General features: G+C 43.3%; 2 long non-coding RNA genes across 2 annotated transcripts; one reads left to right on the top strand and one right to left on the bottom strand.

The window, feature by feature from the left end:
- The first annotated feature begins 34310 nt into the window (after positions 1 to 34310).
- On the top strand, positions 34311 to 35057 carry LOC115369939 (uncharacterized). Its single transcript, XR_003929204.1, has 3 exons — positions 34311 to 34466; positions 34697 to 34865; positions 35002 to 35057. It is a non-coding gene; the product is annotated as an uncharacterized LOC115369939 (long non-coding RNA).
- A 1857-nt stretch (positions 35058 to 36914) lies between these two features.
- Positions 36915 to 37440, bottom strand: LOC115374597 (uncharacterized). Its single transcript, XR_003929634.1, has 3 exons — positions 37393 to 37440; positions 37106 to 37258; positions 36915 to 36976 (listed from the first exon to the last, which is right to left on the bottom strand). It is a non-coding gene; the product is annotated as an uncharacterized LOC115374597 (long non-coding RNA).
- Between the last annotated feature and the right edge of the window lie 15060 nt (positions 37441 to 52500).

Below are 52500 nucleotides of genomic sequence, written 5' to 3'. Positions count from 1 at the left end.
GCCGTTTTAGACATGGGCAAAGCGGGCCGGCCAGAGAGGGGCGCCGGCAGCGGTTGAGCCGGTCCTGTCGGCGCCGATGTTTTTTTTTTTTTTTTTTTCCTCCTAGGGCGCATATATAGGCAGAGCCGACATTGTGTGTGTGTGTGTGTGTGTGTGTGTGTGTGTGTGTTGGCGATGAGAGGGGGTTGCGGACGTAAGTGAAGACAGAGGGCACAAATCACTGCTTGGCGCCTCTCTCACCAAGCCGTCCCTTCCCGCCTCCGTTTGAAATTTGGGCCGCCGCCCGCTGCGACCCAGATGTGCTGGTGGTTCACCTCGGAGGGAACAGCATTGGCATGGGCACCGACAGGAAGGCGTTAATGGCGTTAATTAATTAATTATTATTGTTATTATTATTGTTATTGTTATTGTTATTATTATTATTATTATTATTATTATTAGTGGTAGTGGTAGTAGTAGTAGTAGCAGCAGCAGCAGTACTAGTTATGGTATCATTTTGTTAACGGGAGGGGGCCAACCTATACACGCAACCCACAGTCGGCGCCGCCGACTGTGGGTTGTGTGTGTAGGTAGGAGTAGGCCTATGTGTGTGTAGGTAGGAGTAGGCCTATGTGTGCTTGTGTTGTGGGTTTGCAGACTTATTTGAAACAACAGCATTTGAAAATTAATAAATACATAAATGATGAATTAGGATAGTATACATTTAGGGGAAACTACAGCTTTGTATATAGTTTAGTGCAGCCAGAGTCCTCTGACATGCTAGTCCCTGCATGACTCATTGCAGTGTGCAGCGTATTTGTGTGTGTGTTTTCGTGCGTGCATGCCTATGTGTGCGTGCGTGTGTGTGTCACCAAGCTGTCCCTTCCGTCCTCAAGGTGCGCTACTCCTCCTACACTTTTTGTTTTAGGCCCACATAGTGAATGGGAAAAATGTACGGCCCCATTGGGAGAAGTGTCTTAAAAGTATCTTAAACTTTTTAAACGGTGACACTTAACCCTCATAGACTCCTGTTATATCTTGAACCCAAAATCTAGGAAGAGAAGGAGAAACACACACTTTTTTATCTCGCCAAAAAAGGGATATCTTTGGGAGTTGGAAAATAATTTTTACACAGTTTGAAAAGGCCAAAGTCTTTATTTTTCCGCTAGGATTTACTGTCATTTGAGATAAAAGCATTTGTTTGACCACTGTTAAGAGATTCTCTCCCAAGCGTCACTGTCACTCATGCTGTGTGCTTTGTATAGACTCATTTCTGGCTCCACCCACACAAGCTCCAGTGGCACAGTGGATAGTGTCTCTGCCTGCCATGCAGGAGACCAGGGTTCAACTCCCCGCCTGGGCAAGAGCAACAACACTACACAACCCACAAACAGCATAGGGCTGGTGATTTAGCACATGTCCAGGCGGTCGGCAACGGTGGCAAGCACATTCAAAGTTTCTTCAGAAACTTTACAAAGTCTAGTTATGTGCTTGCCTTGAAAAGGCAACACATCTTATTATCTTGCATACTTATTATTTTTCTTTTTATTATAGTTTATTTTTCTGCAAATCCTTCGGTGCGCTACTCCTCCTACAGCTTTCATTTTAGACCCACACAATGAATTGGGAAAATGTGCGGCCCCATTGGGAGAAGTGTGCTATTACTTTTATAAGGAATCCGACCCACGGAATTCTCAAAATTCCAATTTTTGTGGAAAATTTCGGCCATAGGAAATGAATTGGCAAAAGTTTGGACGGCTCCAGGACCCAGAGCTTTGGACCTGCGTCCACGCACCAAATACGAAAAACGTGCGTCTTGTGGAGAAGAATCAGTGTGTCGATTTTCAAACCGATCTGACTTTCCGTTTTTCTGCAATTCCAGTTTGAAGTCGGAATTCCAAACGCAATACACACTAATGGAGTGAGCTAGAGTGGCATTCCTGAGGGCTAGAGTGGAGCAGCCCTGAAAATTCGCCTAAAACTTTTGTCTTAAACTTGCTCTGCTGGCCACAATTTTCACTCCACATGCATAATTTTTTGGAAAGTAGTAGGAAAAATAGTTGTGCTTTGAAAAATGCAAATACAAAAGCAAAGTAGCTTCAACTTTTTAAACTGTGACCCTTAACGAGGCAGGAGTGCCAGCTCTCTCCCCCATAGACTCCCATTATATCTGGAATGCAAAGTCTCAGGAGAGAAGCAGAAGGACACACTTTTCCAACTCGCTCTAAGGTGGGCATTTTTGGGAGTTGGAAAATAATTTTGACACAGTTTGAAAGCCCAAAGCCTTGCCTTTCTCATGATACCTTTTATTTTCTGCTCGGACTTACTGTCATTGAGAACAAAGCAGTAGTTTGACCACTACGTTTAGGTGATTTTTCACAGAAGCAGCACTGTCACTCATGCTGTGTGTTTCATAGAGCCTCATTTCTGGCTCCGCCCACACAAGCCCCAGTGGCACAGTGGATAGTGTCTCTGCCTGCCATGCAGGAGACCAGGGTTCAACTCCCCGCCTGGGCAAGAGCCACAACACTACACAGCCCACAAACAGCACAGGGCTGCTGATTTAGCGCATGTCCAGGCGCTCACAAGGCAAGCACATCAAAGTTTCTTCAGAAACTTTATAAAGTCTAGTTATGTGCTTGCCTTGAAAAGGCAACACATCTTAAAATCTTGCATATTTCTTCTTTTTATTATTATTATTCCACCTTTTTTTCGGCGCGCTACTCCTCCTACAGCTTTGGTTTTAGGCCCCCACAATGAATTGGGAAAATGTGCGGCCCCATTGGGAGAAGTGTGCTATTACTTTTATAAGGAATCCGACCCACGGAATTCTCAAAATTCCAATTTTCCTGAAAATTTCTGCCATAGGAAATGAATGGCCAAAATTTTGGAAGGCTCCAGGGCCCATAGCTTTGGACCTGCGTCCATGCACCAAATACGAAAAACGTGCGTCTTGTGGAGAAGAAGCGGTGTGTCGATTTTCAAACCGATCGGACCTTGCGATTTCTCATAATTCAATTTTAAAATCGCGATTTTGCCCTCATAGAAAAATAATGGGAAATCGGCAGACACTCATGCATTTTCAAAGCCTCACAGCTCCCTCATTCTTTGGCCCACAGACTCCATTCAAAGCTTAAATGACTCAGCAGATGTTCAACTTTATGTGTGTCATCTTCAATTTTTCATGTCTGCTTTAGTTTGCCATAAAACACAGTTTAAGTTTGGAGTTATTTTTGAGCCGCCTCTGACTTTTGAATGAGTGTGTATTGCGTGAGCTAGAGTGGCATTCCTGAGGGCTAGAGTGGAGCAGCCCTTAAAATTCGCCTAAAACTTTTGTCTTAAACTTGCTCTCCTGGCCACAATTTTCACTCCACATGCATAATTTTGGGATCAAATTGTAGGAAAAATAGTTGTGCTTTGAAAAATGTAAATACAAAAGCAAAGTAGCTTCAACTTTTTACACTGTGACACTTAACGAGGCAGGAGTGCCAGCTCTCTCCCCCATAGACTCCCATTATATCTGAAATGCAAAGTCTCGGGAGAGAAGCAGAAAGACACACTTTTCCAACTCGCTCTAAGGTGGGCATTTTTGGGAGTTGGAAAATAATTTTGACACAGTTTGAAAGCCCAAAGCCTTGCCTTTCTCATGGTACATTTTATTTTCTGCTCGGACTTACTATCATTGACAAAGAAGCATTTGTTTGACCACTACTTTTAGGTGATTTTTCACAGAAGCAGCACTGTCACTCATGCTGTGTGCTTCATAGAGCCTCATTTCTGGCTCCGCCCACACAAGCCCCAGTAGCACAGTGGATAGTGTCTCTGCCTGCCATGCAGGAGACCAGGGTTCAACTCCCCACCTGGGCAAGAGCAACAACACTACACAACCCACAAACAGCATAGGGCTGCTGATTTAGCACATGTCCAGGCGCTCGCAAGGCAAGCACATCAAAGTTTCTTCAGAAACTTTATAAAGTCTAGTTTTTATTATTATTATAGTTTATTATTCTGCACGTTTTCGGCGCGCTACTCCTCCTACAGCTTTGGTTTTAGGCCCACACAATGAATTGGGAAAATATGTGGCCCCATTGGGAGAAGTGTGCTATTACTTTTATAAGGAATCCGACCCACGGAATTCTCAAAATTCCAATTTTCCTGAAAATTCCAGCCATCCGAAATGAATGGCCAAAACTTCAGAAGGCTCCAGGGCCCAGAGCTTTTGACCTGCGTCCACGCACCAAATACGAAAAATGTGCGTCTTGTGGAGAAGAAGAGGTGTGTCAATTTTCAAACCGATCGGACCTTGCGATTTCTCATAATTCAATTTTAAAATCGCGATTTTGCCCTCATAGAAAAATAATGGGAAATCGGCAGACACTCATGCATTTTCAAAGCCTCACAGCTCCCTCATTCTTTGGCTCACAGACTCCATTCAAAGCTTAAATGACTCAGCAGATGTTCAACTTTATGTGTGTCATCTTCAATTTTTCATGTCTGTTTTAGTTTGGCATAAAACACAGTTTAAGTTTGGAGTTATTTTTGAGCCGCCTCTGACTTTTGAATGAGTGTGTATTGCGTGAGCTAGAGTGGCATTCCTGAGGGCTAGAGTGGAGCAGCCCTTAAAATTCGCCTAAAACTTTTGTCTTTTACTTGCTCTCCTGGCCACAATTTTCACTCCACATGCATAATTTTTTGGAAAGTAGTAGGAAAACTAGTTGTGCTTTGAAAAATGTAAATACAAAAGCAAAGTAGCTTCAACTTTTTAAACTGTGACCCTTAACGAGGCAGGAGTGCCAGCTCTCTCCCCCATAGACTCCCATTATATCTGGAATGCAAAGTCTCGGGAGAGAAGCAGAATGACACACTTTTCCAACTCGCTCTAAGGTGGGCATTTTTGGGAGTTGGAAAATAATTTTGACACAGTTTGAAAGCCCAAAGCCTTGCCTTTCTCATGATACCTTTTATTTTCTGCTCGGACTTACTATCATTGAGAACACAGCAGTAGTTTGACCACTACTTTTAGGTGATTTTTCACAGAAGCAGCACTGTCACTCATGCTGTGTGCTTCATAGAGCCTCATTTCTGGCTCCGCCCACACAAGCCCCAGTGGCACAGTGGATAGTGTCTCTGCCTGCCATGCAGGAGACCAGGGTTCAACTCCCCGCCTGGGCAAGAGCCACACACTACACAGCCCACAAACAGCACAGGGCTGCTCATTTAGCACGTCCAGGCGGATGCAAGGCAAGCACATCAAAGTTTCTTCAGAAACTTTATATCCTCTAGTTATCATTATTATTATTATTATTATTATTATTATTATTATTATTTTGCCTTGTTTTGTTTTGGGTTTTTTGTTGTTGTTGTTGTTGTTGTTTTTTTTTTTTTTGCCTTTTTTAATGCCTTGTTCTAACTTTATGGGGAGATATATATAAAGTACACAGAAAACCCACACACACTGATCAATATCTTCTCTGGACATCAGAACATCCCACAGTGCACAAGTTATCGGTCGTCAGGACACTACACGAGCGCACAACAATAATCACGGACCCGGAGGATAGAACACAGGAGGAAAAACACATACAACACGCACTGAGGACATGCCAGTATCCACAGTGGGCAATAGAAAAAGGTGCACAACAGGTCAGAAACAGCAAAACACAGAAGAAGCAGAAGAAACAAAAAAGTAAACAAGAACACAGAGGAGCCGTCACATTACCGTATGTCAGGGGGATCACAGAGCGCATCCAAAGAGCATTTAAAAAACACAACATCAACACGCCGGTCAAACCACACACAACTCTCCGCCAGGCACTGGTTCACCCCAAGGACAGAATACAACCGGAAAACAAATGCAATACCATATACGAAATTCCGTGTCAGTCATGCAATAAAACATATATCGGGGAGACAGGGAGGAGGTTCATCACAAGGAAAACGGAACACAAGAAGGAATGTGAGAAGGAGACAGCGACAAGACAAACAAGAACAAAAAAAGAAAAGGCACAACAAGAAAACTACAAATCAGCTATAACGGATCACTGTAAACGGGAAAACCATGTCATGGACTGGGAGAAGGCCAGAGTCATCCGCACGGAAGAAAATAAACACCAGCGCTGGATCAGGGAAGCAATTGAGATCAGGAAGCGAGGCCCGAGGACCATCAACAGGGACGAGGGAGCATATATGCTCTCCCACACCTGGAGCGGCATCCTGCAGGGGGCGAGCGGTCAGCAGAAGGCGTGACCGACCTGTCAAAATTTGACAGGTTGGTCACGCCTTCCAAAAAACAACAGCTGATAAAGATGCGTCACACCAACACCCAGTGACACTCTGATGAAGGCGGAAGTCAAACGCAGAAACATGTCAGGTAAATAAATTAACCTTAAATGTCTGAGAAAAAGAAAATACATAGATGATCTGGACGAATTATGAAAATTAAGAACACGCCATCGTCTGCTCGCCTCAAACACACTAGATTGTGGGATTTCCAGATCGCTATCTTATCAAAGCGACCGACGAAGTTGAGCGAGCCGCCGTACACATACACATTAGCTAGCATGTTCGCGTTAGCTAGCATGCTAGCGCTAGCTAACGCTAACAAGCTATAACGTCACGGTAATAATTCACAAAGTTAACAATAGTCACACGATGACATGCTGGAAACTCCAGGGGAAAATACTAGGGATGAGCCGGATACTCGGCTGAAACGAGTATCCGGTACGGATATAGCACTTTTGCCGAGTATGAGTATGATCCGAGTAATATGAGTCAATATCCGTGCTCGTGATGAATGAAAATCTTCATTAGGTAGCTGACTGTGTCCACGCTGTGTGATAGGCCAGTCACACACAGCGCCCCTCCCCTACGCCGTGTGCCCCGCTCACACACACACACACACAGGGACAACATCAGCTGTCACTCACTCAGGTGTCAGTCGCGTCTCTCTTCAGTCGCTTCAGGTTTTTTCCAGCTCGCTCTTCCCTCGGTCTGTAATCACTGATAGTCAGTAGAGTTTCTGCTAAACTTGGTTGGTAACAGACGCGCTGCTATTGAGCAGAGTTAGGGTCAGGGGTTAGGGCTGAATGCGACTGGCGTCGCGTCTCTCACTGACGACACAGCGTTTTTTGTTTTTTTTTTACCGTCTGCTCCCTCTTACTGATATAAAGTCAGTTGGAAAACTTTTCTCGTACCGGACGCGGTACAGAGTCACAGTCTTAACACACACACCACTTACACACATACATTAGCTGAACACACAAAGTATATTATTATTTTGATTTTATTTTGGCCGCATGCACTGAGAGTCTGACACTTTCTCACTGTAGTTCATAAAAAATATAGTAGTAGTATAAATATTACAAATTAAGCTATCTATATATCTATATAAATATAAATATATCTATATCTATCTATCTATAGATAGATATAGATATATATATATACACTCTCTAGTACTTCATAATATTCATGTTCTGTGTTCATAAAAAGCTTGTTCTGTAAATAGTTTGTTTACTGTTGTGGTCAAAAACTTTGATCTGAAGCTTCTGAGGCTGTTCTGTAAATATAATAAACAATAAATATAGCAACTTCTGATCAACCCGTATCAATTTCAGGCTTAAAATAACCTACCGGATAAGCCCCACCCATTTCCGGTCAAACTCAGCCGACTTCCGGACCAAGCCCCACCCACTTCCGGTTTCGGCCCCGCCCACTCCGAGTACGGATACGGATACAGATAATGGTGTACTCGCTCATCCCTAGAAAATACATTATGTTTTCATAAGGACTTACCAGTTTGTCTTCTTTTTCTCACTCAGAGGTAATAAAAGCCGCCAACCGCCTTCAACCATTTGTTTTGAACTGAAGTCTCAGGAGAGAGCAGGTCTCGCGAGCTTCCCACGCCTACCCCTGCGGGGGTGGGGGGCGGGGGCACAGACGCACAGCATACCATACATTGAAACCATGTTGACATTTCAACATTGAAAAACCAGCATCTATACAATGCTGATTCAACAACATTTTTTCAAATGTTGAAATGGTAGCTGTAATTAAACATTGAATCAACATAGATTTATCAACCTCAACCAAAAATAACCAATTTGACCAAAATTCAACGTTGAATCACTGTATTTTGCTATCTGGGACGTTTCCCCTGTCTTATCTTGCACCTTAAATCCTTATTCATGGAATTCAGTTCATTCTGATTTCCTTGTAGAAAGGCATATTTCTTTTGGATCAGAGCTTGTTTGAGATCTTTTGTGATCCACGGTTTATTGTTTGAATACACCTTTACCGTTTTGTTGGAATAACAGATTCTGTGCAAAATTGAGGTGAGTGAGTCAGTGAGAAAGTCTGTTGTTATCACATCCTTCAAAGAAAACATCCCAGTCTGTTACTTCAATGCATCCTTGCAGTTTTCCTACTGTGTCATCAGTCCACATGGGGATAGTTTTAGTCAATGCAGGATGGGCTTTAAGTTTTTGTCTGTATCTTGGTAGTAGATGGATTACATTGTGGTCAGAGAGACCTAATGGTGGATGGCATCTTGTGACGTAGGCATCAGGTATCTTCCCAAAGCATTTATCTAGTGTTCTGTTCTGCCTGGTGGGACAGGACACATATTGTTCTAGATTGGGCAGCAGAGGTGATATATCACAGTTATTGAAGTCACCCAATAGAAATACAGGCTGGTCTGCCGATCTATTAAGTGCTTGGTTGTAACTGTCAGTGATCCAATCTGCTGCAAGTGAGAAATCAGGCCCAGGAACATAAACTAAAATAACGGTGATTTGTCCGAATTCTCACGGGAGGTAGTTTGGTCTAAAGGATACTGTGATTAACTCAAGGTCCTTAGTATTGACAGTATCATGTATGGTGAAGTTAGTTGCCCATCTGTTATTTCCGGCCATACAGAGCCCTCCACCAACCTTCTTCCGCGTTTTCATGCTGTCTCTATGGGCTCTTATGATTGTAAAGCCGTTCAGGTTAATATCCACTTCCTCCGTTAACCACGTCTCCATGAAGCAGAAAAGGCTGGTGTGTCTGTAGTCTCCGTTGTTTTGTATTAATGCCGTTAATTCGCTCATCTTATTATGCAAGGATCACACATTGGAGAGCGTTAGTGCCGGTAGCAGTAGATTAAGGCGTTAGTGGGATAACTTAAGGCTCAACTCCAGATTTTCTGTATCACAAAGCTGGCTCACCTCTGATCGGGATAGGAAACCTATCCTGAACTTGTCCTGAAAGCTAGCCTGCTCCGGGACAGGCTACCCAGAGGTCTCCAACCTTTTTACCTCTGAGAGCTACTTTTACAAAATGAAAATGGCCGAGAGCTACTCATACTCAAAACCTGAAAAAGCTTATTTGACTGATCATTAACTAAATGCTGGTATCCACAACTCACATTTTGTATTACAACATCACAAAAAATATTTAGTTCACCTGCATCTGCATTTTGTATTTCAGTATGGATTTCTTTCCAGTGTATCTCACATTAAATGAAAACTTGAGTGCTGTCAAAACAAAACAATGCAATTAGAAACACAGATATTGTTACCTATTCACTTGTCATTTTGTTATGTCCACATGTCATTGCATCACTTCACAAGAGTATATGTCCAGTTGTATGTGTGACATGTATTCAGTCTTTAGTGAGATGACTGGCACTGCATGGAGTCAACAAGAGAGGTGTATGACGGAGTGTAGCCACTTAGGTTCACTCTTATGGAGTCATTTAAATGTTCATCTGTCAGTCTTGTTCTGAGCTTTGATTTCATGACATTCATGTCAGAAAACGCTGACTCACAGAGGTATGTAGACCCAAACAAAGCAGACATTTTCAGAGCTGCTTGGTGAAGATTCTTATAGTTACCTGGCTCTACTAAGCTCCAGAAATGCTGAGAATGCTGTTGAGCCTTGAGTTGCACATTATTTTGAAGGTTTATAACCTCAATTTCCATTTCTACAGGATCAACACAGAAAAGTTCAGCCATCTGTCCTGAAATCTCACTTATGTCCACATCCATGAAGGGGTTGGCCTTAAATGTCACACAGGGCTCAAGTTTCTCAAAGTCACTGAATCTGTCTGCAAACTCCTGTCCAAGCCTCGACAAGAGGTCACAGTACTTAGAAACATTTAAAACGCTGGCTGCACCTGTGTGAGTTTCCAACATCTTTGAGACAGAGGGGAAGTGCTGAAACCTTTTGTTTTTCACTTGCTGAATGTACAATGACAGTTTTGCACTGAACGCCTTAACAGCACTGATCATGTCAGATATGTTTTTATCTTTGCCTTGTAACTGTAGGTTCAGGTGGTTAATTTTCTCAGTTATATCTGCCAGAAAAGCAAGATCAAGTAGCCACTCTGCATCTGATAATAGGCTGGTATCCTCCTCCCTCGTTTCCATAAAAGCCTTGATTTCACCCAGCAAGGAAAGGAAGCGCTGTAGTACCTTACCTCGACTGAGCCATCTGACTTCAGTGTGGAGCAGGAGATCCCCGTACTCTGCAAAGCATTCCTCCAGGAACAGCTTGAAGCTCCGGTGTTGCTTTGCCTTTGCTCGAATGGAGTTGATGATCTTAACAACAGGCGTCATGACATGGTCAAATCCTATAACTTTTGCGCATATAGCCTGTTGATGGATGATGCAATGATAGCTCAGAAACTTAGGAAAGTCCGGGTCCGCTTTGCACTGCGCAATAAATCCTGAGTGACGACCCGTCATAGCAGGTGCTCCGTCGGTTGTCACGGACGCCAGCTTTTCAACAGGGATTTTTTTTCCTACAAAGTAGTCTTTCACTGCATTGTAAATATCAACTCCCCTGGTAGTAGTTTTCAGCGGAAGTAAGGTCAAAAACTCTTCTCTGGTGGAAAAGTCATCAAACACCATCTGAATGAACACAGCTAGCTGGGCTATATCACTGGAGTCCACAGACTCATCACACTGAATTGAAAACCATTTGCACCTGTTCATGTCCGATTCCAGCTGTTCAACCGCATCCGCAGACAGTGCAGACACTCTCCTTGCGACAGTATTTGCACCAAGTTGTACATCGGCAATAGCAGACAAAATTTCTGTCTTACTTTTATGGTCCCTGAATAGCGTTTCCGCCACCGCGGTCATAGCCTCCTTCACAATCCCGCCATCGGTGAAGGCCTTTTTGTGCTTCGTTAAGATGTGCGCCACTTTAAACGAAGCCTCTGTTGCGGCGTTGGCCTTTTTTGTAGGTTTGGTGAAGAGAGACTGTTGTCTTTGAAGCGTTGCTTTCAGCTCCTTTATCTTCTCCTTTCGTAGGCTGCTACCCTCAGGAAAGTCCCGTGAAAAGTTGCTGTGGACCTTGGTGAAATGGCGCTCCACGTTACACCTTTTACCGACTGACACGCTTGCGCCGCAGAGCAGACAGATACACTTGTCGTTGACATTTGTGAAACAAAACTCTGCTTCCCACTTTTCATTAAAATAATAAATTTTCTGCCTCTTATTAGCATGGCTAGCTACTGCGGTCATGGTTGCGGCCCATCTCACATCACCCCTGACTCATCATCAAGCTTGACTTGTGCGCAACTGTTTGATTGACAACTAATTGGCAAATAATCATTAAGTGTAAGAACAGGGCGGGACACCTTTGAATTTGATTGGATATACATGCAAGTTGGTTTTCCGAGTGACTAATCATAATTTGACTGGTCAAATTTTCAAATATATTTAGATTCGTTAACCCTTTGGCGAGCTACTTGGAGAGGGGTCGCGAGCTACTGGTAGCTCGCGAGCTACGTGTTGGAGATCCCTGGGCTAGCCTATCCCAGTGCCTTCCGCACTGGGATAGGCTCCAGCAACCCCCCGCGACCCTTGTGAGGGTAAGCGGTTTGGATGATGAATGGATGGATGGAGGTTGACAAGGCAGTGTTACGCATAATGACGGATGAGCAAATGGCCAGTTACATCAAATCTTATGGTGACAGAGTAGCTGTCCTATCATTCTGTGAACAGACCGACACACTGATAAGTGCAGCGCCAATAAGGAGACTCTTTTACAGAGACTAATAGTCGGGCAGGAGAAATAGGTTCCCATGCACCCGCATGGCATTTTTTTGTAACCTGTTATTTTAGGACCCTAATGGTGTCTAGTTGAGAATTTTTCATGTTGCCAAGGTCAACTAATGTCCCATGGGGTTCATTTGGCGGCCATCTTGAATTGATGTCCGCACCAGTGGCGAAAAACAGCGATTTTCATAAGTCCTGAACCAGACGTCATACAAAGAAAAATTAACCCACTTTCTCATATAATTTTGACACCAGAAATCAATTGGAAAGGTCATTGACATGGTACAACCCCTCTTTATTGGTGAAAAACAGGAAAATAACACATTTTAGGTTAATAACAATATAACTTTTGCTTTTTTGTTTCGCAATAGTTTCCTGCAAAATGCAATGCAAGGTCATCAAATGGATGGCAATCACTCCAATTGACTCTAACTGATTGACTGAAACTTGATAATACTAATTCACCAACTAATTGAAGGCAAAAGTAATCAAATCCCTGTTTCACTGTTAATCTTCGTCATCAGTCTCATCATCAATCTCCACCTCATCCTCTTCCCCCTCATCATCATCACTGACGACACCAGCAGCCAACAGGTCAATGAGAGATGGGGGCAGGATTGGTCCACAAGACCAGACAGGCTCCAAAATCCCTCCCTCTTTCTTCTCCCCCCCCTGACCCTCATCATATGGCTTAGGCCTCCAAAAGATTGGCTCAGCTGCCCGTTTGTAACAGGCCACTCTATAATTTACTCTCTGAATGTGGGGGATGAGTGAGTCTTGGCAGGGGGGCAGGCGAGCAAAATCAACTCTTGACTTGCTGCTGAGAGTCTCGTCTTCTCCCACAATCTTCTTGAGCATCTTGCTCCTGACCAGGTTAACTGAAGTCTCACGTGCTTGATTGTACATCATGCATGTGAAGCCCTCCAGCTGCTCCTGCACTTACGGCTTCACCTTCCACTCATCCCCGAGCTGACTGTAAAAAGATTGCTGAGATAAGTACAAAGTTTGCTCTTTCTAAATCTTGCATTTTATTCAATATACATAACATGCCAAATTATCTAAAATTTAATTCACCAACCTGAAAGCCTTTTGGAATCTGGGATTCTTCTGGAGCTTTTGAGCGGTGCCAACTTGCCCTTGCCCTTGAAGGCGCTGGTACAGTCCTCACCACTGAATACATAATAGCCAAGCAGGGTGCTGCAGTATGGCTGCCCAAGAGAGGTGGCTAACTCTGTGATGTTGACCAGCTGACGGTGCCTGCCTGTGCCAGTGTCAAGGTAGATGACAAGATTGATGGTGTCAGCGTGATGCAGGAGGATGAAGAAGATGTCTGTGTCCGGGGTCCTCACTACTGCCGACTTGAAGCCCAGCTTGACAGCATGATGCAGATAGAGCACAACCCGGCTGTCTGTCTCCTCCTGGTCTGACTGGAGGGCATGGATCTCAGTGACCTCAACCTGAAATAGCACAAAACACCTAAATGTATGGTAGCTTATATTATTGGCAAACAATCTGCTAACACAAGACCTCATTGAAGTTTCCTAGGGATGGATCAATCAACTTACTTTGCCATCTGATGATGTTAGCTGATAAGCTGTTCCTTCCACAACGAGAACAGTTGTCTCGCACATCGCCAGCTGGGATGCTGCTTCCTCACTCCCCCAGACCTTAAGCATCAAGTGGCAGAGCTGCCGCTTGTTCTCCTCATTGTCCAGAAATAGCTTAAAGTCCTGGGGTTTCCTAGTGGCCGTACCCTTCACTATGAATTTCTCAGAGAAGCCGCGCCTCAGCCTCTCTTGTGCCTTGATAGAGTCAGGCTGGTAGGAGTCAGTGGAGAAGATGAAGTGCTTCTTGGCCACCATTTGGTCCAGGACATGCAGACAGATTGCTCCAAATGTAGGAGGCAGGTTTGCAAGGGAATGAAAGAGGGCATTCCCATCTTGGATGAAGATGGCATCCTTGGGGTAGGTTACTTCATCTGTCCTGTCATTCAAGAGGAAGTGCAGCATGGTGGCTTTGTTGGTCTTGGCAAAGAACCCATCAGGAGTGCCGAGGGAGTGAGGGACAGGTGAGAGGGAGTAGCACATCAGCTCATCAAGATCAAGTGGCTCTGCCTGAACCTGTGACTTGACGAGCAGCTGGAAGGCCAGGTTGCTCTGCTCCTGGTACTGTATGAGCTGGAATACAATGACAAGCATATAGTACAACCAATGCACCACAGCATTAATCTAAACAAGTGATTCTGGTAGGATATTATGCAAATCGATAAAAATTAATATATCAAAGCATACAACATATAAATTGTTTTACCTTTCCCTCTGAGGATTTGAGCTTAATCGTCTTGTTGCAGGCCTCCATCTTCAGCAACTTCTGCTTCTTGATGGGGTTGAAGAAGCTTGCCTCACATCCACCCTGAAGCCGATCTTGGATGAACGCCTCCTTGGCAGCCTTGCCAACAGCCTCAGCACGGAGGACATCAACCTCGACCTCAAGGGAGACAGGAGCACCGGAGGCGAGAGAGTAGAGGCGCTCCTTGTTTGTCATTTGGAAGGGGTTGTTGAAACTCTTGATGGCAGCAATGGTGGATTGGACTGACTCCTCACTTTTCTTGATCTGGGCTGGGTCCAGCTCACGATGTTTCCCAGCCTTGGGGAACTCAGGGTCATCGATAAGACCACACATCTCCAGCAACATCTCAAAGTACTGGGCTCGTGCAGATGTGGTTCGGCACCAGTGCTGATAGGCTGGGAAGTTAGTGAAAATGCCGTGCAGACCTCCTGCAAATGGGATCAATTCCAATTTAACAATCAACAGAAACCAAGCTGCCACTATAACCTACTATTCTATAATTTGACCTTCATTGCATACCTGAAGACTTGGCAAACTTCATGAAGGTCTCTTCCATGGTCTTGTCTACAGCACTCAGGGCACCAGGGATGAGGGAACGAGCCACAGCGATGGCCCCTTTCTTCATGAGGTCTGTGGCGCCAGGGTGAGTCAGTTCCAAGTTGGTCAAGAAGACCTCAAACCAGACCAGGTACCTGATAAAGTGGGAATAATGCTGTTGAGTGTTGAATGTGACTTATACTTTATATAAACTCTGAAGTTTCACAATCTTAATCAATAACTTTGTTCAGTATAATTACCTGGCGTAATTCTGACCATCAAATGCAAAGAACAAGTCCGCCATATCCCCATTGCACTTATGGAAAAGTGCCAGGTTGTTGGTCTTCACAGAGAAGAGGAGCATGAAAACTAGCCGCCCGTGGTCCATGACAGACAGCCAGAACATTGCTGTCTTGCCGAGATGACCCTTGCGGACCTTGTCTTGGTACTCCAGATAATGCCTGATGATGTTGAGGGCGGAGTCATCTTGAAGAGCAAGTTTCAGGTTCTGTCGGTCACATGACTTGATGAGGTTGAGCAGAGCCTCAGGTGTGAGCTGGATATCCTCCTCCTCAATGAAGCGTTCCAGCAGCAGCCGCTCCAGTGCTTCGCAGACGGTCTTGAAACAGAAGAGAGCCTTGGAGTATGCCTTTCCACTTAGCACACTCTTTAGGCAGCCACTTGTAACCAGATGAGCCTCAAGGAGGATCTCAGCGTAGCCTGAACCACGGCACTTATGGTTAGTGATCCTGCCAAGGTAGTTCATGCTGGTGTGGAATGGCACACTTCCAGACAAGTGGCAGGGCCTTCATGCACAGACCGAGATCAAAGGTGTTGATGGTATACTTCTGACTGACCTCAGCTGTAGCTTCCTCAGACTGCCTCAGGAGCTCCTGCACTACCTCATACTGTGTGATGGGCTGGTTGATAGGCATGTAATAGTTGATGGTAGACTTTTTTTGAGGAGTAACACCAGTGCATGAGATAAAGCCGCCCTGACCTGGCATCTTCTGCTTGCCGTTACTTGAGATCACCCTGGAACCGTTATTTCACTACAATTAAAATAATGCTTAAGTAAAACCAATTGCATCTAAAGACCAAAAAGTCAAATATATGCATAGTTATGATTAGGAACACTCATACCTGCTCAGAATCCAGACGTAGTACACTTGGAGACAGGACTTGAACATCTGGTCATTCTCAGCAGGAGGGATGAAGGATGCATTTGCAGGGAACTTGGGGCCCACTCTGATTTAGTAGAGGGAGGGTCTCGGGTGTCTCAAGCTTCAGACAACGATCCATGGTCCTGTCATATCTAGGAAGTGTTCGCTCCTGACTGCTTGTGGCACCAGGCTTTGTCTCCTGGACCATGATGCCTCCAGCAATGTTGACTATGTTTGAGCCATGGACATTTGTTGTGATTTTGTTGAGGTTGTCCCACTCATTGTGGAACACCTCGTTCCCGTCCCCTGTGATGATGGAGGGTGTGAGGAAGGTTGACACTTCATCAATGGCCTTGGCCACAGCAGTCTCCAGCTCCAACCCAAAATCGTATGACTCACAGTGACCCAGTCTCTGCAGAATGGTGGTCAGCTGCTTGCTGCGGTACAAGTGACGAACTGTGGCACATAGAAGTATGTGCTTGGGAAGTTTCCACTCACCATTTGTCACTGCTCTGCAGAGGTCCTGTCCTATAGAAAGCACAAGTCGGCGGGTCTTCTCACACTTAGGGCTCTAGTTTCGCAGACCAGGCGAGGCGGGGGCGTAGTGCAGATGCGCTTCGCCAACTGGGTGTGGCCAGGCGGATTTTCCAAGTTTGGCACGCCGTTCTCGGTGGCGCAAGTACTCCGCCGTCCCTCCTACCGGCACAAGGGAGGAGAGAAGGCGTGGAGTGGGTTTGACACAGCCGATTCACATGTAACCAATCAAATGAGCCCCTGTCCTTGCCTTTAAAATGCGCTGCGCGAAGGCGTAATGAAAGTTTACACAACTGACATAGAGGTCTATTGCCGCAGGCGGAGAGGAGCTCAGGAGACAGGCGCGGAGCGGAGACCGGCGAGCAGTGCGCACACGTCACCAAAACCTCACAGGCAGGCTTCCGGAATGTCAGGCACATGAACGATGCAATAAATACCGAGAAAAACACTATTCAATGCTACGATCACAATCAGCACATACATATATCTCCATATCAACTGTCCCGTCACAGCTGATGTCAGATCAAAGGAGATTGGCACCGTTTGTGCTGATTGTGAGGTTTTGGTGATGTGCGCCAGCCAGCCAAACTTCCACTGCGCCTTGCGCTGAAAGTAGACGTGGTTTCAGATGGCGAGCTTTTGGCGCACCTCGGCGAAGCCTTTTGGCACGAAACTGTCACTGCGCCAAGCCGAATCTGTCGGCACCTCCCCCCGCTGCGCCGCCACTCCCATCTTGGCGAACCTCCGTCTGCGAAACTTGGAAACTGTCTGCCTCGGCCGTTTCGCCGGTCGAAACTAGCTCTGCGCGGGGTTTGCCTCACTGCGCCACCCCGCGCTGCGTCGGGAAACTAGAGCCCTTAGAATCACTAGCACCAGACAAGACAAGGGTGAGAAACCTGTCAAGTTCCTCAGGCAATGGCTTATCTGCTCGCTGGTGTAGTTCATCTGCAGTAGGTGTCCAGGGCAACACACTGGACTCCAGGAAGGCCTTCTTAATGATGTTATGCAGGGAGAGGGCTGCATCCTTCATTTGATCAGCAGTTCCAAGCTGATATGCACATGCCATGGCATCCTCCAAAGTGATACGAGAACTGTAGACCAAGTAAAATGAAAAAAATCCTTTGTTTTTCAGTGAAACCTTGGAAAAGGCCAAACATTTCCCAAGCTCTTCGTCGTTCTGTAGACGGCTCATAAGTTTCTCACCTCGATATTCAGGGTTTGGTGCACTCTGCTTCTCAAGCTCAAGGACATATAGGTGACTCAGCAAGCTGAGCTGTAGGACCTGATTCCCATCTACAATTTGCTCCTTGACATACTCTCTCACTGCACTGTAGGCTGCACTATGTGCTGCAGTCTTCTTAGCCTGGCCTGTGTCTTCCCTCTCCATCTCGCGAGTATGGTGGAAGTACTCGAGGTTGAAGTTGTTACGACAGGTCTCATGGTATCGAGCCTCTCTTGCAAAGAGATCTTCATCCTTGACTTTACGAAGCAGACTGATTTTTCCAAGAGCTTCCGCCATGGGCTCAATACGCTTCCAAGCTGGCTCTTTGTTCTTCCATGATGGGAACTTGATGGTCCTCTTGGTTTTCCCATGCACTTTTAGTTCAAACGTGTCACAGAAAATGCATTCTTTAGGAAAAAGAGAGCATGCTGCTGCTTGTGCAGCTTTCAACTTTCGAGGAGAATACTTCTGTGTTGCAGAGGGCTGATCTGCAGTAGCACTTGATGAGCTTTTCAATCGAGACAGCTTTGATGTGAAGTTCAGGTAGCAGTTCCTGTGGTACCCAACTGTCTCCAAGTCGACACCATCTAGTGTTTCCGGCAGCAGATCACAAACAGCTTTCATACGATAAGGCGAATCAACTGGCTCAGCTAGTCTTCTTTCACGAATATCAAGTAAATGAGACAACTGCTCGTTGGGATCACCTTTTATAGAACTGAAACAAGTAAAACGGTCATCAGATGCACTTGGGGTGTGTAATATACAAGTGGGAGTAGGGCTTTTGAGAGGGGGTTCAGACACATTAGAAGTCTGATCACGTTTCCTCTTTCCCGTTTTCATCATGGTTTGTTGTTTTTATAAAGTCTACCACTACAAAGGAAAGAAAATCAACCTAAAATTAGTTTCATGGAGCTGTTGGCCAGCTGTTTTGAAAAGTATACAAATAAAATCTTATTTACTGCTAGCCTTCTTACTAAGTTGCTAAGTTAGCTAGCTAACATTATCTAGTGTTAGCTAGCTACATATCAAGTAAGCTAATTTACAAATAAAGTCTTACTTACTGTTAGCCTACTTACTAACTTGCTAAGTTAGCTAGCTAACATCACCTAGTGTTCGCTAGCTATTTAGCAAGTAAGCTAATTTAAAAATAAAGTCTTACTTACTGCTAGCCTACTTACTAAGTTGCTAAGTTAGTTAGCTAACATTACCTAGTGTTAGCTAGCTATTTAGCAAGTAAGCTAATTTACAAATAAAGTCTTACTTACTGTTAGCCTACTTACTAACTTGCTAAGTTAGTAAGCTAACTTTACTTAGTGTTAGCTAGCTAGCAGGTAAGCTAATTTGATGATAAAAGTGTCCTCATATATTATTTATATATCCATATTATCAATATAGTGACATAAAATATTTCCAGTTGTAAAAAAATGCAGATAATACTTACATATCAGATGTAAAATCTTATTTCTGTATCTTGCTGAGTGGTGATGATTGATATTTGAAATGTGTAAGTAGCAATAAATTGTTACCATGGCAACTGAGTGGAGTTAGTAAGTAGCAGCATTAGGCTGCTGTTCATGCCAGTTTGTAAATATTTATGATTTCCCTGTTAGAAAAACCAACCAACCTGGTCACCAGCAAAACCAGCATGGGGTATGCTGGTTATACCAGCAAAACCAGCATATGTTGTGTTTTGGTGCTGGTGACCAGCATCCTGTGCTGGTTATGCTGGTGACCAGCATTCCATGCTGGTTATGCTGGTCCAGCATCCCATGCTGGTTATGCTGGTGACCAGCATCCCATGCTGGTTATGCTGGTGACCAGCATCCCATTGCTGGTTATGCTGGTCCAGCATCCCATGCTGGTGACCAGCATCCCATGCTGGTTATGCTGGTCCAGCATCCCATGCTGGTGACCAGCATAAACAGCATGGGATGCTGGCCCAGCAAACAGGCCTGCAATGGCCCTTTACAAGCCCACTTAGGGCCGCCTTAAGGTCCCCCAGAATTTGCTCATTGGCAAAATGTTGGCCCCTCAGTGCTGGTCCCCCATGGGCAGCCCTCATTAACCCCTAAGGAAGCCTGCACTGGCCCTGTATGGGCCCACTTAGGGCTGGCTAGAGGGCGCACAGCAGGCAGGCTTTACCTAGCCTTCAGGAAGCCCTCACTGCCCTCGCTAGTATGGAGGACTAAAAGGGACAGAATGAAATAAATAAATACATCTTTAAATAAATACTTAAAAGTGTCATTAATTAATTAAAATGGGAATTAAATAAATAAATGTGTCATTAAATAAATAAATATGTCATTAAATAAATAAATGTGTCATTAAATAAATAAATGTGCCATTAAATGTGTCATTAATTCATTAAAATACCAGTTCATTTAATGTAAAAACATATATATAATTATTTCATTATTTATTTAATTATTTCATGGACCGGTGTTGCAGTGCTTCATGAATTAATTTTATCTGTCAAAGTCACCCATCAAAGTCAGTGGGCGGGACTAACGTGAATCTAGCCCAATCGATTGCTTAGGTCTGAAGCCTGGAAGTCTACCGGAGCCGGAGGAGTTCTGCTGAGAGCCTCTCCAGTTAAAGTTACTGCTTCTCTGAGTAGTTCTGGGCAACTTCTCGACATTTTGTGGCTGCACCTATCTAGCACGCATCGCGCACCACAGTAACATTTGCTCCTGCAAATCCCCCATTTGCTTGAACCGAGTAAAGGTTGTGCCACCAAGTGTGTCAGAATATCAAATCAAATCAAATCAAATCAAGCTTTATTGTCATTAAGCTACACATACAGTAGTAGTGCACACAAAATGAGAGAGTTTTTCACTTAGGATCCCCGACTGATGGTAAAGTCAGCAGTTTAAAGGTCTAACAGCTTTCTGGAGGAAGCTGTTGCTCATTCTAGCGGTTTTGCTTTTCACCGTTTGCCTGATGGAAGCAGCTCAAAGTATTTGTGGAGCGGGGGAAAGGGGTCTCTGGCAATGTTCAGTGCTCTACTCCTGCAGGGATGGGATGTTTCCATGGAGCCATGTCTCCGCAAAAGCAAGCACACAGCAGTCTCTCTCCTGCGGGTGTCTTAGCAAGCGTAGCTCGTCCAGCTTGTTGTCGAGGGAGCGAACATTAGAGAGCAAGAGCGACGGTCCTGCTGGTCTGGAGGGGTTAGCCTGTAGCCTGTAGCCTGTAGCCTTTAGCCTTTAGCCTGTAGCCTGTAGCCTTTAGCCTGTAGCCTTTAGCCTTTAGCCTGTAGCCTGTAGCCTGTAGCCAGTAGCCTAGCGTGGATCCCGGCTCTCTTCCCCCTCATTTGTTTACGTTTGCACCGCTTGCGCTCCCTCCTCTCCCTGGTGACAGCCGGTGGAGACGCAGGTAAAATCCCGTGCTGCCGTAGTGTGTCCACATCAGAGCAGAGAGCCTCAGTTCTTGCAGCATGCTTTACCTGATGTTTAGTAAAGTCTCTCGGCTGTAGGTTATGCAACCTGAGCGTCTGGGTTAAGCAAAACAGTTAAAAACTTTCACTCTAGAATATGTTTACTTGCTCTGCCTCAATCGATTATCTGAAGTCGATCTGTCTTGGCTTGCTGTGCTGGGTAACCAATCAGGTGTTAGGATCCGCCCACTGACTTTGATGGGTGACTTTGACAGATAAAATTAATTCATGAAGCACTGCAACACCGGTCCATGAAATAATTAAATAAATAATGAAATAATTATATATATGTTTTTACATTAAATGAACTGGTATTTTAATGAATTAATGACACATTTAATGGCACATTTATTTATTTAATGACACATTTATTTATTTAATGACATATTTATTTATTTAATGACACATTTATTTATTTAATTCCCATTTTAATTAATTAATGACACTTTTAAGTATTTATTTAAAGATGTATTTATTTATTTCATTCTGTCCCTTTTAGTCCTCCATACGCTAGGCCCACACTGATTTTGCAGTTAAATCCCCCTATTAATCTAAAACAATAAATCAGTTCCACACATAAATGTATTTCAGCTAGTAGTGTAGTTTCCTTTGGGAGTTCCATACATCTAAAGTGGATGTAGTCATTGATGTATGCATTGTCAAAAATGTACAATAGTCAAAAGGATTCCAATCAATTCATTTATTAAATACAAAAACATTACACTGAAAGAAAAATGTTCTACTCTGCACATTACAGCCTTATTCATTTAAGACAGGGTTGTCAAACTGGTGCCATGGAGGGCCAAGAGGCTTGGCCAACCGAAACCTCCACCAGGTGATTTCACTGATTGGTTCCTCCTTTCTGATACAAGGTGAGGTAATCAGTGAAATCACCTGGTGATCTATTGATATCTATTGTTCGTGACCCCCTAGCTCTTCCTACTAAACATGGTCAACGGAACATGAGAGGAACTGCAGTCAAAATTCAAATATGAATGATTCAAATTCAGTTACTAGTGGCACATTTTTCAGCCCATACTTCAAACAAAGAAAAAGCAAAAACTGCAAAAACTCTGACCTCTGATGCTGAAAATATATTTTTGTGTGCTGCTAACATGTCCATACTTCAATTGAGGTGATGTATTGATTGGCAAAGCTCACTCTTCCCCCAAAGTCTCTTGCTAGCGCTCCATTCGTCCACCCGCTGTCTGTTGAATTCCGTAGCTACACCTTAATCTCATCCTCAACTTCAGACTCCTGAGGACTTGGCTGGAGGGAGCATTTTCTTACAGCCTCTGAAACATAAAAGTAAAGGGGCCTATATAAAATACTGTGTGTAGTGAGCAGTATCTATATGCTATTTCTAATACCAGTGTTACCAAACAGTCATTTATTTTTGGCGGGCCGCCACAATATCAACACTGTCCTCCACATATTAATTTTCTATTTCCAGAGTTGCGCACCATGTTCAATCACTTAGACAGCGTAGCAGTGAATAATATCATGTTAAATATGCCGACAGAGTGGATGTATTCCTTCTTTGTGTGTGTGTGTGTGTGTGCTTGAGTGAGAGAGAGAGATACCTTAATCTCTCTACTTTGTGTCACGAACCAGGAAGTCAAGATCAACTCCTCTTCTGTCTGTACTTCTTGGTTTTCTGTCTCTGTTCTGGAAGAGAGAGTAGGGTGGGAACAAAGAGGGAGAGAAACAGAGGGATGGAGTGAGAGAGAAGGAGAGTAGAGAAAGAAGGCCAAGATTCTAGAATTCACATTGTTTGTTTGAAGATAACATTTGACATTATGAGCATATTTGGGTGTGTCATTTGTTGTACAGGGCTCCAGACTGCGACCAAATGGTCGCTTTTTGCAGCGACCCTTGAGACAGCGCAAGCATATTTGGCAGCCACTTGCACGTTTGCAACTTGTAAATTTGCCGACATTTTTTTTATGTCTAAAAATGTCCAGGAACTAGCGGTTATGAAGGGAAGGAGTTTTAGGGAGGTGTCATTCAGACCTGATCACATCTGGATCAGCTGTCAGTCAGTTCAATAGCTGTTTGTGTCTGAGCACATCAGTGCTGTAATATTAGGCTCACGGCCATATGAGTTTCTCTCTCTGTACTGTTACCTGATCAACAAACATCTGCACTGAATAAAAACCAGCATGCAGTATTTAAACTGTGCACTGTGTCAGGCAGAGGCACACAAATAAGTTTTACTGAAAAGAAACATTCATATTTTTGATTATTAGTATTGTCTGTTTTCACTGATGTCCTGATTTTAAAGTCACAGTTTAATAACCCAGAATTTTATAAAAGTGTCTTTTGTTCATCACACTTTATTGAGGCTAAATGCTTCAGGAAAACTTTTCTTTTATCACTTTTATCAGCGCTCAATGGTCAGCCTGAGAAGTGTTTTTTTTTCCCTAGCAAACAGACTCATCTACTCTCTCTGACTTAAGTCCATAAAAATAATCCAAATCCATAACAGTTCACATGGGAAGTAGCTACTGATGAAAAGAAAACTATTTCTGATTAATGCAGTCATTTAAAAACTGACTGGTAGTTCTGGAATAAAAACAGCTGCTTGGTAATATTATCTCTGCTAATACTGACCACCATGCTGCCCATTACAAGTCACTTACACGCATCAGACACCGGCCTCCAAGTACCACTTCATTTTTAGCCAGAAAAATACTGTGTACGTTAAGCCCTGACTGCTAATAGTCTATTTTAACGTACAGTAGCCTTTAAAACTTGGTACACAATACATTTCTCTAGCTGTGTTTCTCCACTATGCTTGCCTCCTCACTCTTACACGTACTGAACTCCGTTTTACACTGTGGACCCTCCACGACTAGCATAAGTAAACCGTGCCGTGAGGATGCGCAAACCGGCGCAAACAAAGTGGACTTGAGTAAGTAGAGGGTGTAAGGCCATGTTTAACAAATGCCCCCTCTGTCTCCTGTCCGCAAAAACATAGTACATACGGAGAGACTGTGACGTTAGCTGAAAAAGGCACAGACCCACACCGAGGAGTGTAGGTGGTGTGACCCACGCAGCTGGACCCTCAGCCTTCCTCACGCACAAACTCAGACAGGTGAACTCTCTCCCCCCTCAACATGGATTATTAAAGTTATAGTAAAAGAAAAACGTCAGCAAATTCCACGCACAACGACGCGCGTGCTTTGCGAGAGAAGCTGTGAAAATACTGGCGCTGCCTCAAAAACGGCCAAATGCCACGATCTGGTCTCAGTTTGGAGTCCCGACTGTTGTCAGAAAATGAAATACTCTCGCAGGCCACTGTGGTAATTGGACATGAGGAATATGAGAAACAGGATGATAGGGACCACTAGCCCAACCTTATATTTATTTTTCGCTGAGTGAAGTTTAAGCTAAGCCAACCGTCAACGTCACGGTTTGCTAGCTGACAAAGATAGCTAACATTCGTCAACGTTCGAAAAAATGGCTAATGGTCTGAATTAACTAAAACCATACTCAAATACAATCCCAGGAGAACACACACTATGACAATATTTGCTGTAACATTAAACTTTAAGATGAAACATTACAATTAAAACTCACCTCGGGAAAATACCACCTTCAGCCAGATGAAGTAACGGTCGCGCTCTGTTCCGGTGGGGATGTGAAGAGGCTCAAGTGCATAGTGATATATGGCACCTCTTCAGCAGAAAATAGTTCCAAGCACGGACGTAATTTGGGAGGGCAGGGAGGACATGTCCCCTCCACTTTTTCAAAAGGCAGTTTTGGTCCCCTGCAGTTTTACAGTCCAAAAACAATGTTACACTATATTAAATGGAGACAGGTCAAGCACAGGGACCCAGCGGAAAACGGCTGCTCAAGGTGAAGCCTATTTCCTTTGAGACCGCCCACAAGCTCTTCGATTGGCTCTGCCGTTTCTTGCTTATGTGTGATTGGCCGTGCCCGCTGTCACTCAGTGGTTGTAAACAGCGCCTGGACTTGCTCTCCGGTGAAAAAAGGGGGAAAAAAGATCACCGGTGTTTAGCTCGTTAGCCAGGAGTCCGTCTTCATCTATTTAAAGAATTTATTAAAGGGATAAACCCCTTGAGATGTCGCATCTCGTTTTCGAGGGGGTCCCTAACATAGGTACATCAACTGTGCAACAGAAAATACAACATAACAACAGAAATACAAACACAAACACAAAATACAACACAGGCTGACCCACACCTCACAATTCGTAAGTTGGAAAGTAATACAAAATCAAAAGCAAGAACAAGTTGTCTTGAGATGAGCAAACAATAGTGACCTAAAAATATACAAGGAACAGCTGGAGCGAATTGAATTGGGCAAGTGGTTCCAGTCCGATGGGGCTTTAAATTTAAAGGCCCGTCGTCCAACTTCTTTAAAGGTGCGTGGAACAATGAAAAAAGGGTGCTGTGTATGTCTAAATGAGTAAGAAGATCTACAGAGAACTAAGTATTGCTTTAGGTACATGGGATAGTTGAAAAAGAAACATTTAAAAACAAATTGCAGCCAATGGTAATGCATTCTGGATTGTAGGGAGAGCCAGTTAAGTGATTCATACATAGCACAATGATGAGTGTGATATGGACACCTCAGAATAAACCTACACAGGTTATTGTAAACTGTGTTAAGAGGACGTAAATGAGAATAAAATGTATTTTGGTAAACTATGTCTGCATAATCAAGAATAGGAAGTACTAACTGAGTAATAATTCGTTTTCTGACCTGAAGGGTGAAGCAGTTAATTGAACTGTAGAGTGAACGCAGGCTGCAATTTATTTTTTTTATAACATAATCAATATGATTTTTGAAGGAGAGTTCAGGGTCAAGCCAAATACCAAGGTATTTGAAAACCTCCACTTTTTCAAGTGGTGTCCCATCACAGAAAAAGATGTTTAAATTGTTTCTTGAGCGAAGTCTGAATCTAGTCCCAAATAACATGCAGCAAGACTTCTTTTTGTTTAAAAGAAGTTTGTTATTGGAAAACCAGTTTTGAACAGCATTAAAGTCAGATTGTAATGACGATTGAACTTGACATATATCAGAGCTGGATGTGTAAATAACAGTATCATCAGCGTATAAATGAACATGACAATCAGAGCAGATTTGTGGAAGATCATTGATGAAAATAGAGAAGAGAAGAGGACCCAAGGAAGAACCTTGGGGCACACCTTTTTCCATAACGGCATAAGTGGATTGTTTACCATGTACTACAACACAATGACGCCTGTTGTGAAGGTATGCATTAAACCATAAAAGGGCTTGCTGAGATAAGCCAATAGAGTGAAGTTTGTCAAGGAGTAGATAATGGTCAACCAGGTCGAAAGCCTTGGTGAGATCTATAAAAATTGATCCAGTATACTCAGGGGCGGACTGGGACAAAAAATCGGCCCGGGCATTTTGGACCAGACCGGCCCACCACATTCGATAACGCACACCTTTCCGGTCTTTTTGCTCTCTTAAATGTGTATAACAACTGTGCAACTCTTTAAAACCATAATGCCATGCAATTAGTTAGCTGCCATCAGCAGTGTTGGGCACGTTACTTTGAAAAAGTAATTAATTACACTTACTAGTTACTTCTACTAAAAAGTAATTAATTACCAGGAAAAGTAACTATTACGTTACTTTTTAAAAAATTGTTCAAATATGTCAAATTACTTGGCTGCCCCAATCATACTGGCCTATAGTACTATAGTGGAACAATAAAATACAATAGATGAATAGGAATTGAACTTTTTTATTCTATTGAACAGGCCACAACTGGCCAACACCTTTTGGGCATCTATTTCAGATCAGTAAGTGCAGGTGCCTATCAACATGAATGGAGAATGAACCCAAACTGCACATAGGAAGGTCATGGCGACAAACAAAGTATACGACACAAATCCTTTAAATCTGAATCTGATTCAATTGGTATGTATATAAAGTTAGAACAAGGCATTAAAAAGACAAAAAAACAACAACAACAACAACAACAACAACAAAAAAACCCAAAACAAAACAAGGCAAAATAATAATAATAATAATAATAATTTAGCACCTGGGTTACAAATTCACAAAAAGAGTACAGAAATGAAAATTACAGAAACCCTAAATACCACTGTGTGTGTCATCTAGCCAGTGACAGGCAGAATGATAAGAATCACTTCACTGTCATGGTTAACAACAAAGTGAGGTAAATAAAGTAAAATCCGACTTTTGTCCGGGTGGGGAATTGAACCAAAGTGCACTATCCGCTCTACCATCGGGAATTGTGTTCCTCTGGCATTGTTTGGGCTTGTTTTTCATTCATATTGATAAATTACGAAAAAGCGAAAAAGTCCGATCGGTTTGAAAATTGACAGCCGCTTTTTTTCTCTGCGCCACTTTTGCGTTTTCTCTCCATCTCAGTAGATCCTATGAGATAACGTTCGACCTGCGTTGCACTGCACACCGGCGCACCGAGCCACAGGCTCGTGATATGATTGGGCCAGCCCCGTGTCAGTGAAGAAAAATAACCAATGGGCCGCAGAGCAGCGTGTCTCAGGGGCCGGCCCGGTGCTGAGTAAACAAACTCTTGCAATGACTTTATTTGCCGAAATCATTATGCAGGCGGGACCAAACTATGCAAAAGGGGTTGTTTAGCAATGTGATTGGGCCAGCCCAGTGTCAATCGGGCCGCTGATCTACTGATCTTACGGTCAGCTATTTCAATAATAATGAAAAAAAAAAAAAAAAAGTGTCGGGGGACTGTCGGCCCACGTAGCACATCGGCCCACCGGGCAAATGCCCGGTGTGCCCGATGGCCAGTCCACCCCTGAGTATACTGATTGGTGTCAAAGGATGATAACACATCATTTGTGAGTTTAAGGAGAGCAGTGGTAGTGGAAAAATTGGGTCTAAAACCAGATTGAGATGGAGATAAAATGTTATAGTCATTAATATATTGAGATAGTTGATTGAATATTAGTTTTTCAAAGATTTTAACCACCGAGCTAATAATTGAAATAGGCCTGTAATTGTTGAGGTCTAAAGGATCTCCACCTTTATGAAGTGGGGTTATTTTAGCACATTTCCAGATGAGGGGAAGGCTGCAAGTGGAAAGAGATAAATTAAATAGGTCAGCAAGGGGAAACATTAATATATGAGAGGCAAGTTTAATGAACTTAGCCTCCAGTCCATCAGGACCAGCACTACTACTCTCCTTCAACTCATCAATAACCTGACGAACCATGGAGGGTGAGAATTTTCTGAAGGAGAAGGAACCTCTATTGCAGTGTGTGTTGATAGGTGAGTTGACATATGAACTGGTAGTGCCAGAAGAGTTAGAAATGGAAGAGCTATTAACCGAGGAGAAATAATTATTAAAAGCTTCAGAAATGACTGAAGGGTCTGTGACAATTTTGTTATTAATTCTCATCGAGTTTATAGTGCTTTTTGCAGATTTATTAAGGACACTATTGATACGCTTCCAAAACTGTCTAGGGTTAGAATGATCATGAGAAAGGCAGTCTTTATAATAATTAGATTTAGCTAATCTTGTTTTGGTCTTAGACAAATTCCTTAGAGATCTATAAGATTCCCAGTCAGAGGGTTGCTTGGAGGCACGGTATTTCGCCCAGGCCTTGTCTCGCTCTCTAAAAAGACAGATGAGATCTGGACTGATCCAAGGTAAGTGTCGGCCTTTCACTCTGCTTGTTCTCCAGGGTGCATGTAAGTCTATGACTTTAGTTATCTCTGAGTGCAGGAAGCTCCAGGCATCCTCTATAGAAGGAATTAATTCAAATCTATCCCATCTGATGGAAATTATGTCATGAAGAAACTGGTCAACATTTAGACTTTTACATTGTCTCAATCTAATAAATTTGGGAGGGGACTTGGGTAATGTGATCTTCCAGACACAGTAAATAACACAGTGATCACTAAAACAGTCTGATAAAACCCCAGATTTAATAATCCTAGTAGGATCAGATACAAGTATCCAATCGAGGAGAGACTCGACTCTAGTGGGTTCACTAATGAGTTGTGTGAGATTCACACCACCAAATAAATTTCTGTCAGTAGAGGATGACCGATCAAGCCAGTTGCTATTGAAGTCACCTAAAATGATTATCTCAGTCTGGCAGTTGAAGGAGTTAATAGTTGAAAGTATACACTTAGTAGAGTCAGCAGGGGCAGAGGGGGGCCTATAGATATTTCCAATAATCAGCTGTTTGTTTTCATGTAAAATAATCTTAACAAAAAGGCATTCAAAATTAATAGGATCAACATTAGGTAATAGGTGCTCAGACACAAGGTTTGAGGCCACATAGGTGGCAACACCACCTCCTCTGCTAGCCCTATCTACTCTGTACAAATAATAGTTATCAATTTTAACATCCTCATCACAGATGCCGCTATGAAGCCATGTTTCAGATATTGTAATTATATTTGGTTTGTTCTGTGCAACCCAGGCTCTAAGAAGATCAATTTTTGGTGCAAGGCTCCTAATATTTACATGAATTATTTTTAAACCTTTGATTTTATCAATCATGAGCATATAGACGCAATCTTGTTAGGACAAAAAATCATTGGTGGGGGCAACACCCACATACACACGCACACAAACACGCGCACATGTAAGACACACACGGGACAAAACACAAAAGACAATACAAAGAACAAAACATGAAAATAGGCTAAACAACTCAGAGAAAACGCAATAAAGGGAAAGAGCAAGAGCATAAGTCGAAACATTAGGCCACTCCCTAGCCAATGTGGCTAAACCAAATTATAATGTGAAAGATATGAGAGGAAAGGGAAGAAGAAAAGAAGAAGAAAGAAAGGGATAGAGACAATGGGACTACTGGCCAATCCGGAGTAACCACTCCGAGGTGTTGCCATGGTGAAGGACGCGTCGGTGACGTCATCGGAGCGCGTCAATGTTTACACCGGCAGAGAAGTCATGCTGCTGCGAGTAGCAGAGGCTGGCTGATACGCTAACTACAGTTCGTTTTCTTCATATTACAAGTTTCAAATGAGCCAGTACGTCGTCTCTGGGTTTCTGTACAGTTGTCCGTCAATGAAAAGTTTATCAATGGACAGACGAACTTTTTTCTTACTTTTCCTCGCCTCCGTCATAATCGGAGAGAGCAGCCTGCGTCTCCGAAGGATTTCAGGTGGAAACTGGTCGGTGATGGAGAACTTGGATCCTTTTAGTTCTCTACCCTTAGCCATGATAGAAGACTTCATCTTTAAATCGATTGTTTTGGCCACAATCGGACGGTGATGCCCAGCCTTGGCCCTTCCGAGGCGATGGACTATGGAGAAGCGGATAGCTTCAGCCTCGGTCGGCCCCATCTTCAACTCGTCTTTGAGAAAGGATTTGGCAAGCTCTTCACTCTGCATGTGAGTCTCATTCTGTTGTTCAGGTACTCCATGGATAATTATATTGTCTCTCATGCTCCTGCATTGGAGGTCCAAGATAACATTTGCCATTTTAACTTTCTCGGCACGGAGTTCAGTTGTCTGGGCTTTCAGTTCAATCACCTCCACCCGGAGGGAAGCGTTGTCGGCCTTCAGTGTCTCAATTAAGGCATTGTTAAATTCCACTGAGTGCTTTAATTCTGCCACCTCATTTGTCAGCTTCTCCAGTAGATCCAACTTTTGTAGTTGTTGTTTCATGAGAGATAAGGATTCATGAATGTCGCGGAGTGGTGCAGACATATCATCCGTCTCACTGGAGCTTAGCTGGTTTCTGGAGCGTTTGCCATCCGGTTGTTTTCCTGCCATATTATAGATCGCGTCTATGTAGGCTTCCAATTCTTCGATAGTTTCTTCCTCAAATGAATCCAGTTTGGATAGCGTTAGAAAGATCACTGATTATAACAAATAGTGAGGCATTATTAGGAGAGTTGGCACCGCGGTTTCACAGCTACATGTCACAAGCAGCCATCTTGAGTTAATGCCACGCTAAGTCCAATGATCGACGACACCATGTGTTTGGAAGCTTTGGCTAAGTTGATTATGTTAAATGTTAATAGTTAACTATTCTGTGGTCTTTGAGTCAAACTGACCCGTGTTCACTTTTCTTTTATATTTAAAATTATATTTTCTTCCATATAACTGCCTGAAAATGGCAGATGGTTCTCTGTTACACTCACTTCAAATAAAATTGATGATCACTACTTGCATTGAATTATGGCTATATATATACATATATTATTATTATTATTATTATTATTATTATTTTTTTTTTTTTTTTTTTTTTTTTTCAGTTTCTCCCCTCCTGTGATATTCCCTGGTCAATTTGATCCGCTCACCGCTCACGCTGGGTGGTGGTCCAAACACTTGAAATGATTTCACCTCATTTTATCACTAAAAAATGAGATATAATTTTATGTAAATGAGGTTTATTGACCAAAAAAATGGTAAACTGTTAATTTTGAACCCTGCTAAACCTTTTAAAACATCAATTATCTATTAAAAATTATAGGCTTTTCTTGTTAAAAACAAAAGTAATATTTGTTGATGAGTTTTTAAGTGATCATGTGTAGACACAATCCAATTCAAATAATGGATTTTTTATGCATTCTGTGCAGAGGCTATAAATGCAGTCTCTCTCTGAATTTAAAATTACATTAAAAAAAAAAAAAAAAAAAAAAAAAAGGCCACCAAAGCGTGGGAAATGACTTTGGGCTGCCTGCACAAAACCAGCATGGGCCCAAAGGTACAAAAGTTGCTCTGGACCCAAATGGGCTTTCTGTGGGCAATCCACTATTATGGGAGAGCCTGTGGCTTACGGAGAGCCTGTGGTGAGCTCAGAGCTTTGGGCCTTGCCTGGGCAAGCCAGCGCTGGGCCTGTGTAGGTTTGGTCTGGGCTGGCCCTAGCCCACAGTGCCCACAAAAAGCCTGCGTGGGCCCCACTGGGGCATGTTTGCTGGGGGATGCTGGTCCAACAGCATCCCATGCTGGTCCAACAGCATCCACCAGTATTCCCATGCTGGTACACCAGCTACACCAGCATCAGACCAGCACTAACCAGCATTAACCAGCATAGACCAGCAAAGAATCCATGCTGGTCTATGCTGTTTTTTTAGCAGGGTTATGTAGATTTTTTGTGTTATATTCCAGATTTTTCAACTTTCTGGTTTGTTTGATTGTATTTCATTGCAAAGATATTGCAAAAACAAAAACAAAAACAAAAACAAAAAAAAAAAACAGCTGGGTCACTTTCGATGAGGTGGAGATTGATGATGAGACTGATGACGATGATTATCAGTGAAACAGGGCTTTGATTACTTTTGCCTTCAATTAGCTAGTATTATCAGATTTCAATCTATGTCAGTTAGAGTGATTTCCATCCATTTGATGACCTTGCATTGGATAAGAGGATTTTGCAGGAAACTATTGCGAAACAAAAAAGCAAAAGTTATATTGTTATTAGCCTAAAATGTGTTATTTTCCTGTTTTTCACCAGTAAAGAGGGGTTGTACCATGTCAATGACCTTTCCAATTGATTCCTGGTGTCAAAATTATATGAAAAAGTGGGTTAATTTTTCTTTGTATGACATCTGGTTCAGGAGTTATGAAAATCGCTGTCTTTCGCCACTGGCGTGGACATCAATTAGAGATGGCCGCCAAATGAACCCCATGGGACATTAGTTGACCGTGGCAACATGAAAAATTCTCAACTAGACACCATTAGCGTCCTAAAAAAACAGGTTACAAAAAAATGCCATGCGGGTGCATGGGAACCTATTTCTCCTGCCCGACTATAAGAGACAGAATTGGAACAAGAAAAATGAAATCAAAAACAAAAGGAGCATTGTCTAGTGCGGCAAGTGTGTTCCAAAGCACAAGTAGAGTGATGGCAAGAGGAAGAAATACTTCAGCAGAAAAGACTTCAAGGAAGATTGAAATTGGATAGCTTCATTATGGCAAGAATGAATACCAGCAAGTCAGGACCAGGAATGCTGGAGGAACAAGACATGCAAATGTCGAAAAGACAACAACTGTTGCTCAGGTTTTGGAAATGGGAAAGGACCTGTTTTTCCCAGATGGGTGTTCAACAAAGGGGCAAACTGATGATTTTACATTTTAACGTCCGTGATTTTAAAGGAAACAAAGTTCAGTTAGATGATACTGTTGGCAGACTGTATGAACAAACAAAACTGAAACTGCTTAGATTTTACATTTGCACAAAATAAGAAGGCCCTACAACAGATCACTCCTCATCTGAACTGAACGAATGTAGTGAATGTCGTTATCTGAGGATTTATCTTTCAGCATCACTGAAGGAGCAGATTCACAGCCGACTGAAGGTGGATCACATTCATACACTCTTAGAAATAAGGGTTCCAAAAGGGTTCTTCATGAGGGGCTCAGGTTCTAACCAGAACCATTTGCTTCTGAAGAACCCTTTTTTGAAGAAAGGGTTTTTCAAGGCTTCTTTGTAACATTAAAGGTTCTGGTAAGAACCGTTTTGATCCAGAGAACCCTTTGTGGAGGAAAGAGTTCTTCAAGTATTGTTGAAAGCATGGGTATAAGATCCTCACCCTACATCCTACATTAATGTAATTAAACTTGCTCAATAAAGAGGCAAATAAACAAATATAATCATCCCAGGGAGAATTTTGCTGTTGAAAAGACACTTAAACAGGGTACCAGCACTGAGTCTTGAACCCTGCTCTCCCATGTAAAAGATAACTGTGATACCACTCATCCACCACTGCTATGTAATTAAACAATACATGTTGAATAGACCTCTATCCTGTCTTGAACCCTCAATCTTCAAAATAGCACTGCTATGCTGTTACCTACTGAGCCACCATGCTATATTGTTATGCTATGCAACTACAACCTCTGGAGGGAGGAGCTCATGAGCCATCAAAAGAAAAATAAGAAAAAAGAAAATGGTATTTTCTTTTTGGACTGTGGGCAGTTAACCATCCTCATCTATTTTTCCTTGAGTATGGATAGTGCAGGCACTGGTGGGATGATAATGTCAGGACTTGAATCCCAATCTCCCAGAGGAAAGGCTGAGGTTCAGTGTGTCAGGCCAGGGAGCTGGTGACCCTGCCCATGGCCATGTGGGAGCTAATAGCTGGTTTTAATGTGGATTGCGTCACATGGTCTGCCCTTCTCAGCAAAACAGGTGTGACACATCAATAGTGATTACTGTGGTTAGAGGCCAGACTGAAGTGGCAGAAGATCAAAAACTTCAGAGGATTAAGGTAAGCTAAATATGATTTCTTATTTCAGCAAGCTTGACTCTAGCTAAGGACTTTTTATGGTGAAAGGTGGACTATTTTAATGCATGCATTTGTTTCTTGTTTTGATTTTTTTTTTTTTTTTTTTTTTTCTTGTAGAATGAGTTACACAGCTTGAACAACAACTGAAGTGTGCCACTGGCTTGAGCAAGAGGGTTATAACTTAATAACTTGTATTCCTTTTTGTTTTGAAGAGAATGATATTGATGGAGCAACCCTCGAAATTCTCTCTGAGAGGATGTCAGAGAGATTAATCCCATCAATAAAAAATCAAGCACAATTCATCAAGTATCTCGAGCAGTTGAAGTCATCATCATCATCGCCATCATCATCATTGTCAACAAGAAGAAGAAATTGGAACAGGTAAAATGCTGTCAAGATACTGTAATTCTGGTCATTTGTGGGGGAAACTTTATTTCTCTACTAGTTACAGTCTGTTCATTACTATTTCACACAGCTCGGTCTAACATATTCTTGCATTTTTCCATATTGCAAACAGCTGGACCTGCTTCACTGGGTCAGTTTGCTTTCCTCAAAGCATTAAAAGATACACTTGAGGCAAAGGACCCAGAACTTTTGTCCCCTCGGAGAAATGATCTGTCACTGTATGACATCCTCAGCAGCCAAACAATGTAGGTTACTTTTATCATTATTATGGAAAACTACTGCACATTGTAGCTTTAAATTGAGATTATACTCCATATAATGGCACTTTAAGACAACATGTTCAACTTATTCTATTATTTCTCTCCCCAACCAAGGTATCCCTCAACCAAACAATATACAGAGATTTTAAGCCTGTTCATATGCAGATGTCCCTTCATGCGGGAGAAAATTGGTTCAGGACATGTGAGTAAGCACAAAACGAGTCTGTTAATGTATGTTTGCATATCTTAATTGTATAGATATAGCTACTGTACATACTGTATCTCAATATATAATAAACAGAAAATGCATTCACCTAATGTTCACATTTGCCAAAAATGAGTGTGTCTATCTTTTACTGTATAGGTGTATTTTATAAAATGGCTTGATGTTGACAAATCTGGACAATACTGAGGTCAACAATCATCTCATTTTCGACTGCACTATCCCCTTAAGTAAACAATTCCTCTCTTGGTTGTAGGATGATTTACATGAGTCTCTAACAAGTTCAAAAAGGAAAGGCGACCCCTTATTGGTGACTCATTGATTTTCCATGATGCAACAAATGTGTCCAAACTTTTCTGTGGCAGGATCTGGAAAGAAGCGCCATACTCTGGGTCAACCAAGCCAGCTTTTCTACATAACCAGGCCCGCTGTAAGTCTTTGGAAACAACATATAACTTAAGCATACTTTTTAAAACATGATCATGTACACCTCATCTTAGTGGTTACCTCTTACCATATTGTTGTGTCATTTTTCATGCATCATAGGCTCAGGAAGATGGAGACTTTTGAGAGGATGAAAGGACCATTCAAGCTCATATCCAAAATATGTCTACAGAGATGCTTAAAGTACACTTTGGTAACAATTTTAGTTTATTTTTGGGGTCAAACTGACCCCTAAAAGATGTTAGTAAATTTGAACATAACAGGAGGGTTAATGTGGAAACTTTGTGGTGTTCCCTCACTTTCATCTGATTCTATTCCACTCTCACCATTAGTGCTGTATGTGCCCATATGCTGATTGCTCTCATTGGACCATGCATTATTTTATTGTTTGTAGATAATTAACTGCTTCATCTGGTGCAGTGTAAGTCTACCTTGGATTGATGCTTTTATCTTCTCTCTCTGCCATGTCACCATTGCTGGAGATTACATGATGTGATTATGATGCATAATTACAGTATGATGCGTCTGGCCCGAGTCCTATCATCATGTTGCTGATTCCACAGGACCTATGCTCACTTTTGACTTGTTTTCCCCTTGAACCTACCAAGCCTCTCCTCTTCTGTTGGACTGTCCTCAGAGAGTCTCCCCTCCTTATCCAACATTAGGGTTGACCCGGAGTATGGCGCTTCTTTCCAGATCCTGCTACAGAAAATTTTGGACACATTTGTTGCACCATTGAGTCACCAATAAGGGGTCGCCTTTCCTTTTTGAACTTGTTAGAGACTCACGTAAATCATCCTACAACCAAGAGAGGAATTGTTTACTTAAGGGGATAGTGCAGTCGAAAATGAGATGATTGTTGACCTCAGTATTGTCCAGATTTGTCAACATCAAGCCATTTTGTAAATACACCTATACAGTAAAAGATAGACACACTCATTTTTGGCAAATGTGAACATTAGGTGAATGCATTTTCTGTTTATTATATACTGAGATACAGTATGTACAGTAGCTATATCTATACAATTAAGATATGCAAACATACATTAACAGACTCATTTTGTGCTTACTCACGTGCTGAACCAATTTTCTCCCACATGAAGGGACATCTGCGTATGAACAGGCTTAAAATCTCTGTATATTGTTTGGCTGAGGGATACCTTGGTTGGGGAGAGAAATAATAGAATAAGTTGAACATGTTGTCTTAAAGTGCCATTATATGGAGTATAATCTCAATTTAAAGCTACAATGTGCAGTAGTTTTCCATAATAATGATAAAAGTAACCTACATTGTTTGGCTGCTGAGGATGTCATACAGTGACAGATCATTTCTCCGAGGGGACAGAAGTTCTGGGTCCTTTGCCTCAAGTGTATCTTTTAATGCTTTGACGAAAGCAAACTGACCCAGTGAAGCAGGTCCAGCTGTTTGCTCATCATGAGGTCTTTGTAATGTGGAAAAATGCAAGAATATGTTAGACCGAGCTGTGTGAAATAGTAATGAACAGACTGTAACTAGTAGAGAAATAAAGTTTCCCCCACAAATGACCAGAATTACAGTATCTTGACAGCATTTTACCTGTTCCAATTTCTTCTTCTTGTTGACAATGATGATGATGGCGATGATGATGATGACTTCAACTGCTCGAGATACTTGAGGAATTGTGCTTGATTTTTTATTGATGGGATTAATCTCTCTGACATCCTCTCAGAGAGAATTTCGAGGGTTGCTCCATCAATATCATTCTCTTCAAAACAAAAAGGAATACAAGTTATTAAGTTATAACCCTCTTCAGTTGTTGTTCAAGCTGTGTAACTCATTCTACAAAAAAAAAAAAAAAAATCAAAACAAGAAACAAATGCATGCATTAAAATAGTCCACCTTTCACCATAAAAAGTCCTTAGCTAGAGTCAAGCTTGCTGAAATAAGAAATCATATTTACCTTACCTTAATGCTCTTAAGTTTTTGATCTTCTGTCACTTCAGTCTGGCCTCTAACCACAGTAATCACTATTGATATGTCACACCTGTTTTGCTGAGAAGGGCAGACCATGTGACGCAATCCACATTAAAACCAGCTATTAGCTCCCACATGGCCATTGGCAGGGTCACCAGCTCCCTGACCTGACACGCTGAACCTCACCCTTTCCTCTGGGAGATCGGGATTCAAGTCCCGACATTATCATCCCACCAGCGCCTGCACTATCCATACTCAAGGAAAAATAGATGAGGATGGTTAACTGCCCATGTTCCAAAAAGAAAATGCCTTTTTCTTTTTTCTTATTTTTTTTGATGGCTCATGAGCTCCTCCCTCCAGAGGTTGTAGTTGCATAGCATAACAATATAGCATGGTGGCTCAGTAGGTAACAGCAGTGGTGGATGAGTGGTATCACAGTTATCTTTTACATGGGAGAGCAGGGTTCAAGACTCAGTGCTGGTACCCTGTTTAAGTGTCTTTTCAACAGCAAAATTCTCCCTGGGATGATTATATTTGTTTATTTGCCTCTTTACTGAGCAAGTTTAATTACATTAATGTAGGATGTAGGGTGAGGATCTTATACCCATGCTTTCAACAATACTTGAAGAACTCTTACTTCCAAAAAGGGTTCTCTGGATCAAAACGGTTCTTACCAGAACCTTTCGTGTTACAAAGAACCCTTGAAAAACCCTTTCTTCAAAAAAGGGTTCTTCAGAAGCAAATGGTTCTGGTTAGAAACTGAGCCCCTCATGAAGAACCCTTTTGGAACCCTTATTTCTAAGAGTGTTGGAATATTACTGTCAGATATTGTTCCCCCTCCGTTCAATATGAAATCAGGGTCACACAACACACATACTTTCTACTGTATCTCCATGTGTGCTTGACCTTTGGTGACCTCTCTCGCCACACATGACCAACAGCCCAAAAGGCCCCTGTTTACACATGTCTGGTACAGTACGGGAGCAATTTTGGTCACGCAGGCAAAGAAACCTCCATAACTTCTTCAGGAAGGCTCCCAGAGCTCCGAAACTGCTGTTGTTGGCCTTCTGCCGCCGCGCGGAGCACACTCACGTACACACTACTGTAACTCCATGTGTGCTTGACCTTTGGTGACCTCTCTCGCCACACATGACCAACAGCCCAAAAGGCCCCTGTTTACACCCTTTGGTACAGTAACAGCGCGCTTTTGACAGTGTAGGCAAAGAAACAGCCATCAGAAAGACATCATTGATATTGACAATTACAGCAGCGGGAACACATCCTGACAGCATGGAGTATTACTGTCAGATACTGTTCCCCCTCTGTTCAATATGACACCAGGGTCACACAACTTTCAAATTCATACTGCTGACTTGTTTGGCCATAACATTTAAATCCTGTGATTTTCAGCTTGATATCATTCAAAATTACCTTTACGGCAGGGGGAACGCATCCTGACAGCTTGGAATATTAATGTCAGATATTGTTCCCCCTCCGTTCAATATGAAACCAGGGTCACACAACTGTAAAATTCATACTGCTGACTTGTTTGACCATCAAAGCTAAGACATGTGATTTTCAGCTTGATATCATTAAAATTCACCATTACAACAGGGGGAACGCATCCTGACATCTTGGAGTACTACTGTCAGATACTGTTCCCCCTCTGATCAATATGAAATCAGACTCACACAGCTGTAAAATTCATACGACTAACTTGGTTTCCCACAACAGGTAAGTCGTGTGATTTTCAGCTTGATATCATTAAAATTGACCATTTCAGCAGGGGGAACGCATCCTGACAGCTTGGAGTATTACTGTCAGATATTGTTCCCCCTCCGTTCAATATGAAACCAGTGTCACACAACACACATACTTTCTACTGTATCTCCATGTGTGCTTGACCTTTGGTGACCTCTCTCGCCACACATGACCAACAGCCCAAAAGGCCCCTGTTTACACATATCTGGTACAGTACGCGAGCAATTTTGGTCACGCAGGCAAAGAAACCTCCATAACTCCTTCAGGAAGGCTCCCAGAGCTCCGAAACTGCTGTTGTTGGCCTTCTGCCGCCGCGCGGAGCACACTCACGTACACACTACTGTAACTCCATGTGTGCTTGACCTTTGGTGACCTCTCTCGCCACACATGACCAACAGCCCAAAAGGCCCCTATTGACACCCTTTGGTACAGTAACAGTGCACTTTTGAATGCGTAGGCAAAGACACAGCCATCAGCTTGACATCATTAATATTGACAATTACAGCAGGGGGAACACATCCTGACAGCTTGGAGTATTACTGTCAGATACTGTTCCCCCTCTGTTCAATATGACACCAGGGTCACACAACTTTCAAATTCATACTGCTGACTTGTTTGGCCATAACAGGTAAGACATGTGATATTCAGCTTGATATCATTAAAATTCACCATTACAACAGGGGGAACGCATCCTGACATCTTGGAGTACTACTGTCAGATACTGTTCCCCCTCTGATCAATATGAAATCAGACTCACACAGCTGTAAAATTCATACGACTAACTTGGTTTCCCACAGCAGGTAAGTCGTGTGATTTTCAGCTTGATATCATTAAAATTGACCATTTCAGCAGGGGGAACGCATCCTGACAGCTTGGAGTGTTACTGTCAGATATTGTTCCCCCTCTGTTCAATATGAAATCAGGGTCACACAACACACATACTTTCTACTGTATCTCCATGTGTGCTTGACCTTTGGTGACCTCTCTCGCCACACATGACCAACAGCCCAAAAGGCCCCTGTTTACACATGTCTGGTACAGTACGGGAGCAATTTTGGTCACGCAGGCAAAGAAACCTCCATAACTTCTTCAGGAAGGCTCCCAGAGCTCCGAAACTGCTGTTGTTGGCCTTCTGCCGCCGCGCGGAGCACACTCACGTACACACTACTGTAACTCCATGTGTGCTTGACCTTTGGTGACCTCTCTCGCCACACATGACCAACAGCCCAAAAGGCCCCTGTTTACACCCTTTGGTACAGTAACAGCGCGCTTTTGACAGTGTAGGCAAAGAAACAGCCATCAGAAAGACATCATTAATATTGACAATTACAGCAGCGGGAACACATCCTGACAGCATGGAGTATTACTGTCAGATACTGTTCCCCCTCTGTTCAATATGACACCAGGGTCACACAACTTTCAAATTCATACTGCTGACTTGTTTGGCCATAACATTTAAATCCTGTGATTTTCAGCTTGATATCATTCAAAATTACCTTTACGGCAGGGGGAACGCATCCTGACAGCTTGGAATATTAATGTCAGATATTGTTCCCCCTCCGTTCAATATGAAACCAGGGTCACACAACTGTAAAATTCATACTGCTGACTTGTTTGACCATCAAAGCTAAGACATGTGATTTTCAGCTTGATATCATTAAAATTCACCATTACAACAGGGGGAACGCATCCTGACATCTTGGAGTACTACTGTCAGATACTGTTCCCCCTCTGATCAATATGAAATCAGACTCACACAGCTGTAAAATTCATACGACTAACTTGGTTTCCCACAACAGGTAAGTCGTGTGATTTTCAGCTTGATATCATTAAAATTGACCATTTCAGCAGGGGGAACGCATCCTGACAGCTTGGAGTATTACTGTCAGATATTGTTCCCCCTCCGTTCAATATGAAACCAGTGTCACACAACACACATACTTTCTACTGTATCTCCATGTGTGCTTGACCTTTGGTGACCTCTCTCGCCACACATGACCAACAGCCCAAAAGGCCCCTGTTTACACATATCTGGTACAGTACGCGAGCAATTTTGGTCACGCAGGCAAAGAAACCTCCATAACTCCTTCAGGAAGGCTCCCAGAGCTCCGAAACTGCTGTTGTTGGCCTTCTGCCGCCGCGCGGAGCACACTCACGTACACACTACTGTAACTCCATGTGTGCTTGACCTTTGGTGACCTCTCTCGCCACACATGACCAACAGCCCAAAAGGCCCCTATTGACACCCTTTGGTACAGTAACAGTGCACTTTTGAATGCGTAGGCAAAGACACAGCCATCAGCTTGACATCATTAATATTGACAATTACAGCAGGGGGAACACATCCTGACAGCTTGGAGTATTACTGTCAGATACTGTTCCCCCTCTGTTCAATATGACACCAGGGTCACACAACTTTCAAATTCATACTGCTGACTTGTTTGGCCATAACAGGTAAGACATGTGATATTCAGCTTGATATCATTAAAATTCACCATTACAACAGGGGGAACGCATCCTGACATCTTGGAGTACTACTGTCAGATACTGTTCCCCCTCTGATCAATATGAAATCAGACTCACACAGCTGTAAAATTCATACGACTAACTTGGTTTCCCACAGCAGGTAAGTCGTGTGATTTTCAGCTTGATATCATTAAAATTGACCATTTCAGCAGGGGGAACGCATCCTGACAGCTTGGAGTGTTACTGTCAGATATTGTTCCCCCTCCGTTCAATATGAAATCAGGGTCACACAACACACATACTTTCTACTGTATCTCCATGTGTGCTTGACCTTTGGTGACCTCTCTCGCCACACATGACCAACAGCCCAAAAGGCCCCTGTTTACACATGTCTGGTACAGTACGGGAGCAATTTTGGTCACGCAGGCAAAGAAACCTCCATAACTTCTTCAGGAAGGCTCCCAGAGCTCCGAAACTGCTGTTGTTGGCCTTCTGCCGCCGCGCGGAGCACACTCACGTACACACTACTGTAACTCCATGTGTGCTTGACCTTTGGTGACCTCTCTCGCCACACATGACCAACAGCCCAAAAGGCCCCTGTTTACACCCTTTGGTACAGTAACAGCGCGCTTTTGACAGTGTAGGCAAAGAAACAGCCATCAGAAAGACATCATTAATATTGACAATTACAGCAGCGGGAACACATCCTGACAGCATGGAGTATTACTGTCAGATACTGTTCCCCCTCTGTTCAATATGACACCAGGGTCACACAACTTTCAAATTCATACTGCTGACTTGTTTGGCCATAACATTTAAATCCTGTGATTTTCAGCTTGATATCATTCAAAATTACCTTTACGGCAGGGGGAACGCATCCTGACAGCTTGGAATATTAATGTCAGATATTGTTCCCCCTCCGTTCAATATGAAACCAGGGTCACACAACTGTAAAATTCATACTGCTGACTTGTTTGACCATCAAAGCTAAGACATGTGATTTTCAGCTTGATATCATTAAAATTCACCATTACAACAGGGGGAACGCATCCTGACATCTTGGAGTACTACTGTCAGATACTGTTCCCCCTCTGATCAATATGAAATCAGACTCACACAGCTGTAAAATTCATACGACTAACTTGGTTTCCCACAACAGGTAAGTCGTGTGATTTTCAGCTTGATATCATTAAAATTGACCATTTCAGCAGGGGGAACGCATCCTGACAGCTTGGAGTATTACTGTCAGATATTGTTCCCCCTCCGTTCAATATGAAACCAGTGTCACACAACACACATACTTTCTACTGTATCTCCATGTGTGCTTGACCTTTGGTGACCTCTCTCGCCACACATGACCAACAGCCCAAAAGGCCCCTGTTTACACATATCTGGTACAGTACGCGAGCAATTTTGGTCACGCAGGCAAAGAAACCTCCATAACTCCTTCAGGAAGGCTCCCAGAGCTCCGAAACTGCTGTTGTTGGCCTTCTGCCGCCGCGCGGAGCACACTCACGTACACACTACTGTAACTCCATGTGTGCTTGACCTTTGGTGACCTCTCTCGCCACACATGACCAACAGCCCAAAAGGCCCCTATTGACACCCTTTGGTACAGTAACAGTGCACTTTTGAATGCGTAGGCAAAGACACAGCCATCAGCTTGACATCATTAATATTGACAATTACAGCAGGGGGAACACATCCTGACAGCTTGGAGTATTACTGTCAGATACTGTTCCCCCTCTGTTCAATATGACACCAGGGTCACACAACTTTCAAATTCATACTGCTGACTTGTTTGGCCATAACAGGTAAGACATGTGATATTCAGCTTGATATCATTAAAATTCACCATTACAACAGGGGGAACGCATCCTGACATCTTGGAGTACTACTGTCAGATACTGTTCCCCCTCTGATCAATATGAAATCAGACTCACACAGCTGTAAAATTCATACGACTAACTTGGTTTCCCACAACAGGTAAGTCGTGTGATTTTCAGCTTGATATCATTAAAATTGACCATTTCAGCAGGGGGAACGCATCCTGACAGCTTGGAGTGTTACTGTCAGATATTGTTCCCCCTCCGTTCAATATGAAATCAGGGTCACACAACACACATACTTTCTACTGTATCTCCATGTGTGCTTGACCTTTGGTGACCTCTCTCGCCACACATGACCAACAGCCCAAAAGGCCCCTGTTTACACATGTCTGGTACAGTACGGGAGCAATTTTGGTCACGCAGGCAAAGAAACCTCCATAACTTCTTCAGGAAGGCTCCCAGAGCTCCGAAACTGCTGTTGTTGGCCTTCTGCCGCCGCGCGGAGCACACTCACGTACACACTACTGTAACTCCATGTGTGCTTGACCTTTGGTGACCTCTCTCGCCACACATGACCAACAGCCCAAAAGGCCCCTGTTTACACCCTTTGGTACAGTAACAGCGCGCTTTTGACAGTGTAGGCAAAGAAACAGCCATCAGAAAGACATCATTAATATTGACAATTACAGCAGCGGGAACACATCCTGACAGCATGGAGTATTACTGTCAGATACTGTTCCCCCTCTGTTCAATATGACACCAGGGTCACACAACTTTCAAATTCATACTGCTGACTTGTTTGGCCATAACATTTAAATCCTGTGATTTTCAGCTTGATATCATTCAAAATTACCTTTACGGCAGGGGGAACGCATCCTGACAGCTTGGAATATTAATGTCAGATATTGTTCCCCCTCCGTTCAATATGAAACCAGGGTCACACAACTGTAAAATTCATACTGCTGACTTGTTTGACCATCAAAGCTAAGACATGTGATTTTCAGCTTGATATCATTAAAATTCACCATTACAACAGGGGGAACGCATCCTGACATCTTGGAGTACTACTGTCAGATACTGTTCCCCCTCTGATCAATATGAAATCAGACTCACACAGCTGTAAAATTCATACGACTAACTTGGTTTCCCACAACAGGTAAGTCGTGTGATTTTCAGCTTGATATCATTAAAATTGACCATTTCAGCAGGGGGAACGCATCCTGACAGCTTGGAGTATTACTGTCAGATATTGTTCCCCCTCCGTTCAATATGAAACCAGTGTCACACAACACACATACTTTCTACTGTATCTCCATGTGTGCTTGACCTTTGGTGACCTCTCTCGCCACACATGACCAACAGCCCAAAAGGCCCCTGTTTACACATATCTGGTACAGTACGCGAGCAATTTTGGTCACGCAGGCAAAGAAACCTCCATAACTCCTTCAGGAAGGCTCCCAGAGCTCCGAAACTGCTGTTGTTGGCCTTCTGCCGCCGCGCGGAGCACACTCACGTACACACTACTGTAACTCCATGTGTGCTTGACCTTTGGTGACCTCTCTCGCCACACATGACCAACAGCCCAAAAGGCCCCTATTGACACCCTTTGGTACAGTAACAGTGCACTTTTGAATGCGTAGGCAAAGACACAGCCATCAGCTTGACATCATTAATATTGACAATTACAGCAGGGGGAACACATCCTGACAGCTTGGAGTATTACTGTCAGATACTGTTCCCCCTCTGTTCAATATGACACCAGGGTCACACAACTTTCAAATTCATACTGCTGACTTGTTTGGCCATAACAGGTAAGACATGTGATATTCAGCTTGATATCATTAAAATTCACCATTACAACAGGGGGAACGCATCCTGACATCTTGGAGTACTACTGTCAGATACTGTTCCCCCTCTGATCAATATGAAATCAGACTCACACAGCTGTAAAATTCATACGACTAACTTGGTTTCCCACAACAGGTAAGTCGTGTGATTTTCAGCTTGATATCATTAAAATTGACCATTTCAGCAGGGGGAACGCATCCTGACAGCTTGGAGTGTTACTGTCAGATATTGTTCCCCCTCCGTTCAATATGAAACCAGTGTCACACAACACACATACTTTCTACTGTATCTCCATGTGTGCTTGACCTTTGGTGACCTCTCTCGCCACACATGACCAACAGCCCAAAAGGCCCCTGTTTACACATGTCTGGTACAGTACGGGAGCAATTTTGGTCACGCAGGCAAAGAAACCTCCATAACTTCCTTCAGGAAGGCTCCCAGAGCTCCGAAACTGCTGTTGTTGGCCTTCTGCCGCCGCGCGGAGCACACTCACGTACACACTACTGTAACTCCATGTGTGCTTGACCTTTGGTGACCTCTCTCGCCACACATGACCAACAGCCCAAAAGGCCCCTGTTTACACCCTTTGGTACAGTAACAGCGCGCTTTTGACAGTGTAGGCAAAGAAACAGCCATCAGAAAGACATCATTAATATTGACAATTACAGCAGCGGGAACACATCCTGACAGCATGGAGTATTACTGTCAGATACTGTTCCCCCTCTGTTCAATATGACACCAGGGTCACACAACTTTCAAATTCATACTGCTGACTTGTTTGGCCATAACATTTAAATCCTGTGATTTTCAGCTTGATATCATTCAAAATTACCTTTACGGCAGGGGGAACGCATCCTGACAGCTTGGAATATTAATGTCAGATATTGTTCCCCCTCCGTTCAATATGAAACCAGGGTCACACAACTGTAAAATTCATACTGCTGACTTGTTTGACCATCAAAGCTAAGACATGTGATTTTCAGCTTGATATCATTAAAATTCACCATTACAACAGGGGGAACGCATCCTGACATCTTGGAGTACTACTGTCAGATACTGTTCCCCCTCTGATCAATATGAAATCAGACTCACACAGCTGTAAAATTCATACGACTAACTTGGTTTCCCACAACAGGTAAGTCGTGTGATTTTCAGCTTGATATCATTAAAATTGACCATTTCAGCAGGGGGAACGCATCCTGACAGCTTGGAGTATTACTGTCAGATATTGTTCCCCCTCCGTTCAATATGAAACCAGTGTCACACAACACACATACTTTCTACTGTATCTCCATGTGTGCTTGACCTTTGGTGACCTCTCTCGCCACACATGACCAACAGCCCAAAAGGCCCCTGTTTACACATATCTGGTACAGTACGCGAGCAATTTTGGTCACGCAGGCAAAGAAACCTCCATAACTCCTTCAGGAAGGCTCCCAGAGCTCCGAAACTGCTGTTGTTGGCCTTCTGCCGCCGCGCGGAGCACACTCACGTACACACTACTGTAACTCCATGTGTGCTTGACCTTTGGTGACCTCTCTCGCCACACATGACCAACAGCCCAAAAGGCCCCTATTGACACCCTTTGGTACAGTAACAGTGCACTTTTGAATGCGTAGGCAAAGACACAGCCATCAGCTTGACATCATTAATATTGACAATTACAGCAGGGGGAACACATCCTGACAGCTTGGAGTATTACTGTCAGATACTGTTCCCCCTCTGTTCAATATGACACCAGGGTCACACAACTTTCAAATTCATACTGCTGACTTGTTTGGCCATAACAGGTAAGACATGTGATATTCAGCTTGATATCATTAAAATTCACCATTACAACAGGGGGAACGCATCCTGACATCTTGGAGTACTACTGTCAGATACTGTTCCCCCTCTGATCAATATGAAATCAGACTCACACAGCTGTAAAATTCATACGACTAACTTGGTTTCCCACAACAGGTAAGTCGTGTGATTTTCAGCTTGATATCATTAAAATTGACCATTTCAGCAGGGGGAACGCATCCTGACAGCTTGGAGTGTTACTGTCAGATATTGTTCCCCCTCCGTTCAATATGAAATCAGTGTCACACAACACACATACTTTCTACTGTATCTCCATGTGTGCTTGACCTTTGGTGACCTCTCTCGCCACACATGACCAACAGCCCAAAAGGCCCCTGTTTACACATGTCTGGTACAGTACGGGAGCAATTTTGGTCACGCAGGCAAAGAAACCTCCATAACTCCTTCAGGAAGGCTCCCAGAGCTCCGAAACTGCTGTTGTTGGCCTTCTGCCGCCGCGCGGAGCACACTCACGTACACACTACTGTAACTCCATGTGTGCTTGACCTTTGGTGACCTCTCTCGCCACACATGACCAACAGCCCAAAAGGCCCCTATTGACACCCTTTGGTACAGTAACAGTGCACTTTTGAATGCGTAGGCAAAGACACAGCCATCAGCTTGACATCATTAATATTGACAATTACAGCAGGGGGAACACATCCTGACAGCTTGGAGTATTACTGTCAGATACTGTTCCCCCTCTGTTCAATATGACACCAGGGTCACACAACTTTCAAATTCATACTGCTGACTTGTTTGGCCATAACAGGTAAGACATGTGATATTCAGCTTGATATCATTAAAATTCACCATTACAACAGGGGGAACGCATCCTGACATCTTGGAGTACTACTGTCAGATACTGTTCCCCCTCTGATCAATATGAAATCAGACTCACACAGCTGTAAAATTCATACGACTAACTTGGTTTCCCACAACAGGTAAGTCGTGTGATTTTCAGCTTGATATCATTAAAATTCACCATTTCAGCAGGGGGAACGCATCCTGACAGCTTGGAGTGTTACTGTCAGATATTGTTCCCCCTCCGTTCAATATGAAATCAGTGTCACACAACACACATACTTTCTACTGTATCTCCATGTGTGCTTGACCTTTGGTGACCTCTCTCGCCACACATGACCAACAGCCCAAAAGGCCCCTGTTTACACATGTCTGGTACAGTACGGGAGCAATTTTGGTCACGCAGGCAAAGAAACCTCCATAACTTCTTCAGGAAGGCTCCCAGAGCTCCGAAACTGCTGTTGTTGGCCTTCTGCCGCCGCGCGGAGCACACTCACGTACACACTACTGTAACTCCATGTGTGCTTGACCTTTGGTGACCTCTCTCGCCACACATGACCAACAGCCCAAAAGGCCCCTGTTTACACCCTTTGGTACAGTAACAGCGCGCTTTTGACAGTGTAGGCAAAGAAACAGCCATCAGAAAGACATCATTAATATTGACAATTACAGCAGCGGGAACACATCCTGACAGCATGGAGTATTACTGTCAGATACTGTTCCCCCTCTGTTCAATATGACACCAGGGTCACACAACTTTCAAATTCATACTGCTGACTTGTTTGGCCATAACATTTAAATCCTGTGATTTTCAGCTTGATATCATTCAAAATTACCTTTACGGCAGGGGGAACGCATCCTGACAGCTTGGAATATTAATGTCAGATATTGTTCCCCCTCCGTTCAATATGAAACCAGGGTCACACAACTGTAAAATTCATACTGCTGACTTGTTTGACCATCAAAGCTAAGACATGTGATTTTCAGCTTGATATCATTAAAATTCACCATTACAACAGGGGGAACGCATCCTGACATCTTGGAGTACTACTGTCAGATACTGTTCCCCCTCTGATCAATATGAAATCAGACTCACACAGCTGTAAAATTCATACGACTAACTTGGTTTCCCACAACAGGTAAGTCGTGTGATTTTCAGCTTGATATCATTAAAATTGACCATTTCAGCAGGGGGAACGCATCCTGACAGCTTGGAGTATTACTGTCAGATATTGTTCCCCCTCCGTTCAATATGAAACCAGTGTCACACAACACACATACTTTCTACTGTATCTCCATGTGTGCTTGACCTTTGGTGACCTCTCTCGCCACACATGACCAACAGCCCAAAAGGCCCCTGTTTACACATATCTGGTACAGTACGCGAGCAATTTTGGTCACGCAGGCAAAGAAACCTCCATAACTCCTTCAGGAAGGCTCCCAGAGCTCCGAAACTGCTGTTGTTGGCCTTCTGCCGCCGCGCGGAGCACACTCACGTACACACTACTGTAACTCCATGTGTGCTTGACCTTTGGTGACCTCTCTCGCCACACATGACCAACAGCCCAAAAGGCCCCTATTGACACCCTTTGGTACAGTAACAGTGCACTTTTGAATGCGTAGGCAAAGACACAGCCATCAGCTTGACATCATTAATATTGACAATTACAGCAGGGGGAACACATCCTGACAGCTTGGAGTATTACTGTCAGATACTGTTCCCCCTCTGTTCAATATGACACCAGGGTCACACAACTTTCAAATTCATACTGCTGACTTGTTTGGCCATAACAGGTAAGACATGTGATATTCAGCTTGATATCATTAAAATTCACCATTACAACAGGGGGAACGCATCCTGACATCTTGGAGTACTACTGTCAGATACTGTTCCCCTTCTGATCAATATGAAATCAGACTCACACAGCTGTAAAATTCATACGACTAACTTGGTTTCCCACAGCAGGTAAGTCGTGTGATTTTCAGCTTGATATCATTAAAATTGACCATTTCAGCAGGGGGAACGCATCCTGACAGCTTGGAGTGTTACTGTCAGATATTGTTCCCCCTCCGTTCAATATGAAATCAGGGTCACACAACACACATACTTTCTACTGTATCTCCATGTGTGCTTGACCTTTGGTGACCTCTCTCGCCACACATGACCAACAGCCCAAAAGGCCCCTGTTTACACATGTCTGGTACAGTACGGGAGCAATTTTGGTCACGCAGGCAAAGAAACCTCCATAACTTCTTCAGGAAGGCTCCCAGAGCTCCGAAACTGCTGTTGTTGGCCTTCTGCCGCCGCGCGGAGCACACTCACGTACACACTACTGTAACTCCATGTGTGCTTGACCTTTGGTGACCTCTCTCGCCACACATGACCAACAGCCCAAAAGGCCCCTGTTTACACCCTTTGGTACAGTAACAGCGCGCTTTTGACATTGTAGGCAAAGAAACAGCCATCAGAAAGACGTCATTAATATTGACAATTACAGCAGGGGGAACACATCCTGACAGCATGGAGTATTACTGTCAGATACTGTTCCCCCTCTGTTCAATATGACACCAGGGTCACACAACTTTCAAATTCATACTGCTGACTTGTTTGGCCATAACATTTAAATCCTGTGATTTTCAGCTTGATATCATTCAAAATTACCTTTACGGCAGGGGGAACGCATCCTGACAGCTTGGAATATTAATGTCAGATATTGTTCCCCCTCCGTTCAATATGAAACCAGGGTCACACAACTGTAAAATTCATACTGCTGACTTGTTTGACCATCAAAGCTAAGACATGTGATTTTCAGCTTGATATCATTAAAATTCACCATTACAACAGGGGGAATGCATCCTGACATCTTGGAGTACTACTGTCAGATACTGTTCCCCCTCTGATCAATATGAAATCAGACTCACACAGCTGTAAAATTCATACGACTAACTTGGTTTCCCACAACAGGTAAGTCGTGTGATTTTCAGCTTGATATCATTAAAATTGACCATTTCAGCAGGGGGAACGCATCCTGACAGCTTGGAGTATTACTGTCAGATATTGTTCCCCCTCCGTTCAATATGAAACCAGTGTCACACAACACACATACTTTCTACTGTATCTCCATGTGTGCTTGACCTTTGGTGACCTCTCTCGCCACACATGACCAACAGCCCAAAAGGCCCCTGTTTACACATATCTGGTACAGTACGCGAGCAATTTTGGTCACGCAGGCAAAGAAACCTCCATAACTCCTTCAGGAAGGCTCCCAGAGCTCCGAAACTGCTGTTGTTGGCCTTCTGCCGCCGCGCGGAGCACACTCACGTACACACTACTGTAACTCCATGTGTGCTTGACCTTTGGTGACCTCTCTCGCCACACATGACCAACAGCCCAAAAGGCCCCTATTGACACCCTTTGGTACAGTAACAGCGCACTTTTGAATGCGTAGGCAAAGACACAGCCATCAGCTTGACATCATTAATATTGACAATTACAGCAGGGGGAACACATCCTGACAGCTTGGAGTATTACTGTCAGATACTGTTCCCCCTCTGTTCAATATGACACCAGGGTCACACAACTTTCAAATTCATACTGCTGACTTGTTTGGCCATAACAGGTAAGACATGTGATATTCAGCTTGATATCATTAAAATTCACCATTACAACAGGGGGAACGCATCCTGACATCTTGGAGTACTACTGTCAGATACTGTTCCCCCTCTGATCAATATGAAATCAGACTCACACAGCTGTAAAATTCATACGACTAACTTGGTTTCCCACAACAGGTAAGTCGTGTGATTTTCAGCTTGATATCATTAAAATTGACCATTTCAGCAGGGGGAACGCATCCTGACAGCTTGGAGTGTTACTGTCAGATATTGTTCCCCCTCCGTTCAATATGAAATCAGTTTCACACAACACACATACTTTCTACTGTATCTCCATGTGTGCTTGACCTTTGGTGACCTCTCTCGCCACACATGACCAACAGCCCAAAAGGCCCCTGTTTACACATGTCTGGTACAGTACGGGAGCAATTTTGGTCACGCAGGCAAAGAAACCTCCATAACTCCTTCAGGAAGGCTCCCAGAGCTCCGAAACTGCTGTTGTTGGCCTTCTGCCGCCGCGCGGAGCACACTCACGTACACACTACTGTAACTCCATGTGTGC

Source organism: Myripristis murdjan, chromosome 2 (genome assembly GCF_902150065.1).
Source record: "Myripristis murdjan chromosome 2, fMyrMur1.1, whole genome shotgun sequence".
In the NCBI taxonomy this organism is placed as follows: Eukaryota; Metazoa; Chordata; class Actinopteri; order Holocentriformes; family Holocentridae; genus Myripristis; species Myripristis murdjan.
This window is presented reverse-complemented; position numbering and strand designations above follow the sequence as displayed.